Raw genomic sequence first — 72089 nt, forward strand, 5'->3', positions numbered from 1 at the left:
TAGCATTAGGTTCCTGTTTGAGAAAATGTGTGTTAGGATAGCTGTGTGTGTATGGGGGTGGGGGGAGTAAAAGATGAGACACAAGCAAGATAAGTAACCGGAAGACTGGAGTGGAGAAGAAATTTAAAAAGGCTGGACAGAGGGAAAATAGGTCTAGTTTCCACTGATTTTTTTTGCAACTGGAGCTCTAGGACCCTGTGTTGGCTTGTTATTCTGAGTATGGACAGTTTTGTGGGGACTCTCACACTGATTTCAGAGGAGATGAATTAGGGAAGACCCAGCTATTCACTAAGTAACTTTGTCCTTCTCTCCTTTTGTGTCTGAACATCCTCTGAGGCTTGTAATTTCTTTGCACAGGGCTGGAGAAAGGCTTTGCTTCAGAGCCCACAGAAATGGTTCATGAATTTCTAGTCCCATGAGATGCCTTGCCTAATGAATGAATAAATGAATGAATGAATGAATGAATGATGATTCACAAGTCAAACGAGGTCCAAAGATACTTGCATATTCCTTCTGCCTTTGGAGAGTTATGGAACAGATTAACATATTGTAGGCTCTAAGGATACTGCTTGAAAAGGGTATTTGTTGAACAGAACATTTTTTTCAAACTTGACTGAGGACATATAATCTTGCACAATTTAGATCATCTGAATGGTGACTCCCAGGCTAAATAATCTATATGACTGTATGGGTGGCCCTTGCCATGAGCCTTTCTTTTTTTCTTTCCCTTTAAACAATACTTATTCGCTTGAGAGCCTCCTGCATTCCATGGGAATACAAAAGATAACATCTTGCCCATCATGAGTATGCAAACGGCACTATTTTCACAGCATTAATAGGGCAAAAAGTCCGAGTTGGGTTGACTTATGCCAATGCACTCATCCATCAATCCTGCCTGGAACCCACAAAATCCTTTTGAAAGACGGTTTCCTGAGATAAGGCTGCAGCTTGTGGCTACAGACAGAATGAGATCATTAGTTTTGCATGTGAATCTCATCCACAGCCACAGTGTCCTCAGCTCTCTGCTTTGAGCCTTGGTTCTTCTCTTCCTTTGATCTAAGTCAGTTCCGGTTGGCAGGTGTTAGTGGTGGAAATGCTTGATGACCATTTTATTATTTTATTTTCAGGGTATCAGGTATTGAACCCTGAGGTGCGCTACCACTGAGCTACATCCTCACCCATTTTTATTGTATTCTTAATACTGAGAACAGGGGCTTATTAAATTGCTGAGATTGGCCTCAAACCTGATCCTCCTGCCTCTGCCCCCAAATCATTGGGTTTATAGGCATGTACCACCAGGCCCAGCTTCAATGGCCCTTTAAAATGTTCAAAATGTTTAAAGGCCACTGAGATGCAGTACTGAATACATACATACACACACACACACACATATACATACACACACACACAATGATTCTTGAATGAAAGTCTGTGTCTTAGAACTATAAAGGAATTATAAAGATCTTCTGGATCTGTTTCCTGTCTTTAAGTCATTAGTAATAATACCTTATAAATCTTCAATGTTTTCATTTTAGACTCTAGAACATCAATTCCCTAGTTTTGCTGCACATTGGAATCACCCAGGAAGCTTATATTTAAATTTTTGATTAACATAGATTAATCCTATATTTAAATGGGGTTCAGTGTGATATTTGAATACATGAATATAAGTGTGCATTGATCAAATCAAACATCTCTTTATCCATCCTCCTCCCCCTTGCCATTCTGGGAAGCTTTTAATTCCAATGCCTGAACTACATCCCATTCCAGTCAAATCACAACATCTGGAGTGGGAGTTTGCATTTGTATTTTTTAAAGATCCCCAGTAATCCCGATGTGCAGAAAGTCCAGGTTGCACTGGTTTAGAAGCACTTTAGTTTCCAGACATTTTATTACAACAACTATGTATCCCTGAGAAGAGCAAGACAGGAATTCATTCTCATCCTTATAGTAACAGAGGTCCTAACAGGTTAAAAAACATGATCAAGATCACAAGAGTAGATCAGGTTCCAGATAAGGGTTCCTTCTTTGACTGATCCTAAGTCAAGCACAGCATGTCAGATTAAATTCTGAAAATGATGGAATGAGAGACTCCGTGGGAACTTGGAGGAGTTGGTCCACTGGATTGAACATGGATCTTCGCGTCTGTAGGAGAAACAAGAAGGTCACTTCGGTGTGATCTCTTGCCCCTCCCATCAATGCTCTTTCTGTCTGGAGACTGGTTTGTAGTTCATTTATAGGAAGACAAAATAGAACCTTTGTGCTGGTGTTGAAGGAAATTAGAAAAAGCCACAGCTTGTCTTCTGACTTAATGTCAAATATTTATCTCCTGCTGGTTTTAAACAAACAAGTCCTCCCCATGCATGTTGACAGTCTCAAACACTCTACCCATTCGTTGTCTCTAGTTTCTCAGCCTCAGCAACAGCAAGTATGAGAGAAATCTACTATTCTATAGAATTGTGCTAGCAGCCACATCAGCCTGCTTCTGCAGGGGCCCAATGAGATGCAGTGAGACGCACTGGGTCGAACATACGCACATTAGTATTGGGTAGGATTCACTAATGACTGGGGGGTCCTGATGCTTCAATCTCATTAACCAGAGACTTAGAAGGAAGGATGGAAAGTATTATCCAAAAATCTTCCAAATACCACCACACGTTTCCATCATCAGACATGATTCAAAAGTCCTATGGGTAGAAGAAGTACAAATTCTAACAGCTCTAACATGGGAGATAACTTATAAGTCCTCTTTCATTGGAGATGAAAAGTAACAGGCTGGGTGACCACTTGGATGACATGCTTTATGTTAGAAGGGGACCTGATGACCTTAGTTCCAAACCTAAGATAGGTCTTAAAAGGAGAAATATGCTGTTTTAAATTTCATTTAAAAAAATATTCCACAAAAAACTTTCCAGGTTAAGAGGATTATGTGGACATTATTTCTTCCTTAGCCTCAGAAAAATGATATCATGAATTCATTTGAAAATGGACTGTTGTAGAAAATTGCTACCGAGACTCATAGCAGGGAGTCTGCTGCATCTAAATAAGTTTAACACAAGTAGGCTTGTATTTTTCTTTTTAGTATGAACAGATCTCCAGAATGCTAGCCTATGGTTGGGTATGTTTAAAAGTTGTTGAAATTTGTGAATAATCAAACTTATAAAAATAGTGGGATTTGGGACACTCCGCCGAGCCAGTCAGCGGCCACCATCCGGGAAAGCTGAAGGATACACCGCCACTCTCCTTCAGAGTGCGACATCAAAACAGGTTGGTGTCATTCAGCTCACCCCCCAGACAGCGGGAATTCGCATAAAATCTCTCCTAGGCTTGCCGGGAGAGGGAGTATCAAGCTGAGCCTCCATACAGGCTAGGGGGAAACCAGAGACACCTGACCTCCAACCCCTCCTCCCAGTAGCAGCCAAAAGGAAACCTGGCTAGCCAGCGCTGGGGGAGGGGCAAGCAGAAAGAATCAAAGTGATAGAGTGCCAGGGATCCCAGCAGCCTGTAACAGGGCCCGGAGAGCCAGGCCAACTGATTCGCGTGGCCTGCCCTGCGGCTACAGAAGGCGTGGCGCCTCAGTGAAGCCATTAATTGGCAAGCAGGGAGGTTAGGGAAGGCCATTAGGTGGAATCCCACCAGCCAAGCCCACACGGACCCTTGGGCCGAGCTCGGGTTCTCAGAAGGGGAAGAAAGCGGCACAGTCCCATCCCCCACAGCGGACACTCCACCGAGGCAGTCAGCGGCCACCATCCGGGAAAGCTGAAGGATACACCGCCACTCTCCTTCAGAGTGCAACATCAAAACAGCGGACACTCCATCCAGGCAGTCAGTGGCCACCATCCGGGAAAGCTGAAGAATACACCACCACTCTCCAACAGCTTGTAGCATCAAAACAGCCAGCAGCAGGACCCCGGAGATCCAGGCCAACTGATTCGCGCGGCCTGCCCCGCAGCTACAGAAGGCGTGGCGCCTCAGAGAAGCCATTAATTAGCAAGCAGGGAGGTTAGGGACTGCCATTAGGTGGAATCCCACCAGCCAAGCCCACCGCCCACGCCCGGAAGAGGCCCAGTGATCTGCCAGCATTGTAGTCACGACACCCCAATTGGAATACGGACAGAGCAGAGCCGCCTTCCACTCCCGGGACAGGCCCAGAGAGCCGCCAGCGTGATAGACACGTCACCCCAATTGGAGTAGGGGCACAGCCGCCGCCCGCACCTGCAAGGGAGACTTTTCAAGTATACAAGAGCAACATAAATAAATAGGGGGTAAATTTCAAAACACAACAGTTGCACCAAGCAGAAAGAAACGCGGGCAGTATGAAAAGACAAGGAAAGAAAGGACCACAAGCAATGCAGGTCAACTCAACTTTAGAAGAGGTAATAGCTGCAACAGATGGAATATCAGATAAAGAGTTCAGGATATATATGCTTCAGATGATCTGGAGTCTCAAGGAAGACATGAGACAGCAAAATCAGACAATGAAAGATCACATTGACAAACAAATCCAGGAAGTCAAAGATCAATTTCACAGGGAGATAGAGGTAATAAAAAACAAACAAATTGAAATTCTAGAAATGCAGGAAACAATAAACCAACTTAAAAACTCAATTGAGAATACTACCAGCAGAGTAGATCACTTAGAAGAGAGAACATCAGACAATGAAGACAAAGTATTTCAACTGGAAAAGAACATAGACAGCTCAGCAAGTCTGCTAAGAAACCATGAGCAGAACATCCAAGAATTATGGGACAATATCAAAAGACCAAATTTAAGAGTCATTGGGATACAGGAAGGCACAGAGCTCCATTCCAAAGGAATAAACAGTCTATTCAGTGAAATAATACGAGAAAACTTCCCAGAATTGAAGATTGAGACAGAATCCCAAATCCTAGAAGCCTACAGGACGCCGAATGTGCAAAATCATAAGAGATCCACACCTAGACACATTATAATGAAGATGTCCAACATACAGAATAAGGAGAGAATTTTAAAAGCTGCAAGAGAAAGAAAGCAGATTACATTTAGGGGTAAACCAATCAGGATAACAGCTGATCTCTCAACACAGACTCTGAAAGCTAGAAGATCCTGGAATAACATATTTCAAACACTGAAAGACAATGGGCTCCAACCAAGAATCGTGTATCCGGCGAAATTAAGCTTCAGGTTAGAAGATGAAATTAAAACCTTCCACAATAAACAAAAGTTAAAAGAATTCGCAGCTAGAAAACCATCTCTTCAAAAAATCCTTGGCAAAACATTACAGGAAGAGGAAATGGAAAACAACATTGAAAACCAACAATGGGAGGTAGGACAGTAAAGGGGGGAAAGTAGTCATAGAGGACAACAAATCAGGTTTAGTAACATCAATAAACAAATATGGATAGAAGAACAAACCATATCTCAATAATAACCCTAAATGTTAATGGCTTAAACTCACCAATTAAGAGACACAGGCTAGTAGAATGGATCAAAAAACAAGACCCAACAATATGCTGTCTACAGGAGACGCATTTGATAGGAAAAGATATACATAGACTGAAGGTGAAAGGTTGGGAAAAATCATATCACTCATATGGACCGCGGAAACAAGCAGGAGTGTCCATACTCATATCTAATAAAATAGATTTCAAGCCAAAGCTAATCAAAAGGGATATAGAAGGACACTTCATACTGCTCAAGGGAACCATACACCAACAAGACATAACAATCATAAATATATATGCCCCAAATAATGGTGCAGCTGTATTCATCAAGCAAACTCTTCTCAAGTTCAAGAGTCTAATAGACCAACATACAATAATCATGGGAGACTTCAACACACCTCTCTCACCACTGGACAGATCTTCCAAACAAAAGTTAAATAAGGAAACTATAGAACTCAATAACACAATTAACAACCTAGACTTAATTGACATATATAGACTATACCACCCAACATCAAGTAGCTACACTTTTTTCTCAGCAGCACATGGAACCTTCTCAAAAATAGACCATATACTATGTCACAGGGCAACTCTTAGACAATACAAAGGGGTAGAGATAATACCATGCATCTTATCTGATCATAATGGAATGAAACTGAAAATCAATGATAAAAGAAGAAAGGAAAAAGCAAGCATCACCTGGAGAATGAACAATAGGTTGCTGAGTGATCAATGGGTTTTAGAAGACATCAAGGAGGAAATTAAAAAATTCCTAGAGTTAAATGAAAACACAGACACAACATATCGGAATCTATGGGACACATTGAAAGCAGTTCTAAGAGGAAAATTCATTGCTTGGAGTTCATTCCTCAAAAAAAGAAAAAACCAACAAATAAATGATCTCATACTTCATCTCAAAATCCTAGAAAAAGAAGAGCAAAACAACAGCAAAAGAAGTAGAAGGCAAGAAATAATTAAAATCAGAGCTGAAATTAATGAAATTGAAACAAAAGAAACAATTGAAAAAATTGACAAAACTAAAAGCTGGTTCTTTGAAAAAATAAATAAAATTGACAGACCCTTAGCCATGCTAACGAAGAGAAGAAGAGAGAGAACCCAAATTACTAGCATACGGGATGAAAAAGGCAATATCACAACAGACACTTCAGAAATACAGAAGATAATCAGAAATTACTTTGAATCCTTATACTCCAATAAAATAGAAGATAGTGAAGGCATAGATAAATTCCTTGAGTCCTATGATCTGCCCAGATTGAGCCAGGAGGATATAGACAACCTAAACAGACCAATAACAATAGAGGAAATAGAAGAAACCATCAAAAGACTACCAACTAAGAAAAGCCCAGGACCGGATGGGTATACAGCAGAGTTTTACAAAACCTTTAAAGAGGAACTAACACCAATACTTTTCAAGCTATTTCAGGAAATAGAAAAAGAGGGAGAACTTCCAAATTCATTCTACGACGCCAACATCACCCTGATTCCGAAACCAGACAAAGACACATCAAAGAAGGAAAACTACAGACCAATATCTCTAATGAACCTTGACGCAAAAATCCTCAATAAAATTCTGGCGAATCGGATTCAAATACATATCAAAAAAATTATACATCATGATCAAGTAGGATTCATCCCTGGGATGCAAGGCTGGTTTAATATACGGAAATCAATAAATGTTATTCACCACATCAATAGACTTAAAAATAAGAACCATATGATCATCTCAATAGATGCAGAAAAAGCATTCGACAAAGTACAGCATCCCTTTATGTTCAAAACGCTAGAAAAATTAGGGATAACAGGATCATACCTCAACATTGTAAAAGCAATCTATGATAAGCCACAGGCCAGCATCATTCTGAATGGAGAAAAATTGAAGGCATTCCCTCTAAGATCTGGTACAAGACAGGGATGCCCTCTCTCACCACTTCTGTTCAACATAGTCCTCGAAACACTGGCCAGAGCAATTAGACAGTCAAAAGAAATTAAAGGCATAAAAATAGGAAAAGAAGAACTTAAATTATCACTATTTGCAGATGATATGATTCTATACCTAGCAGACCCAAAAGAGTCTACAAAGAAGCTATTAGAGCTAATAAATGAATTCAGCAAAGTGGCAGGATATAAGATCAACACGCATAAATCAAAGGCGTTCCTGTATATGAGCGACAAATCCTCTGAAACGGAAATGAGGACAACTACTCCATTCACAATATCCCCCCAAAAAATAAAATACTTGGGAATCAACCTAACAAAAGAGGTGAAAGATTTATACAATGAAAATTACAGAACCCTAAAGAAAGACATAGAAGAAGACCTTAGAAGATGGAAAAACATACCCTGCTCATGGATAGGCAGAACTAACATCATCAAAATGGCGATATTACCAAAAGTTCTCTATAAGTTCAATGCAATGCCAATCAAAATCCCAACAGCATATCTTGTAGAAATAGATAAAAGAATCATGAAATTCATATGGAATAATAAAAGACCCAGAATAGCAAAAACAATACTAAGCAGGAAGTGTGAATCAGGCGGTATAGCGATACCAGACTTCAAGCTATACTACAGAGCAATAGTAACAAAAACAGCATGGTACTGGTACCAAAACAGGCGGGTGGACCAATGGTACAGAATAGAGGACACAGTAACTAATCCACAAAACTACAACTATCTTATTTTTGATAAAGGGGCTAAAAGCATGCAATGGAGGAAGGATAGCATCTTCAACAAATGGTGCTGGGAAAACTGGAAATCCATTTGCACCAAAATGAATCTGAATCCCTATCTCTCGCCGTGCACAAAAGTTAACTCAAAATGGATCAAGGAGCTTGATATTAAATCAGAGACACAGCATCTGATAGAAGAAAAAGTTGGTTATGATCTACACGCTGTGGGATCGGGCTCCAAATTCCTCAATAGGACACCCATAGCGCTAGAGTTAACAAATAGAATCAACAAATGGGACTTACTCAAACTAAAAAGTTTTTTCTCAGCAAAAGAAACAATAAGAGAGATAAATAGGGAGCCTACATCCTGGGAACAAATCTTTACTCCACACACTTCAGATAGAGCCCTAATAACCAGAATATACAAAGAACTCAAAAAATTAGACAATAAGATAACAAATAACCCAATCAATAAATGGGCCAAGGACCTGAACAGACACTTCTCAGAGGAGGACATACAATCAATCAACAAGTACATGAAAAAATGCTCACCATCGCTAGCAGTCAGAGAAATGCAAATCAAAACTACCCTAAGATACCATCTCACTCCAGTAAGACTGGCAGCCATTCGGAAGTCAAACAACAATAAGTGCTGGAGAGGATGCGGGGAAAAGGGCACTCTTGTTCATTGCTGGTGGGACTGCAAATTGGTGCAGCCAATTTGGAAAGCAGTATGGAGATTTCTCGGAAAGCTGGGAATGGAACCACCATTTGACCCAGCTATTCCCCTTCTCGGTCTATTCCCTAAAGCCCTAACAAGAGCATGCTACAGGGACACTGCTACATCGATGTTCATAGCAGCTCAATTCACGATAGCAAGACTGTGGAACCAGCCTAGATGCCCTTCAATAGATGAATGGATAAAAAAAATGTGGCATTTATACACTATGGAGTATTACTCTGCATTAAAAAATGACAAAATTATAGAATTTGGAGGGAAATGGATGGCATTAGAGCAGATTATGCTAAGTGAAGCTAGTCAATCTTTAAAAAACAAATACCAAATGACTCCTTTGATATAAGGGGTGTAAACAAGGACAGGGTAGGGACGAAGAGCTTGAGAAGAATATGTACAGTAAACAGGGATGAGAGATGGGAGGGAAAGGGAGTGAGAAGGGAAATTGCATGGAAATGGAAGGCGATCCTCAGGGTTATACAAAATGTCATATAAGAGGTAAGGAGGGGTAAGTCAAGAGAATACAAATGGAAGACATGATTTACAGTAGAAGGGGTAGAGAGAGAAAAGGGGAGGGGAGGGGAGGGGAGGGGAGGGGGGATAGTAGACAATAGGACAGACAGCAGAATACATCAGACACTAGAAAGGCAATATGTCAATCAATGGAAGGGTAACTGATGTGATACAGCAATTTGTATACGGGGTAAAAGCGGGAGTTCATAATCCACTTGAATCAAACCGTGTAATATGATGTATTAAGAACTATGTAATGTTATGAACGACCAATAAAAAAAAAAAAAAAAAAAAAAATAGTGGGATTTAAGGTTACCCCTGTGACATGCTCACTCTCATTCCACAAATGTTCCTTGAAAAGGAGAAAAAAAGACATGGGAAACTTGAGAATTGCTTACACATGAACACATCACCCTCCTGGATGCTGCAGCTGAAAGAAATGTTTAGAACTATTGCTTGGTCTAGGTGAGGGCTACTCAGTATGGTCCATGGACCACAGCATCACCATCATTTGGGAAGTTAGTTGAAGAAGCAAATTCTCAGGTCCTCAAAACAGACCTATTGAATCAGAATCTCTAAGGGTGGGACCCAGGTATCTTTTTAGAAGCTCTCCAGTTTGCTTGCTAAAATTTGAGAAATACTGCGCTAGACCAATGCTTCTCAAAAGTGTGGTTTACAGTAGCACCAACATCTCCTGGGAACTTAGTAGAAACCACTGCAACCCTTTTTCACAGAGTTTTGGCAGGTGATAGTGGAAATACTCCACAGCCCTTTTAAATGTGTAAAGGCCACAGAGATGGAAAAACTGAATATATCGAATAATGAATTCTTGGGTAACAGCACGTGTCTCAAAACTGGAAAAGAACTAAAAACATGTCCCGTTTCCTGTCTAGGCAGTTAATAATACAACCCTACAAGGCCTCCAGTGTTTGTTTTTGTTTCTGTTTTTCCCCCTCCCCCCTTTTGGTTTAGTGGTGGTTGTCCTGCAATCAGCCACCCTGAGGGTGGGCCTTGCATTCTGTGCTTGAACAAGTCCTCCAGTTAGACATGCTGACCATAGTTCTCATCACCATCTGCATGACCACAGAGACCCTTAAGGCTTCCCTATTTCAGCCTGTGCTTGGGGCCCTTGTAGCTGACTCTCCTGGTTGCTGCCATCTTTGCCACACCCTAATCCCAATCCTAGGCTGGGAGATGTAGGTAGAGAGTGGAACTTTGCACACTTGCAGGGACATGGCCACATGCAGAGTCTGGTAGAATAGATGGTATGGCTTTGAAATGGGGATTCCCCCCCTCCCTCTCTGAACCAACCTCCACACAAACCCCAGCACTCACACCATAGCACTAGGAGTCCATAAGGCAGAGTACCTGCAGAAGAGGGTCAGGGCAACCTAAGGAGTTTGAGCAAGGCCATGCCTTGAAGCCTTTTGGGCCTCACCTCCCTCTAGCTGGAAGGAAAGCATATCCTCTTCTATGAAGGTGGACTCAGCTTAGCCTCTTGCAGAGACCATAGGGCTTGGGATTCTAAGGGTGGCTACTAATTGTGTTCTTAGGTTAGTTTGAGGAAGCCCTGGCTGAAAGTGTGTTTCCCCAAAGCTACATGGACCTACATTATGAGGAATGCTAACAGACCAGGAAGAGAGGGAAAATGTGACAAAGTTAAAAACAGAAGAAGGAAAGGTGGAGATAAGAGAAGGCAGGGCTCTGTGAAATGGCCTCTCTTGTTATTGCTGGTAGGGGTCAGACCCTGTGCATGGGATGTGAAGGGGCTGCTCCTCAGTTTGCTCCAGGGGTTTGGTTTTTGCCTCTGCCAGAGCCATACAACTATGCTAACCTGAAAGATCTTTGCTTCAAGGACACAAGAATGAACAGTCAAGTCTGTGCTTGGAAATTTTGTTGGGACTTTTCTAGTGAAAGGCGATGTCATTACATCTTGCCTTCCTCCACAGAGGAACAGAGGACTCTCAGAGGAAGATGGAACCCTTCGGTGGCACATTCTTTACTGACAGATCTGTCCCTGGAGAAGCTCCAGCTCCCGAATGTCATAAAGGCAGGCTGGAAAGAACTGTGTATAGTAATTCCCACAAGGGCTACATCCCAAGATACCCATGAGTGCCTGAAACAGTGGCTAGTAGCAAACCCTATACATAGTGTGTTTTTTTCTATAGTACATACCTATGACAATGTCTACTTCATAAATTAGATACATTAAGAGACTAATGACAATAACAATAAAATAGACCTAAAACAACATATCATTAAAAAGCTAGTTAAAACTTATGAATTATTTGTTTCTGGAATTATCTATGAAATATTTTTGGGTAATTGAAAATCCTAGAAGGTGAAACTGAGGATAAGGGGGTCTACTATAATCTGTGTCTTCTCTTGATTATCCTCATTTATAGCATTTTTAACCGAATTTGGGTTGGAGATGGCAAGATGACGGTTTCTCGCCAGTCCTTCTCAAACTCCTATTGAAATGACAGAAGAGGAAGGAAATTACACACCATTGGGGTGAACAGGGAAAGGCGGCAGCTACAGAAAATAAATTGGAGGCATTCCTGGTAGATAGAGTCAGGTTGCAAATAAAGGAAGGAAAGACTGACCTGTCCATAATTTGGTACCTGCAAAGGAATTGCAAAACTGATAGGCAGCCTTTCCCACCCCACCCCAAACATCCAGAACTTCTGTGCAGCAGCTCTGGTGAAGAGCTTATGGTTTTTTAGGATATGTCACTTGATCCAAGTCCTTAAAATATACTATAGTTGGCTCTTTGTAGCATTGAGTTTCACATCTTTAGATTCACACAATTGTGAATACAAAATATAGACAGCATGATCCAAAGTGCATGTATGAAGACACAAATTGGTGTCAACATACTTAATAGACAACCAGAGATATGAAAAATTTTCCTGCATATGTGTAATAAGAATTGTAATGCATTCTGCTGTCATTTATTTTAAAAAAAAGTGTGTGTGTACTGACATAAATAGATTATTTTCCTGTCATTACTCTCAAACTATCTATAGCAGAAACGTATTTACATTGTATTTGGTATTAAAAGTAATCTAAAGACAATTTAAAGCATATGGGAGGATGTGTATAGAGCGTATGCAAATTCTATGCTATCTTATATGTGGAATTTCAGCAATTGCAGATTCACTGTGGGAAGTCCTGAAATCAATAAATACCCCACAAAGACCAAGGGCTGGCTTACTTTATTTAGTCCTTACCCTAACCTTATATTAACCATTTTTATTGGTGAAAAAAAAATAAATGTTGAAGGGCTTAAATAATTTGAGGTTAGATAAATATTTGAAAGCAAGCCTGCCTACCTGACTTCAAGTCTCTTGTTCTTTAGTATTTCCACTATTCTTTAACTGAAATACTGTATAGAATATCCTTCTGTCCCCCACTTTGGATTGGATTTTATTCCTGTGGAATATAAGGGCGGGGCACGATGGGGAAGAGGTCAAGGTTTGGCTCCTCTATGCTCAATACTTTGAATAATTGTATATGACTGCCTCTAAATAGCCTGCATTTCTCTTTGCTGGTAGGACCCACAGAAAACATCGGACTTCCTAAGAAACTGCTTGATAAAAATGACCCTTGGCCAGCTTATGTCACCTATATCTCCCCAGTGGTAAAAAGACTCATTGAGAAAAGCAAAACTAGAGAATTGGAATACAGGCAGACTTTCCGGGAAAGTCAACGGGCATCACGGCTGAACAAGCCTTCCAGCAGCCTCCAGATGGGAGGGAGAATAAAGTCCTTCAAGTCCTCTGAAGAAGCTGTGTTCAAGGATATGCTATCAGAGACTGTGTTATCAATGTTGGCAACTTACTCTTTTTTGGATGCTACTGTTGCCCCAGAACCCACGTATTTACAAAAGGATTCCAGAGAATGTCCCACCGCAAACTATAACAAGATCATTTTCCCCCGCAAACCTATGATGAGGATGCTTCCATACAGCTCACTACCGGCCAGCAAGGAGAAATAGGCAAATGGCTAGCTAGGAGTCCTTGCAGCCATCCCCTAAGAATGTACAGCAATTAAGCTCCATTGGCCACAAAGTACACTCTGTCCTTTAACTTTGAACTTGCTCGGGTTCATGCAGAGGTTGGCGGAGAGAAACCACATCAGAATATGTGGGCTGTTGAGTTGGGTGGGTAGCCCTGCTGCAGCTCTGCAGCCTGTGGATTTGGACAGTTCCACCACAGATGCTGAGGACCTACCTGTAGGTACATCAGTCAGGACTAGGCAGGTGACAGAGATCACGCCAGTTATTTTTTACCAGAGATGATATTATGAAGAATTATCAACTAGGAAAATGCAAAGGGCGTAAAGATAATCTGAAGAGATCCAAGGAGGGTAACCCCTGCAGGAAGCTGGGTCAGCAAAGGGAATACACTGGTCTCTCTGAGAGGTCTGAGACTGGTTCTGTGTGTTGGAAAAGCCCCAAACTGGATCCATATGTTCCTAGAAGGAGTTTGCCACTGTCTGGATGGATAAATAGGATTAATAGGGAAAGTGGACAGGGACAGGAAGCAAACCACCAGGGAGATCCATCTTCCTCCTCTAGCCATGCAGGCTCTTGCTAGCGCGTCCTACAGGCTGAGTTGATCAGAGCCTAAAGCAAGAATATGATTTGCAGAATCCCAAACCCAGCATCTCCAAGCATGGTATGAAAGGAAGGATTTTTGAAATCAAGACAATACTAGCTTAATAACGAGCACATGGTTCTGATGCTCCATTTTGGCCTCTGAACCTGATATTGAGGTTACTTTTTCTTGGAGGGCTTACAAAATAGTGGTGGGAAGCCAGAGTGTTCCCTGCTGAGAAATGGAAGATCCACACCTGCCAGCCCCACTCGGTTGTAGTTCTTTTAAGGTTTACTTTATGGAGCAGAGATAGTGGAGGAAGAAGTATTTGTAAAATGGCCACTAGAATTTGTCTACCCATGCTCTTAATTGGTCCCAAAGCAAGCAATGCTGAAGTCTGCTCAGTCTCCAAGTAGACAAGCTCTTTTTTGAGACTCAAGGAAGATTTGGTTAAGACAGGCAGCTCTAGCCAGTCTTGTCTTTGGGATTTATCGGCTAAGCATGGCTGACCTCACCTGAGTTTCTGTGTTTGTCTTTGCAAAGGCAGTTAATACCCATCTGGCTTCCCCCACAGAGTTATTATACAGGATGTGATGTACTAATAGATATAATTGTCATTTGAAACACTTAAATTTGCCCTGCAATGCATTTTTACCCATCCAAGAGTCTTGTGTGTTCACCCTCATTTATGGGTACAGCTTTGGAGATCTCATCTTTGACTCCTATGCATTCGTGTTGGGACAGAAGTATAAATTAGGAGCCCTGGACCAGTTCCTGGGTTCACAACCCTTGATCAGAAAGAATTCTTGCAAAAATAGATGTTTTCTAGTGAATCTCCATGATTGTATTTTCTATCCATACAATGTTTACAAACCTGGAGGCAGGTGCTAAATTCGTCCAACAAGAAATTTTATATCTTCTATCTTTTTATGGGTTTTTATGCCCAGGGTATATTTGGGAAAGTGTAGATTGAAGAGCCTCTTGGAGTGTTAGAGTTTGTAGGAATTTAGGATTATTGGATTATTTCTTCCAATCTCTTTAAGGGATGAGTAGTGTGGTAATTTACCAAAGGTTGCATAGATTTTTTTTTTTTTTTTTGGAGGATGGGAGGGTAACTGAGATTGAACTCAAGGGCACATGACCACTGGGCTACATCCCTAGTCCTATTTTGTATTTTATTTAGGGACAGGTTCTCACAGAATTGCTTAGTACCTCGCTTTTGCTGAGGCTGGCTTTGAACTTTTGATCCTCCTGCCTCAGCCTCTCGAGCTCACTGGGATTACAGGTGTTCCCGCCTTATAGGTTTGTTTATTTATTTATTTATTTATATATTTTTAGTTTCTAGATATTTAATAGTTCTTACAAAAGTATGTACTCTAAACTAAAACTATTGTGTCAGAGACAACATTATTTAGATAAATTTAATTCTAACAACATAAGCATGAGCCAACGACATCATTTTACATCTTATGCACTAATGAAAATTACCTGCATTGTGTGACTGCATTGGTCCCCGAAGCCATTTTTAGGTCTGGCCAACCTGGGGGTCTTGAGTAGCCCACTACTAGGAAAGAATTTTCCCATGGAAGAAACAGCAGGGCGAGACCAGCTGTTCCCAGTAATGATGTTATTGGTCACTGGGGGAGGAGGAGGATTCTGTGTACCCTGTGGTGTCTGATAATCAGATTTGTCTTTTGGTCCAGACATTCCTGGGTGCCCTGGAGTAGGTGTACCAGTCAGTCTCTCAAAGGGCTTTCACTAAAATCCTGTGGAGTACCAAGTGGAGGGAGATCTTACTGACTGCACAGTCCACCAGCATATAGGCCCCACTGCCTGATGGGGATGTGAAACTTCCAGGTCTGGCGGATGCTGAGTGACATCTTTGGCACTCCCAGAAATAGGCCTGGAATCCTTCGTGGGGGCCTGATGTCTGTCATGAGCAGCAGAGTACGCATGGAGTGGAATGTGGATTATTCCCAACGTAACCTCATCTGCCTACCCAAGTTAGAGAGGCCTAAGATATCTCAGGTTACTCTGAACACACTGAACTTCCATCTTGGAGAGGTAACTGGCCTTCTATGATGGTTCATAGCCCACAGCCTCTTCTTATTTATCTCCTCTGTGAATGGAATTTTCAGCTTGGCAGGAGAGCTGTTCTAGTGGATCCCCCTGCTGTTGTAAGTTTAGGAAACACTAGAATATGTATTTTGTTAGCCCATCTGTGTTGTTCTGTAACTAAGGCCCTGTTCTGACACATACTGAGCAGCTGTTTTGGACAGATTCTTGGGCTCTCTGTGCACAATATGGTATTTACCCGTTTGCAGATTCCATGGTCGGTGTTTGAACAGTGGATGTTTAACCTCGGCAATATGACTGAGCCTGCTGGTCATTTTCATTTTGTTAGGAGACTGTTGGGACATCAAGTTCCACATTCTGCAGCATGCCTAGCTGTGGTCCTGGAGCATGTCTTGGTGGAGATTAGGCTGCTTGACAGATAAGAGGTCTGCAAGAGTCTTCAAGGAGGTAACTGTGTCCAGGAAGGTGCTGGTGCAGGTGTGGGAATGCCAGATGTTTGGGGGAGGGCCTGAGAGTCTTCTAACTGGTATGGACTGAATTGTGGCCTAAATGGAAGATGTGGGTTTGGAGCTTATGGGAATAAGAGTGTGGTCAGCAGATCCAACTCTTCCTTTTGTTATCCCACATCCTTTACATCGGAGACTTAAATGCCATATAGCAACATGGTATCCCTCCCCTTTTCTTAGCATGGAGGGAACAAAATGGGTACTGTGAGGTATAAGTTATGATCTTTGGACTTTGCGTGAACTCCTCATGAGAAATCACATGAAGCAGGGGACACAGCACAGGACAGAGTTCAGCTCCCCATGTTCGAATCCCAGCTAGGCACTGAAGATGCATCCAAGGGCACAAAAAAAAAAAAAAAAAAAAAAAAAACCAGGAGCAGGAGTCCCAGTCCTGTCATTCTGCTCTACACATCAGGAGCATTTGTAAAAAGATTGTGAACGTGACTTTGGGAGCTGTGTCCCAGCAAACATGCCCCTCTGCACCATGTGATTCTTTTCGGCCTTGAGTCATTCCTTCTTAGAAGCTTTTTTGGGATCCCCACACTTCCCAGACCAAAGGGCACATTTTTGGAGTCGGCATATGATCAGTGCCAGAGAAGACAGACCCAGAAACCCCCGGAACAGGGAGTCAGGGAAGGGGAAGTAAACAGGGAGTTTGACTGTGATCTGAGGTTGTCACAGCCTGGACCAAAGCTCAGAGTTGGGTTTCTTTTTGCCAAGTAATTTGGAAAACCTCCCTCTTCCTCCTTCCCTCCCCCTTTCATACCCACATCTCTTATGAGAGATCTGAGGCAAGCTACTTAAGTACTTAGAAATCACCTCAATAGAATGGCTGGGCTTGGCCTGCACACGTTCAGGGGATTCTTTGGGGCATGCAGGCAGGGCCAGCAGGGGATGCAAGAAAAGCCCTCCTCTGCCCCATATTCCAACCTGACCATGACGCAATTTTTCTTTGGACAAGGCAGAATACAGTGGAGGAGCTTTCTTGCAGGGTGATATATGGCATGGAAAAGACTTTAGACTTGGTGTCCATATATCCCTGTCTCCTCTTCTAGCCTCTATATTCCAGGGCTAATAAAAATCTCTACGTCGTCTATGGCCTTTCTAGGAAGCTCCTATTGCTGGGATCTCAGCAGGGCTTATGGTATCCATTCATTTCCTCTCCAGATTCAATTGTTCTGCCTCCCAGAACATTCCATTGATTTGGGTAGACAGAGGGATGTGAGAAACCACAGAATTTCAAGCAAGTTAGAAACTCAGCTCCTGGGATCGTTTCTGCACATGTGCTAACTGGGAGGAATTTTGGGGAGAGGAGAGTTGGGACCATAGCAAGTTACAGCTGGAAGGAAATTGGCTCAAGTGTGTCCATTTCCCTGCTTACACATTTGTATGTTGAAAGTTGTCTGAGTCCATTTTACTGCCCAGAGTGTTAGGGCCATACTTATCAGGTTGGCTGTATAATTACTGAAGTAGGAGAGCTCCTTTGGGATTGGAGCCCAGATTCTCAACTCTAAATGCAGGCTGCTTCCCCTATACTGAGACCATCTCTTCCTAGATTGAATCAATGATAGTCCTGCTGGCGTCTAAGTAAGGGAGATTGGTCCATGGCCGCTGACCACATGGGGTCTATTGTGGAGTGGCTTTACTCTTTATATGGCCAGTTTGCCGTGTGCTCTGGAACACAGGTATAGTATGGTGAGGTTGAAAGTGCCATACGCCTGGACAAGGCTGGCCAGATTTCTTGTCACATCCCCAGATCCTGGTCCATGGCGTGGCACAGGATTGGTGTGCAAGTACTTACTGAACTTCAGGTATTCTGTTCTTTTAAGTGACCAAGCCATATACCCATCTGATGAATTTCCAAATTGACTTTTTTTTTCTCTAGCCATTATCAGAGGGACATCATTTCACACTCTAACATGTTCTTTGGTGCTCATGTTTGCAGCATGCTGACAGGCATCCAACAAATACTTACCAAGTGCTTATTCGTGCCCAAGGCCCTGTTGTGGGCATGGGAGACAAAGCCAGGTTTACATTTCAGCCGTGGGGACACTGGACCAGCACACTGTAGGAGTGCAGTTGTTTGTGATGCACGTTATGCAGAAGCACAGGGCTTTGTGAGAGTGTATTTGCCTTAGGCTCCTGACCTGTTCTCTCAGCCTCATGAAAAGGGGATTATGGAAGGAGGCAGGATTAGTATCAGGACAGCTGCTCATAAAAGAGAGTGAGGTCATGGTGAATTTTTGGCCAAGTTGAGTTTTAGCAGCCTGATGAGTTTTAAAAACTTTGCAAAGCTGTCTTCAGTTTATACTCAGGCCCAAGTTAATTGTTTGTTTCTCCAGCACCATGGAGCTGATCCCTAGTTCAGGCTGGCTTTAGTTGAGGGCATCTTGCTGTATACCTAAGCAACAACACAGAGGAAGTACTAAATGTTTACACTTGGTTTGTTCCAGGGCTCTTCTTTCGGCCTCTCTGTCCTGGAGGACTGGGCTGGAACACTACAGAGGAGACCTGGAGGTCCTTGAGTGTCCTCTCCAGACCCGGGGCAGATGCCACACCCAAGCCTTCAGCATCCAGTGAGCCCCACTTCAAATTCCCTAGTTTTCCAGAGCAAATGAACCAGTCTGTCTTTCATTTCTTCTCTACTCCAGATAGCTCTGTTTTTCTACTTGCTTTTCCAACTATTTCAAGACTCTTCTGTAGACTGGGCTATAGAGCATGTTTCAACTTGGACATTGCCTTTTCTCTATCTCCTTCCTCCCTCTTTGGTTACATTCAAATAATTATCTCTCTTTTTCTTCCTTCCCTTTCCTCTTCTCCTTCTTCCTTCCACCCTTCCTCCTCGGATTCCCTCCCTCCTTCCCTACCATTTACTCTCCATTGTTGATTTTTTAAAATAATTACAAAATTGAGTGATGCTGGTTTGCAGTTAACTCAAGTTCTCTTAAATTATATACGACCGAGATGACCCTGACTTTGGAAACTTCAGGTGGAGTGTGCTTCTTTGAAATGCAGGGAAGAAAGGAGTAGGAATAGGAAAAGGAAAGACAGTGGAATGGATCTGATGTAATTTTTCTATGTATATATATATATATATATATATATATATATATATATATATATATAAATACACCACAGTGAATCCCACCAATGTGTACATCCACAAGAATAGGTTCTAATTAAAATAAGATATATTCCATGCTTGTATAAGTATGTCAAGATGGATTCTACTGTCATGTATAACTGAAAAGAAATAATAATTAAAAAAAAGATATGTAGACACCAGAAATAATAATTAAAAAAAAGATATGTAGGTACTAAGAGCTGGAGTTTCCAGACTGAGGACAATGGGAACTTCAAGTACTTCCTGGGAAGCTCTGAGGAATGTGTGCATATTCTACAAACCATCCTAGTGGCTGCCTGTCACCTTGGCCACTAAGATCATCCCAGAAGCATTTGCTTCAGGGTCCCACATCACTACTGTCCTGCTTCACCTCAACATAGTCATTGGGTCCCATATGGCATTCTAAGGCACAGTTCTGTCCCTGTTATGCCCAACAAGCCTGCCTTAAGGACTTGAAGAGAAACAAGTGTATATTATAATTGCTACCAGAAATGCTGCCTTTGGGGGACCAGAGCCTGAATTTGATTTCTGTTCCCTGATAAGGGGCAGTGCCACCTTCAATAAGAATCTCAATGCATCAGAAGCCACACAGTTCCCCTTTAATCCTGGAGATACTGGGGCCACCTCCTCCTTACTTCCCCCACTGCTGATAGCTTTCCTTATTTTCCTGATCACATACTAAATACCACTGGGGAAATCAACATAGCCGTGGGGATGTGTTTGGATTTCTTGGTCTGAAAAAGGCAATAACAATATTCAATAGGACACTTGCTGCAGCCTGCCTTGTTCAGTCTGCAATAACCACATTTGGAGACTCAGAATGATTTAGCAGAGTGGAGAAGTTTTGTCTGGTCCATTTTCCCACAATGTGTGGAAGTTGCACTTTCTGATCTATGGGCTCTCAGACACAGAACAGCACCTCTGCCACCACCATTACCACCACCACCTCCATCTGCAACTCCACTGCTACCATGGTAGAAATCTCCATTCTGTATGACTGTCACCACAACTGCTATCACTAGTACTATCATGGCCTCTACCTCCATCACCCTAACCACTACCTCCACTTTCACCATCACCACCATCACTTCCTCTATTACCACCTCCTCTTTCCTCCTCACCACTTCAACACCTTCATCACCATCTCCACCTCCACCACCTCCATCATCACTTCCTCCATCACCACCATCACCTCCTCCATCACCAACTGTATCTTCTCCATCACTACTTCCTCCATCACCCCCTTTACCACTTCCTTCATCACTCCCCCTCCCTCATCATCACCTCCACTTCCTCCATCACCCCTTCCACCACTTCCCCTCCTTCATCACCACCTCCACCACCTCTATCACCACCTCTATCTCCTCTATCACCCACTGTACCTCCTCCATCACCACTACCATCTCCTCTATCACTCCTCCATCATCACCTCAACTACTACTACTGTTAGCTGCTAGGCAGGTAGTTTTAGGGGCAACCATCTATGTTTGTGGGGGGAAATTTGCTGATCCTTAATGACAAAGCTCTTGAAAAGTTGTCTTTTTTTCCCCTTCTTCCTTCTTTTCAGATAAGGTGCTCCAGAGAAAACCAACCCAAATTACAATGATTTACTTATTGAAAATGTATTTCCTAAACAAGTAAATGCACAATCTCAATGAAGACCTATATCGCCTAACAGAATATTAAACATCTCCATTGGAGACATCTACATTTAGGTTACTTCATTGACTCTGCAAGCCTTAAGACAATTCCTTTTATCTGCACAAATAAATTCTCCAAAGTAGTCCCTCTTGGAAGAAAAGGAAGATTTGATTAAGAGACTAGTATGGAAATGCTAGAGTGTGGAAATCATCTGGGCTCTTAAACCAAGGTGCTATTTGTGGATTCCTCAAAAGACCCATAAATAAAAATCAAGAGTCCACAAACTTGGAAAGGGGAAAAAAACTACAATTTTTCACTAACCTCTCGTTGAATTTTTGCATTTCCTTCAATGGAATGTGTCACATACCTTGACTTTATCCTCAGTAAAAATTAGAAATATTTTTGTATCAGAGTACAGTTGGGGGTTTCTTGAAATATTATTTGTTTATTGCTTCTTTGAAATTATGGTAATTATTAGAATTGCTGTGATATCTTTTTATTTCATGCATTAATAAAAAACCCATAGAACACCTAATAATCATCTGTTTTAAAAATCTTATTTAGTTTCAGTATAATTGGTTTCCATTTTTAGTCTTACATATTTTATTTTATAAAATGTTAAGAAATGCTGGCAAAGGCTCAGTTTCCCTGGCTTCAATACCTTTCAGATCTTGATTCTTTCAAGTATTGAAAGTCAACATTTAAAGTCACATCTACTCCAAGAAATAACCATTATTGGCGGCTTGGTCTACATCCTCTCAGATTCTTCACCATTTGATGTGAATACATATTCATTTAATGCTTATATATACATAACATACAATAACACACAGTTGTTTTAATGGAATCGCTCTACTTACACTATACCTTGCTATTTTGTGTTTAACTCTCTTCCCTGTTAAGGAAAAGTTGCCTACATTCTTTTGGATTGCTGTGAGATGCCAGCATTCATTTATCCATTTCTCCCCTTGAGGGATACTCAGGTGATTCCCAATTTTTCCCTGATATAATTGGTGCAGTGGATCTTGCTAACCTTCTTCTCTTCTCATGCCATTCCTTGAGTACCTAAGCAGCTTTGTAAGGTCCATTCCTGAGGAAATTGAGGTGAGTAGGTATGACGTATAGGCATCCCATATTTGAGCTTCTATCCCTTGGCTCTTGTGACATCTATGTGGATGGTGATGGGCGAGTTCTGGCTGCTGGAAGCCCACACAAGTTGCTCTCCAGTGAGTTCAAAACATGAATCACATTTTAAACCTTATACAGTCTTACATGCTGATGCCGATACAATTTCAGAATTACTGCAATGGGGGATACAATTTCACACAGACTATAGCAAGAATGAAGTTCCTTGGAGGAATGCAACATGACAACTTGGGCCTTGTAGGTAGAAATGGCTAAATAAATGTTTCCTTTAATAAAGAATATTTGTTTTGACAGAGACAGGATCTTACAGAATATTTCATTTGCTTCTCTCACCTAATAATCCATCAAGAATATCCTCGAAGTCAACAGATAGAGATCTAACCAACTGGTTTAAATAGCTGGGTCATGTCCCACATTAATCAGTGCTTCCTCATTGGGTTTGATGATTTGATTTTGGCCCAGTTCAAGTTTTAGTACACCAGTTACTCTCTGCCTCATCTGCTCTTCCACTTGGCTTGACAATTCCTGTCTTAGTCCCGTCTGACTGCTGTAATACCATAAACTGTGTGGCTTATAAACAACAGACATTTATTTCTCACAGTGCTAGAGACGAGGAAGTCCAAGATCAAGGTACCAGCAGACTTGGTATCTTGTGAGGGCCATATCTGGTTGCATACATGGTACCTTCTGGCCATCGACCTCTTTTATAAGAGCTCTGCCCTACAACTTAATCACCTTCTAAAAGCCCCACCTCCCAATAGCAATGTTTTTTGGGTGAGCATTTTATCTCATGAATTTAGGGGGTCTCAAACATGCAGACCACAGCAATGCCTTACACAGTTGTCCCTCAGTATGTGTGGAGGATTGGTTCCGGGGCACACCTCCTCCCACACACACCAAAATCCAAGGATACTCAAGTGTCTTATATACAATGATATAGTATTTGCATGTAAACTACCCACACAATCTTTCCATATACTTCAAACCATCTCTAGATTACTTATAGCACCTTATACCTTAAATTCTATGTATATAGTTGTTATTTTGTACTGTTTAGGGAATGATGACAAGAAAAAAGTCTGTCCATATTCAGTACAAATACAATTCTTTTTTCCTCTCCAAATGTTTCCTATCTATGGGTCATTGAATCTGGGAATACAGAACTCATTGATATGGAGGGCTGGCTGTGTTTATATGGAACATAGACATTTACCTCACTTGATGCCCCAACCACTCCCAGATGAGGAGGAAATAGGTTAAGAGACTGTTCTGAACTCACAGAAGTAGAGAAGCTGCATCTTTCAGCCTTGCTCACGAGACAGAGGGGCCTCTTTGTGCAGGACTTGTTTCCCCTGTCTGTTCCATACTAGCTCAGGATCATTCTCATATTGGCAGCTCACAGCTCTTCCAACAAGGGCATGGTGCAGCCACCTCCTCCAGGACAAATATACCCAGCAAATAGCATGACATTCTGCTCCAATTAGAACCAGAACTTGCCTTTGCCAGTGCTGCCTGCTGCCTGGAATGACTGCACAGCTTGAATCCCAGCCAGAATGCTGGGTTTGGGCTGGGGTTCCCCATATGGGGATGAATGTGCCAGGAACTCTGGTGTAGGTCTCAGGATTGGCAGTAGTGGGGTTGTGGGGTTTCTGTGACAGTGCTTCTCCTGTCTGCAATCAGGTGATGAATTCCTGGCCAGTTGGGACAGATCTGATCTGACCAGCATTACAGTTATTATAGCTCTGAATTGGTATACTTGGTTAAGGCCTCTTAGATTTTTGTTTACCTGCTGAAAATTGTCTCCATAAACATACAACTTTACAGTGACCAGTAGCAAATGGCACCCCCCTGGAGTTGTACAATCCTATGGGGAGGATTGCTTCTGGGGCACACCTCCTGCCACAACATCAAAATCCAAGGATGCCCAAGTGTCCCAGGAATCTGCACTTTTGGCACATGCCTAAGGCAGTTCTTAAGAACTCTGAAGTTCGAAAATCACTGCTTCTGCTGAGCCAACCTAACTTCATTTTAATCCAAGAATGAACTGACCTCCACTTTACACCTAAATTTGTTATCTATGGCTACATGTACAATCATACGGCCTCTGCAACTTTGTAGGGCTTCTCTGGAAGGAAGTGCTGGTTTCTTCCTACACCTGAAGGATAAGCTGGCACGTGTGTGTGTGTGTGTGTGTGTGTGTGTACACATGTGCTTTGGAGGTAGCAGGGCATGGCACTTAAAAAAAACAGCATGGATGAAGACATGGAGGTGGCGTGGTGTTGTTTTAAAAAAATATGGTCTATGAATTCTTTGATATTCCTCCCTTCAAGAGGTAAGGATTAATTTCCATTCCCTTGAGTGTGCAGCTTTGTAATACTTCAGATGAAGAGGACCTCCAAGATTAGGTTATAAAAAGCCTGCGGCTTTTAACATGGGTGACCACTGTCAGCCTTGGATCACTTGCTCTGGGGGAAATAGATGTGTCACATGGGCAACCTTGGGAAAAGGCTCCTGTGGGAGGGGCTTCAGAAGCGTTCTACTAATATCCATGTGATCAAGCTTGAAAGCAGATTCTCAGCCCCTTCAGATGATGATGGCAGTTTTGCCTGATGATTCTGCAACCCAATGCAACCCCGAGCCAGAACAACACAATTAAACAGCTTCCAAGTTCCTTACTACTAGAAACTCTGAGATAATAACTATTTGTTGTTTAACCTGCTAGTTTTCAATGTAATTTGTTAGGTAGCAATAGATAACAAATTTAGGTGGAAAATGGAGTTCAGTTCATTCTTGAATTAAAATGAGTTTAGGGTGGTTTAGCAGAAGCAGAGATTTTCAAACTTCAGAGTTCATAAGAACTGCCTTATGCATGTGTCAAGAATGCAGATTCCGGGGACCCATTCTCTGAGAGTTGATTTGCATTTAAATAAGCATTTCAGATGGTTTTGATGTAGCTGATATAGAAAGCATATCTCTGAAGGGAAGCAAATACCAGAGGGTTGGTGGGCTGGGTAATCCAAGATGAAGCTGGGAGGTAAACAGAGGTCCGGAAAATCAAAACCAAAAGACAAATCTTTTTCTAAGAACAGTGAACAACCACTGGGGTGTTTTAAGCAGGACCATAGCTAAATCAATAAGCAGAATCTTAAATCTTTTTTAGTTTTCCTCTCTCACTGACCTAACAAGGTGGACACTGACTTGTCAAAAATCACTGCAGAAACATATGTGGGAGATGAAGAAAAAGAAGATTTTAGGCCTTCCTTAGGAAAACTCAAGACTTTTTCTTTTGATACTGGGGATTGAACTCAGGTGTGCTTTACAGTGGAGCCACATTCCAGACCCTATTTACTTTTTGAGACAGGGTCTAAGTTGCTAGGGACTTACTAAGTTGCTGAGGCTGACCTTGAACCTACAATCCTCCTAACTTAGCCTCCTGAGCTGCTGGGATTACAGATGTGTACCACCATGATTGGCACAGTCATTTAAAAAAATATATACAGGAATTCACATATTCATGTGAGAACTGTCTCTTTCAAAGTTAGTGTGAAGGATTGTTCTCTTGTTTTAACAGAACTGAGGCTGCTCAGAATCTTTTTGAGCCTTGATTTGGATAATAATTTTCTGAGTCAATTCATGGTCTATGCCAAAACCAGTTGCTTTGAAGCTATAGAATGATCAAGTGAGGATGGGAATTGTTTGAGATCATTTTACAGAGATCCTTTAATCTCATCCATTTTGAAGAGGAAGAGACAGAGGGTCAGAGAGAGAGAGAGACCCAGTGATTTGATTGAATGCTTGAATTTATTATATCCAAATTGTTCAGGTCCACTGCAGAGATCTGATATGGACCAGGAAAAGGGGCTGATGGCCCGTCTGCCAGGCATCTCCTGATAGACTGGAATAGTTGAATTTATTTGGAATAGTTTCCTTAAAGCGACAAGCATTTTAGAACTGGGCTTAAAGAAACAGTGGCATAAATGGGTGCAGAGGAAAGGGTAGGGTATCCGAGGCATAGCCATAAGTGCGCTGCTATCTATAAATTTTTTCTTAAAAACAAAATCCTTTCCCAAGGATGTTTTTACACTTTTCCCCCATCAAGGCACACCAGACAGTGTTTGCACCCAACCCTTGTTCTAAAAATATTCTTGTTTTCTCCTGCTACAGAGAGGTAGAAGAGAATGCAGGCTTTGTGCAACTTCCTGAGCTCAGCTCTGAGTGCACCTCATTTTCTTCCATTTACCCCATCTTTTTTTGTGAAATGAATTAAAGAGTACGTTGTATTTTAGACAGGAAGATAAATAAAACTTAGGAAACATTGTGAATTTTTTCTTAATATTTTATATTTTTGATTAATGTCTCTTAAGTGTGCACATTAACAAGGTTCAGTGATATAAAAAGGTGAAGCATAGCGGGGCGCAGTGGCGCACACCTGTAATCCTAGCCACTTGGGAGGCTGAGGCAGGAGGACCACGAGTTCAAAGCCAGCCTCAGCAATTTAGTGAGGCGCTAAGCAACTCAGTGAGACCCTGTCTCTAAATAAACTCAAAATAGGGCTGAGGATGTGGCTCAGTGGTCGAGAGCCCCTGAGTTCAATGCCTGGTACCAAAAAAAAAAAAAAAAAAAAAGAATGTGAAGTATGCTTGGGAGCAGATCACCTGTGTGTCTTCTGGTTTCAAAATGTGCCAATGGCATTCTGCTCCAGGCTGACTTTCCACCTGGGAGCTTTGCCTTGATCCTCTGGATGGAACGGGGAGTTAAATTCCCACAGTAGGGGCAAATAGGAGATGGTGGATAAGTAAATAGCCTGCCTTCCTTGCTCCATAATTGGGGGATAACTCAAGTTCCACACTGTTTTCCTGAGTTCCCAACAGGACCTAGCCTCAGTTACCCAAATAGAGATCTGCTCAGGAATGCACTTGGTGTCATCCTTCTTTCTTTCTCTCGGTCACTTCTCCATTCTACCAGATTTTCAGGGTTCCTCTCCTAACAGACTCCTTATTCTCCAGTCCACATCTCTGATTTTGGGACACTCCACCTAAGACATCATTCCAATTATCAAGGGATCTGCAAATAAAGTGATCCCTTTCAGGTGGGAAGTTATTTTGCATTTCACACAGATGTGCTTTTGAACATTGAAGAGGCAAATACCATCCATCCTTTGTAATCTGTGGGTTTTTGCGTCTGTAGAGTCAACCAATTATAGATACAAAATATTTGAAAAGACATTTTGTTGGTACTGAGCATGTACAGACTTTTTTCTTGTCATTATTTCCTCAACAATACAGTATAACAACTATGTATGCAGCATTTACGTTGTATTATTAGAAATCATCTTGAGATGATTTATCATTTACAGGAGGATGTGCCTGGGTTATATGCAAAGACCATCCACTTTTTATAAGGGACTTGAATGTCTATGGACTTTCTCATCCTTGGGGATTCTGGGACCAATGTCCCACGGATACTGAAGGATGAAAGCCTAGATATAGTAAAACAAAGAAACAAGACAGTCCAATCAATATAATACAAAGTAATTTCTTCCCCACATCTCCTGCTTGCCTCCCCCCACCCATTTATCTTCCTGAAGGCAACCATCATGAATGGATTGCTGGGCATCTTTTTTTTGGGAAGTTTTTAGAATTTAAGTCAGATCATATTGTATGCTATCCAAGGCCAAGGTTAAAGGCTGTTAAACAGATTGTGGGTCCTCTATGCTCCTTTCTTTCTGGGTCTCTTATCCCTACTCTGCTGCTCACTCCCTCTGCTATAGCTTCTTGGAGTTCCTGGCCACTCGTCAATCACACCATCAAGTTCTTGTCTCAGGGCTTTTGCACATGACCTACCTTCTGGCTTGGATCTCTCTTGCTCATCTATCCCACGGTTTTTTCTACTTTCTAGTATCAGCTCAGATCCCCACTTCTTGGGGAAGCTTTTATCTGAGCACTTCATTTAAAATTAAGCCCTTTCTCATACTCCTCTCATTTTGTTTGTATATTTATTCATTTCTCTGGTACCAGGGATTGAACCCAGGAACCATTGAACCATATCTCCAGCTCTTTTTTATATTTTAATGAGAGACGGGTTCTTACTAAGTTGCTTACCAGCCTGGCTAAGTTGCTGAGCCTGGCTTTGAACTTGGAATCCTCCTGCCTCAGCCTCCCAGCCTCCCAAGCCACTGGGATTGCAGGTGGGCACCATAACACCCAGATCTTGTTTATTTTTCTTCATGTCATTCTGCACCATGTGGCACATCACAGCTTCTACTTACTGCTTGCTGTTGCTTGACCCCATTAGAGTAAAAGCTCCAAGGGAGAAGAGGGTTTTTCTGATTTGTTCACTGCTGGGTCTTTTTGTGCTTAGAACCATGCCTGGGATGCTGCAGTCACTCAGACTTAGTTGAACAAATGCACAGTGTGATCCCCTCCCCATCTCAGCACACATGCACACACACAAGCTACGTAATGCACCTATTGTATTGTTCTGCCCCTTGCTTTCTTCCGTAGCAATCTTGGAGATCATTTTTCTTCAAATACAGAGAATCATTTTATTCTTCTAAATGCCTGAAGAATTATACAATGGTGTGAATGTATTTAACTCATCTCTTCCTGATGAACAATTCGATTAGTTTTAGTCATTAGCCATGGCAAACAGTGTTGCAGGGCATCTTATATTTTTGCTCATATGAATGAATATATTAGCAGGATGAGTCCCTTCAGTAGATATGTGCATTCTCATTGGGACAAATACTACCAAGCTGCTTTCTTGAAAATGCCATGCCTATTTACACTGTCCCCAAGAATTTACGAGAGTGCATCTTAATCAATACCATGCATTTTCAAACTTTGATCTTTGTTAACTTACTTGGTAAAAATTTTTACAAATAGTAACTTGCTTTTTTCTTCTCTCTCTACATTTTATTTATTTTTTTTGATGCTGAGGAAGAACCCTCACGCTCTACCCCTGAGCTATACCCCTTTTTTTCTTCTTTTTAAAAATATGCCATTTCTCTCTCTCTCTCTCTCTCTCTCTCTCTCTCTCTCTCTCTCTCTCTGAATTACTTGTTTTTGTGTTTTGCTCATTAAAACAAAAATGGACTGTTGACCTTTGCCTTGTGGTTCACAAGTCCTATTTTTATATTTAGCCTATATATATATATATATGTCTTTGTTCATTGCCTGTCTTTCATATTTCCTCCATTCATTTATATTTTGACATCATTTGGTATTGTTGGTATTGATAAAATTTTAAATGTTTGTATTGTCAACCTACTCAATATTTTTATTTATAACTTTTGAATTTTGTTTCTTGATTAAAAAACTTTCTCTTCTCTCAAGACGATATGAAATTCATCATGTTTCTTTGTAGTTTATCTTTAAAATAATATATGGTTTTTAACCTATAATTTACTTTAGTATAAAGGCATGAAGAATTTTTCCCCTTAAGCCAGTTTTCCCAACAATATTTATTGATTCATCCATCTATCTTGCAATTATTCCATATTTAGAAATTATTCTATATTTTCTGGTGTCTTTTTGGACTCTGTTTTTGGCTCATTGATCTATTTATGTACCAGACTCAATTTGTTTTCATTTACCTATCTTTAAACTCTCTTTTCATGTCTGATAAAAGTTAAATCCAGAAGTTCTTAAAAAAAATTTTTATTTTTTTTCTGGTAGCCCCAGAGCTTTTTGGCAAGAATGAAATCAGGTTTTAGGTAAAATGGTCCTTTCTCTTTATGTGACAGAAATGGGGAGTGGAACGTGGGCCCCCTGGGTCCCGTTAACTGGCAAGCCCTGCTTCTGCTGAAAAGTCAAACTTTCCAAGCAAAGGAGAGTAAATCAGGAGCTGTCTGTATTTCTTCAATTCCCCTGAAGTTACACCTCTGCCTTCCACTGAACAGGCTGATGTGGTGCTGGGCTTGGGTTACCTGTAGCAGGTGTGATAAGAAGGGTCAGAACTTGAATTTACCAATTCATGAAGCAGTCTGAATATAGACCTTTTCCACTTAAAAAATGTGGCAAAATAAAAACGAAATGCAAATCAGAAAATAAAATCCCACCCTCGCCATATGACTGCTCTCCAAAATACCATGAACTATTTAAGGAAAACCCAAAGCACAGGAAGCATGGGGTAAATATGAGCCTGACCCGCATCTTGAGCTGGTGTACACAGTGTAGACACTGCTTTCCTTTGCTCCCTTCTGTTTTGCTCTGGGGCCTCCTAGAGTCCCCAGACACAGATTCAGTGGGAGATTGGTATGAAGTTAATGTTTTGAGTGGGTGAAGTGTAGGAAGCGAAAACAGATATTTAGACATTTTTTTCCTTCTCTGCTTCTTTCTCATAGAATATTCCTGGCTTGCACAGAACAGGCCCCCATTGTGTACCCCAGCCCCGGGCAGCTTGGCAAGGGTGCTGTCTGCATCCCCATGAGAGACCATCTTTGAGGAGTAGAGCTCGGTTTCTCAGAGAAGCCCCAGGCTCACCCTGACCCTGACCTGTGAGCCCAGCCTGAGTCCTCTGTTGGATGCCCCTGTTCCCCTTCTCTGAGTGTCTGTTGTCACAGAATTCCTCACGCCTCAGGAAATAGAGGTGCTCAGAACTTGGGGCTTATCAGCCAGGATGAATGTACCTCAGCCTTGCACTCAAAACAGTGTTCAGACTTCAGAGCTGGGTACACTCTCTTCTTTTTCTCAGAAAACATATTGAGGTGGAGAAGGGCAGACCAGGGCCCTGGGAACACCCTGGTTTGAGTGAGTGAGCGAGTTCTGTTCAGATGAGAAGGAAATTACATGCCTTTAGCCCAGCACCACCTTAGTGACCTGTACAGAGACAACAGTGCTCACAGGTGTTTTGAAGGACCTGCCCTGCCAATCAAGAGGCAAGATGGGCCCGTAGCCCTGTAAGCAGCCTTCTAACTGGGTTGTCTTCATGGGCACTGGTGCTGAACCCACACCTGCTCCCAAGCCTGAGCCCCCCAGTGCCATCTAAAGTAACCCTTGCCTTAGCCCCTCACTCAGTTTCCCTCTTTTTGGTTAAATCTTGCTGTTGCAAAAGATTCCCTCCATGCATGTGATGCATCTGTCTTCCCAAGATTGTCCACTCTGTCATGCTCAGGGAGGCCTGGTAAATTGGGGATTTAGGGTCAAAAGATGAACATGTCAAAAGACAGTCCAAAGCTCTTAGCTCCAGTCACAAGCATGTACACCATGGCAGGACCCTGTCAGCTGTGAGGTGGACATTGGCTTTACAGGGATGAGAAGACACAATGACAACAGTTATGGCTGTGTTGGTTTGTCGAGTGCTCACTGTGTGCCAGACACTTATCTAGCACATGTATTATCTCCCCCACAAACCTGTGAGGCATCCTGCTTTTATTGTCGCCATTTTTGTAGATAAATCATAGTGACATGATCAGATTTGGTGCTTTCTTCATAGTGCAATCTCAGTAAATGTTATTATGGTGGTGGTGGCCACTTGTCCTGTCCCCTAAGAGCCAACTATGCACATCTGTTCCCACCTCTGGGCACAGGGACATCACATGGGAAGCTTAAAATTGGCCACAATGGCAAGTCAGGCTTCTCTCTCTCTCTCTCTCTCTCTCTCTCTCTCTCTCTCTCTCTCTCTCTTTTTTCCCTGAAAGGTGCACTTTTCCATTATGACTATTAATATATACTCCCACTGGCATGGAAATAACATTAGAATTGGCCCCTACTAAAATCAATGTGTGCTGAAATTCACTAAATGGAAGAAATACCTTTCTTTGTACCTTGATGCCATCATACTGATAACAAAATCCAATCAGGCAGAGTTTTACTGCAGTGGACTTCACCTGTAGCCAGAACCTTAGAGGGAGACTATGATCAGGGGCAAATGGCCAGTAGGACCCCAACGTCCAACTTGGAAAGCCATTTGTCATCCCTAGGTGAGCAGGGTCTCATTGTGTTATCATATGCTACTTTTCTGAGTAGGTCTTTGAATGCAAAGATGCTGCCCAATAATCAGACCATTTGAAGTGAACTATGAGAAGTTTATTCCAATTCCAGGAGAGGCTGGGGAAGGACAATCTGCTGAGAAGAGTGGATCCAGCACAGGATACCATGTAACTTCATGAATCCTGGTTCCATTTCCCTGTTGATCTTTCTGCAGGAATAAAGAAAAGTCACTTGGACCCTCTTTTTTCCCTCCATAAATCAAGGTGATTTGATCTACAAAGAACTCCATCTAGACCATCACCGGCAAACACAAGTGCTTTGTTCATAGAATGCTCCAAAGACTGTACTGCTTTGCACAAATACAACTACTATGATTTTCATGATAACATTTCCCCTTATTTTAGCATAAAACCAAGCTCTGTGTCCTAAGGAAAGAAATCTGACTTGGTGTTTACGTGGAATGGATAACAAGTAGAGAAAGAAGAAATGGATCTTGTGTGTGTCTTATTTATCAAACAATCAAATGTTTAATGGAAAACCTGTATTTATTTATTCAGATGCTGGGAATTGAACCCAGGGCCACATGCATGCTACACAAGTGTTCTACCACCGAGATACCCCCTTAGCCTGGAACTGAATTTATTGATTCTGACTTATGTGCCATCTCTATATCTTGAACATCTCATGGTTATTTACAATCATAAATTGACATCCTTAATCTGGAAACCCCAAATCCAAAATACTCCAAAATTGGAAACTTTTTGAGTGAAAACAGGATTCCACAAGTGGAAAATTCCACACCTGACCTCATGGGACAGGTCATAGTCAAAATGCTAGTGCACTTAAAAATATTGTCTAAAATTACCTTCAGGCTATGTGTATAAGGTGTATATAAACCGACATGAATACTGTGTACAACTTTGTTTCTTATCCCTCAAGATATTTCATTATATATATGCAAATATTCTAAAATCTGAAATAAAAAATTCCCCAAACCAAAGCATTTCTGGTCCCCAGCATTTCAGATAAGGGAGATTCAACCTGTATTGGTTATTATTTCCCAGTCCTGTGTAGGTGATGGGATTTTTGAGGGCGGGGCTCAAATTATATTCATTTATCAATTCAACAAACCGTCATTAAAACCTACAATGTGCTTCAAATGAGATCAAAAGATGAATTTTTTTTTTTTTTTTTTGTAGGGGCTTGCTGGGAGAAAGAGTGTAGGGAGGAATCCAGTGGACAAGGAAGGATAGGGTGGAGTGCTTGCTACTACTGTCTAGTAAGGTATAGACTAAAGTGCTGTAGAAGTTGAAAAAAGGACCAGAAGGGGGGTTGAAAGATATAGCTGGGGCTTAATGTGGCAGTAGCTTTATAAGGAGAAGCTTATTAGATACAATGCCTATGTTGTGTGAACTGTAACCTTGGAGACCCCTGGGCCATGAGTGAGATTCGAATTCTCCGAGGGGAGTGGTACCATGCACCACCAGGCTGAGCTGAGCTGATGGTGGAGGCAGCCTGGAGTCCCTGTTTAGGTTTAGGTTACTTTAAGCTCTTTGGCAGAAGAGGAAGGAAGACTATCGAGGGCAGGTGTGCCCTAACTCTTTAGAATGGGCTGACTACCTTGGGAGACCTATGTTGTGCTGGGTTGCTGCATGCAATCAGAGAAAACTGCTGACAGTTGGCAGCTTGGCTGCCCCACTTGAAATGCAGCCTGAGGCCCTGAAATCCCATGCTCGGGGCCCCTGACTATGCTGAACAAGCCAGAAACACAGAACATCATTCCTCAGCCTTCACACTCCACAGATCTGGCAGCAGGCTCTGAAAACCAGACACCCTCTCAATGGGCATCCAGTAGTCCAAACACCTCCCCATTCCGTAGTGAGTATTCTGTTAGTGTTTCCTACAGGGGATGAACCATATCGGATCAGCACTGTGTTTAATGGCTAGGACAGTTTATTTTAATGCTGGAATCCTATCCTCCTGCAAGAATGCACTGGTGATGGCTTAGAGGTGTTTATGGACCAGGGATCCATATAGACTCACATAATGAAGTGGTTGTGAATTTCCCTCTGAAATCTCCCTCCCTGGCACTAGAGCAGTACAGCTTTAGGAGAGAGAGCACTTTCCACAAGACTTCCGTCATCTGATCACAGGTCTCCCTTCCCTCAAGTGCACTTGAAGCCCTGCAAGGACAAGGACCATGTCTTTCTCATCTTTGTACCCCCAGCTCTTTGCACAGTGCTTTGAAGATACTCCACTAACATTTAGGAAACAGAATCAAACCAAGCCACAGAGGAGGCAGCCACTGGCTCTCTTTCCTTTCAGCCACTCTACTTTCTACCCCTTGTGATTAACTGCAAGGACTTAAAGTCCCCAAGGAGAGGCAGGTCCGCAAATTGGATGCACCATTACCTAAGCTTCAACTGGGGCTCCAGGCTGCCTCCTCCATCAGCTCCACTTGGAGGTGCACGGTGCTCTTGTTAGATGTGCCACTCCCCTTGGAGAATTCTAATTTCACTTATGACCAGGGGTCTCCTTTCACTTTGGGTCCAAAGTTAGAGTTCACACATCATAGGCATCTTGTCTGTACTGAGCTTCTCCTTGTGGCCCTGACTGTGTCTTTCAAACTCCTCTCCTCCCTACTGATCCTTTCATTGATCAACCTCTATGGCACTTTGAATACACCTTCCTAGCAGGTATTAGCAATGGCTTGAATCTTCCTTCCCCAGAAGGTGGCTTCTCTCAGGGACAGGCAGATCTATGGAACATTTCTGTCCTTGTGGCCTCTTTGTGGGGGGGGGGGGAAGCCATTTCTCTTAGTTGGCTTCATTTTGAAATGCTAATTTGGTACAGGCTGATCTGCCCCAGATTATTTCTTAATTTTGATGCCTGGAGCATCTTCTTTGGAGATACTCAAGGTTAAAGTGACATTTGAAGACACATTGAAGATACTCTTTCTCATTAGGAATGTATTGTAGATGGACATGTGCCATGTCATGCAGCAGGTATGATCCTGAAAAGAAGTCACACCGTACAGTCATCCCTCCACATATGTGGGTTCTGCATCTGTGATTCAATCAACAACAGGTGGAAAATATTTTAAAGATTGCTTCTGTACTGAACATACACAGACTTTTCTCCTGTCATTATTTCCTAAACAGTACAGGATAACGATTATTTACATACTATTTATATTATACTGTTATTATGAGAAATCTACACATGATGTAAAGTACCCAGCAAGATGTGTGTAGGTTATACACAAATACCATGCCATCTTATATAAAGAACTTGAGCATTAACAAATTTTAATATCCTTGGGAGGTCCTAAAGTAAATCTCCAATGGTATACTGTGTAGTAAAAGGTTTTATATGCACAGAGAGCTCACTAGCTAAGCCAGCATCATGTGTGTTTGTATTTGCTTTTTATAATCATGGAGATTTTTTTTTCCACATGGAATCAAATGTGGGAGACTACTGCAGCCAACAGATCAAAGACAGGCAGCTCTGTTGGAATTGGGAGTATTGGGTAGAAGAGAGGCTTGGGGATGGTGTGTGTATGCAAAAGGGATTCTAGCCTCTGTTTCATATCTCTCCTTTCTGTGTGTGTGTGGAGGAGCACAAGGATCTGTGCACGAAACCTGAGCATACCTGGAGCCTTGGTATGCAAACCACTAGTGTTAAGAAGCCCTAAAATTGTGAATCTTTAAAGACATGGTTTAACATGTTTATCAAATGTAGGTTGCTATTCTCTTGAACCCATTCCTCAAGATATCTGCATGTGCACCCCCATACCTCATTATCATTTGGGTTTTAATGAAAATCTTTTTTTGCAGCACGTAGGACCAGAGGTGGAAGCTCCTTTATCCTGAGCCAAACATCAGAGGGCACTAGCTTTGAGGAACTGAGAGATCCCAGTCCGTGCACTAAGAAAAGAGGCTGCAGCACATATCTGTCCAAAGGCAGTTAAGTCAAGAGCAGGAAGCTGCCCTCTTCCTCTCTGGGTAAGTACCTTCAATGGAGGGGGATCCATTTGCAGGAGAAGCTTCAGTCACAAGGAGGAGCTTTGAGCCCACTGGTGAGACTCTGCTCCCTTTTTTGATCCCCACACAATGCCAGAGAAACAGAGGCCTAGGGGACCACTCTGCAGTGGGGAAAAAATGGAAAGATAATGGCACTGAGCCTGAGTTTTGAGGAATTTCTATAAATCTAGGAGGACAGGAGGGACTAGACAGCTCTGGACTGGGCATGGGTGAAGGGGAAGGATTCTCTAGGACAGGAATCCAAGGTGGGTGCTGTAGGAACCATGGTGAGCTTGGGCCACGGGGCTGTGTTTTAGTCAGCTTTTTCATTGCTGCTACCAAATGATCTAACAAGAACAATTTTGGAGAAAGAAAGTTTATTTGGTGCTCACAGTTTCAGAGGCATTCTTCCATAGATGGCCAAGTCCCCACCTCTGTGCCTGAGGTGAGGCACAACATCATGGCAGAAGGGTATGGTGGAGGAGAGCAGCTCAGACTTGGCAGCAGGAAGCAGAGATGGACCTCTGGTCATAGGGATAAAATGTAACCCCCCAAACACAGCCCTAGTGACCTAATCTCTCTAGCCACACTCAATGTGCCTATAGTTACCACCCATCTCAGGATTAATCCCTTGATCAGGTCACAACTCTTATAATCTAATCGTTTCACTTCTGAACCTTCTTGCGTTGTCTCACACAGGAGTTTTTGGGGGACACCACATATCCAACCCATAACAGGCTGTGTTCCCCTCATTCTCCAAATTCCTATGCTGAAGCCCTAACTCCTGGTACCTTAGAATGTGACCTGATTTGCAGAGATTTACAGAGATACTCAAATTCAAGAGTGGTCATTAGTATGGGTCCTCATACAATATGACTGACGCCATAAAAAGGGGACACTTGGACACAGAGATAAACATACAGGGAGACTGCAATGTGCACACTAGGGCCAGCCATCTACAAACCAAGGAAAGGGCTGTGGAACAGATCCTTCCCTCACAGTCCATAGACAGCATTGACTCTGCCAACATCTTCATCTTAGACTTCCAAGGCTTCAGAGCCAGGAGCCAGCACACTCGATACCCTACGTTCATGATATTTTGTTACAGCATCCTTAGGGAGCTCATACACAGGGAAACCCTGGGCCTGCACCAGGGCACCAGAAAAGTGGAAATAGTAGTGCTGCAGCTCACATTTTGATTGGTGAAGCCCCTGGGGCCCTGGAAGCAAGGACTGACGTCATCTGCTCTATACTGCTCAGCAAAGAGGAGCTCTGCTTCTTCCTGATGCTTCCCAGAGGCACCACCTTATTCTGGCAGCTGACTGTATTTCTAATCATATAAAATAAGATGATTCCTGATTTGGCTAAATTTGAGCCTTCTTCCTTTACCTATAAATCTCATCTCTCAGCCAGTGCAACCCAAAGAGACAACTGTGAGCCCCAAACCTTGAAGAGGGATATAACTCTGTATTGAATGTGTTCTCAAGGAGGGGAGCAAAGCCTGTGTGACCTTGCACAGTTTTTGATTAATGTTTCTGCCTTTTCCTCCACTTCCCCTTTCCTCCAAGCCCAAAAGTCCTTCACCATCTAGCAACTGCTCAAGTAGTTTCCCTCTCAATCCTCTTTACTTTTGTTAAAACAGAAATCAAAAAGCCTTGGAAAACTTGGAATGGAACCAACATTTGACCCAGCTATCCCACTCCTCGGTTTATACCCAAAGGACTTAAAAACAGCATACTACAGGGTCACAGCCACATCAATGTTTAAAACAGCACAATTCACAATAGCTAAATTGTGGAACCAACCCAGATGTCCTTGAGTAGATGAATGGATAGGGAAACTTTGGTATAAACACAGGATGGAACATTACTCAGCATTAAAAGAGAATGAAATCATAGCATTTGCAGGTAAATGGATGGAGTTGGAGAATATAATACTAAATGAAGCAAGCCAATCCCCAAAAAAACAAAGGCCAAATATTTTCTTTGATATGAAGATGCTGACTCATAATGGCGATGGGGGGTGGGGAGCATGGGAGGAATGGAGGAACTTTAGATAGGGCAAAGGGGAGGGAGAAAAAGGGAGGGGGCCAGGGAGTAGGAAAGATGGTGGAATGAGTTAGACATCATTACCCTAAGTTCATGTATGAAGACACAAATGGTGTGAAAATACTTTCCGTACAACCAGTGACTTGAAAAATTGTGCTCTATATGTGTAATAGGAAATGAATTGCATTCTGCCATCATGTATAACAAATCAGAATAAATAAATAAATAAGTTAATTTAAAAAAACCAGCCCAGCTGCTCTGCTTCTCCCTTGGTTCTCCCTTACTTTCCCTCCTATGGTCAAGTTCTTTCTACTTCCTTCCCCATTTTCTATATCTACCCACTTTTAGTAACATTATGTTCTTTTGTGCATAGATGAATTTAGCTTTTCTTAGCTTTTTCTATTCTCTTTTCCAGGCTTTATCCTGGACAACAAAGGCAGATAGAGAATATTTCTTCCTCATTTTCAAGGAGGAGGTTGCAAAGATATCTGTTTTTATCATATCTCATATGAATCTATGCATGTATGCATCTATTATCTATGTATTTATGTATGTATGTATTACCTATAATTCATCTGTCTACAGATATAAAATCTCTATATTTATCTATCCAGTTATCATCTATTATCTCTATATTATCTGTCTATATATTCATCTACCTATCATTTATCCATCATCTATCATCTACTATCTATCCATTTATCTGTTATCTATTATCTATCTATCTATCCATCCAAAGTTCTAGTGTTCTATAGCCAAGTGGGATGACTATATTTCAGAGTAACCTATTATATATTTTATTAAAAACTAGAACAGAGCTCAAAGCCTCCAATTATAAAGAAATAATGAGATGGAAATACTATTTGCCCTGATTTTATCAATATACATTGTACAGGTTTTTGAAATATCACACTGTACCTCATAAATATGTATAATTATTGCATGTTAGTTGAAAGTTGAAAAGAAAAATAAAATCTAAAAATTTTAAAGTAGAAATACACATAAATTCATACTTGTGTGTATATATTTTTTAATTCTAGTCTCACATGAAAAATGTAAATTTTACCTTTTTTCCTTGTCTAGGCCTAAAATATTCATGCAGAGAAGCCCGTAATTTTGGACAGAACTCTGAGCTATAAACACACATAAAACTCTTTATTTCTTATTATTTTTAAAAATTTTTTTTGTAGTTGCAGATGAACAGAATGCCTTTGTTTTAATTGTTTATTTTTATATGGTGCTGAGGATCAAACCCAGTGCCTCACGCTTGCTAAGCAAGTGCTCTGCCACTGAGCTACAGCCCCAGCCCAAACTCTGAGCTATAAACACACATAAAACTCTTTAAATGGCCACCAAATCTACTACCCTTTCATGTCAATGCCAGTGTTTCCTTAAAACATTTTCACTTTTCAATTTCACACACAGCACATTTTTACTCAAGAGCAAATATGCAGAGAAACTAAAAGAAAATAAAAAGCAATTCTACTCAGAGATCACCACTATTAACATGTTGGTATGTATTCGTTCAGATTTTGTTTTATATCAATATATTCACAAATATCGAATTGTAAATATATATTTTAAAAGTGGGATTAAATACATACCATTTGTGTACTTACAAGAATGGAATTGAATTCATACTCCTGTAAGCCCTTCCACCTTTCCATATCAATACACTTATTTACAGCATCATTTCCAAGGGCTGCTGAGTTGATAGTGAAGGATCAGAAGTCAAAAGTTCTCTTGCTGAGAAAGACGAGTAATAATAGGGGAAGGAATTAGAGTTAATGGCATCGCCACATTCTGATACACGGGTGCTCATGAAGTAATTTCTCAGTGAATTGAGTGAAACATTCAAGAAAGAGTTCTGAAAGAGGAAAACTAACTTCTTTGGACTAAGTATAATGATTTTATTAGAAGGATTTGAGATCGTGGGAGAATTATCTTGAGTTGAAGCTTAGTACCCTCCAGGAACTCTGCCTACTCAGGCTTGTAGGCCCATGCTAATTTTTTTTTCTTTTATGATAATTTTTATTGGTGCATTATAATTACACATGGTATTGGGATTCACTATGCCATGTTGATTTTGAGTTTAAAAGTCCTACATTGACTCCTAAGCTTCCCAAACTCACTAATGAGAGTATCCATGAATTGCAACGGCCTCTTTGGGGAGTTGGTGTCTGCATGCAACTTTCAGCTCGGTTTACAGACCCAGATATTTAATAAATCTGGACAAACTTGAGGAACCACCCACACTTTAGGGAAACTTTTTTTCACCAAACTTTCTGGGATTTATGCATCACCACACAAAAATTTCCCATGACTTTCATGACCAAGAAGGAAAACAATACTGTTTTTCAGAAATAGTTGAAGCTCTTGGCTCAGGAAACAGTGGTGGTGGAGACATCATACACTGAGCAGGGTCCAGGATCCTATAGATGTCCACACATTCTTCATCAGGGTCAGAGGCAGAGCTATGAAACTACTGTCTGGCACAGGTCCTGTGAGATGGCCGGAGTGGTGCTTAAGAGCAGGGTGGTAGAGTCATTGTGTGGCTTAATAAATGCCTTGGTAGCTAGAAATTATGGTTGAGATAACTGGCATTTTTAATACACATTCTAGGCAGTCCGGGTGCTTCTGGCTAGACTATGTGATTTAAGGGGAAAGAAAATAATTATCTTTTAGTGTGTCCCCCTTGCCCAAAACAGACACTTTTGGTCATGTGCTCTCTGATAATTGGATAAGGAAGAACTCCTAGCCAAGAAGTTCCCACCTCTTCCCTAACCTGTGTGTGAGTAACTCAGTGGAAACATCTTGAAACCATCTTTGGGTGGACAATTCCTTGGGGTGCAGATGGGATGCTCTTTCTTATTCAAGGGGTTCTTTTAGGCTCTTTCCTATCAATTAGAAAAGTCAGGGCTATTTCAATGGTGTCATTGGGGACAGTCTCTGAAGTCAAGCTTCTGTAGTTTGTACAGGGAAAACTTTATAACCTTGGTGACAGGTTGTTGAGAAATATGTCCCCAAATGAGAATTCCTCTTCACACATTAAAGTGGATCTGGTTTTTCTGGTATGGAGATGGGTCAGCTCTAGTATGGTCACCTGTATCTAGAGTATGGGCTCCTTGACTTTCACACTTATTAGCTTACTGTCTCAAGAGTAACTCTGAATTAACAGGTTTAGCTTCTGCTTTGGGATTACAAGAAATCCATCAGAGTATGTGACATGTTTGAGGTGAGTCATGGGCATTGGAGGCCAGTATGGCCCATGCCTTCCTCAATACTCAGCACATGATGGACCTGGATAGTGCCCGGCTTCTGCCTCCTTTACAGGTTATTGATTCTGTAGCTAGAGGTCTGGTTCCTACTAACATGCTCAATAGCTTGTGGGTTCTTCCTCCTTGAACAGGGTGAACTGTGAAAGGGAGTCACTGATTTTTTGGCCCTCATTTTATAAATTAAAAAAATCATAAATTGTGATAAAATATCCATATCATACAATTTACCATCTTAACCACTTTTAAGCAAGCAGTTCAGTAGCATCAATTACATCCACATTGTTAGACGACCATCACCGTCATCCTGCCAAAGGACCTCTCACTGATGCACCATTTGTCCCTCCCTCAGACCCTGGCAGCTACCATCCATGCTCTAGATGGAGGTGACCATACTAGAGCTGACCAATCTCCATACCAGAAAACCATCCTATTTTCTGTCTCTATGAATTCTTTTATAAATTTTAATTTGTTCTAATTAGTTATACATGACAGTAGAATGCTTTTTGACATATCATACAATAATGGAGTATAACTTCTAATTTGTCTGGTTGTACGTGATGTAGAGTTACATCAGTCAGGTAATCATATATGCATATAGGGTAATAATGTCCGATTCATTCTACTAGCATTTCTACCCCCATACCCCCTCCTCTCCCTTCACTTCCCTTTGTCTAATCCAAAGTACCACTATTCTTTCCTAGCTCCCACCCCTTATTGTGAATTAGCATATGCATATCAGAGAAAACATTTGGATTTTGGTTCTTTGAGACTGGCTTATTTTGCTTAGGTAAATATTCTCCAGCTTCATCCATTTACTGGCAAATGCCATAATTTCATTCTTCTTTAAGGCTGAGAAATATTCCATAGTGTATATATATACCACATTTTCTTTACCTATTCATCTGTTGAAGGGCACCTAAGTTTGTTCCATAGTTTAGCTATTGTGAATTGTGCTGCTATAAACATTGATGTGGCTGCATCACTGTAGTATGCTAATTTTAAGTCCCATGGGTACAAACTGAGGAGTGGGATAGCTGGATCAGATGATGATTCCATTGCAAGTTTTTTGAGAAATCTCCATACTGCTTTCCATACTGGTTGCATCAATTTGCCATCCCACCAGCAGTGTATGAGTGTGCCTTTTCCCCCACATCCCTGCCAACGTTTATTGTTGCTTGCATTCTTGATAATTGCCATTGTGACTAGAGTGAGATGAAATCTCAGCATAGTTTTGATTTGAATTTCTCTTATTGCCAGAAATGTTGAACATTTTTTCAGATATTTGTTGATCAATCATTTTTTCTTCTGTAAAGTATCTGTTGAGATCCTTATTTATTTATTATCTCATTTATTATCTCTATGAATTTGATTCCTCCAGATACATCATATATGTGGAAGCATGCAATTGTTGTATTTTTATGACTGGCTTATTTCATGTAGCTTAATGCCCTCAGGGTTCAGGTATGTTATGGTATGTATCAGAATTTCCTTCCTTTTTAAGGCTGAGTGATATTTTCAATTGTATGTCTTCACACAAAAACAGATATATATATACACACACACACAATTTTTATGGTGCTGGGGATCAAACCTAGGACCTCACACAAGATGAGAAAACACAATCCACACCCCTAACCCCAACCATATTTTGTTCAGCATTCATTGGTAGAAATGGATTCTTCATTCATTGGTGGAAATGGATTCTTCCACCTTTGGGTTAATGTGAAGAAACATGGCATTGAACTTTGAGATAATTATAGACTCACATACAGTTGTGAAGTATACTACAGGTCAAGAAATGTGCATGTGTGTGTGTGTGTGCATGTGTGTGTGTGCGCGTGTGTGTGTTTAGTTCTATGCAATTTCATCCCTTGTGTATGTTCCTATATCCACCACCAAAATCAAGATACTGAATAAGGTTCCCTTGTATTGCTGAGGCCCTCTGTTTAGCTCTAGATTTTATGTTCCTTTTCTAAAGATTAAGAAGCAATAAATAACTCATCCCTCATCTGAAGACATCCTGTCCTGGTTCTCTAGCTGTCTACAGTGGAAGGAACTAAGAGACGTGGGCCTATCGAACTAATGCTCATCAGCCCATATTTAGCTGTGTCTTCCAGGGTGGTGAATGGGGCAAGGAATGGGGTTGTGGCCTCTTCTGCCCAACCAGTCCCTCCAGCCAGTGCTTGTGTTTCCCAACACCAGGCTTATGCTAGTCGGATCCTAGTCAATACCACTGGAGTTTAATCCCAGATGGTGACCTTGCAAATGAAGCGCTTCCACCACAATACTGATGTCTGAGCAAAAAGATGTGAGTTCGCTTATGTAATTTTAAATTGTAAAGTAAAAAGAAACTGGTGAAATTGACTTTAATCATACATGCTGTCTAATCCAATATAGGACACATATTAGGTTAAACTGTTAACATGTAATCAATATATACATTTCCAAATAGGTATTGCACAATCAGTTTTTCATACTCAGTGTTTGCTATTCAGCATAGATTCAGCACTTATACACATTTCAATTTGAAATTAACCCCATTTCAAGGGCTCAACAGCCCACATGTGTTAGAGCAGTTCTAGACGCAATAGGAACAGCAAAATTCTGTGCCCACCCATATTCCAAGGAGCTTTATAATTCCATCAATCTGAGCATCTGGCTTGATGGGCACTCAGGTCAGCCATATTATGGGCCAGCTACTGGTGGGGACCATACCCACCTTGCTTTGGAAGGGGTGTTACCTTGGGAACCAGTTTATCAGCAGCCCTAGTCAATCCACCTGCTTAGTGGCCCCAACATGGAACTTGTCTAGAAGGTCACAGAAGAAACTCTTGGCTCCGAGATGCACGTTAACACTTTTGAAGAAGGTGGAGGCAAGATCAGCTGACAACAGCTTTTAAGGGAATTAAAATGGAATCCTAGATTGTTGGAAAGGAGTAGAATCCTGGAACTTAGCAAAGCTCTGGAAGTTGATAAAACTTCTTGGACCCAAGGGGCTTGGGAATTCCACATGGGTCATCGGGACTGACCTCACAGTATGAGAGGGGCAGTCCTTCGATGCCCCAGGCACTTCTCGTCTAGCATTCTACTCAGGAGTTGGCACTGCCACCCACATTCAGCCACCTCAAGAGATAGATGAAATACCAGCAGCCCACAGTCGTCCTGTGTCAGCTAAAAGCACCCTGAAAATGGGTGGCTGGATAAAAAGTCCTCTGTCTGTTGTAGGCCGGGACAATGTCTACCACAGCCTACACGTTTATCATGGATATTTCTCTATACACTAATGCTCCTGAGAGAAGTGCAGATTTGCTGCAAAATGTGTAGCTTTGTGGGCTTGCAATTGATGGCTTTCCTTGGAAAGGCCCTTCATGCTGCTATTCAGAGTCTGGCTCCTACCCACCCCCTCATCCCAGCCCAACCCATGCAGGCACATAATGCATTTTGACTTAGTGGACTGAAAGGTGTGTACAGAGAGAGTCTGTGTATTTTGCACATACTGGGTTAAGTATAATGCATTATTATTGAAGCTAATTTCGCCTGTTTCTTTTTACCTTGTTCGTGTGGCTACTTGAAGATTTAAAATTACAAATGTAGTTTGCCTTGTATTTCTTTTGGGCAGTGCTTCTCCAGTGGATGCGGTATGTTATAACACACTGGCCTGAGAGTCACAGCATCCAAGTTTCTGTGTCATCTAAAGCCCTAACAAACCCAAAAGATTTCTCTGGTCCTGTTTCCTCATATATAAAATAGGAGAGTTGAACTAGATAATATCCAAGCTCTGGACAAACTTTAGCTTTTTTTGCTACCCAGATAACATGGCTAAGCTGGGAAGAAATGGTGCTTTGGGACAATATGAGAGGAACATTCTCTGTTCCTACAGGAAGACAGGGTCACACTCATGCCATTCTGATAAAAGGTTAAATACGGAGCATTGGTGAATGGGGAGGGGGCATGATGAGATCCCAGTTTTATTTATTCATTAGCTACCTCCCAACTGAATTCCCCCAAGGACTTCTCGGTCCTTGGCAACCTGAGATCCTAAGTCTCAGCATAGACTCCTACTCGGGAGGTGTGATGGGCTAAGGAGGGTCCAGGCCTGAGAAATCCGCCTGGCAGGCAGCTTGCAAATGCAGGGCCTGCTTCTCAGAAATCAATTTCAGGACAAGGGAGCAAAGACATTAACTGCCGCTTCCAGGAACACTTTCACAGAAAATCTTTTAAGAGCTAAAGAGAGGAGTGGCTGTATCTGGGCTCTTGCATTGTTTATGCATGCAAACATTGAAATAAATATTTCAGATGAACAAATAGAAGAGCCAAAATTACCCACTGGTCTCTGGTGTGCATCACAGAAGTTTGTAAATGGTTTCTCTGTGTTTCTCCTTCCCCATCCCAATCCTGTTTCCACCAGTGTGTCAGGGTTCCATTCCCTGTTGGTCACTTCTTGATTTACAGATATTTAATGGCTTTTTCTCCTTGTTTTTAACTGATGTAATATTTGTTCATATTTATGAGATATGATATTTTTTAAATTTTATTTTTTTATTTATATATGACAGCAGAATGCATTATAATTCTTATTACACATATAGAGCATAATTTTTCATATCTCTGGTTGTATACATAGTATATTCACAACAATTCATATCTTCATATATGTACTTTGGATGATAATGATCATCACATTCCACCATCATTAATAATCTCAAGCCCCCTTCCCTCCCTCCAACCCTTCTACCCTATCTAGAGTTTGTTTATTCCTCCCATGCCCCCTCTCCCTATCCCACTATGAATCAGCCTCCTTATATCAAAGAAAACATTTGGCATTTGGTTTTGGGGGGATTGGTTAACTTCACTTAGCATTATCTTCTCTAACTCCATCCATTTACCTGCAAATGCCATGATTTTATTCTCTTTTATTGCTGAGTAATATTCCATTGTGTATATATGCCACATTTTTTTTATCCATTCATCCACTGAAGGGCATCTAGGTTGGTTCCACAGTTTAGCTATTGTGAATTGTGCTGCTATAAACTTTGATGTGGCTGTGTCCCTGTAGTATGCTGTTTTTAAGTCCTTTGGGTATAGACCGAGGAGAGGGATAGCTAGGTCAAATTGTGGTTCCATTCCCAGTTTTCCAAGAAATCTCCATACTGCTATCCGTATTGGCTGCCCCAATTTGCAGTCCCACCAGCAGTGTATGAGTGTATCTTTTTCCCCACATCCTCACCAACACTTATTGTTGTTTGTATGCATAATAGCTGCCATTCTGATTGGAGTGAGACAAAATCTTAGAGTGGTTTTGATTTCCATTTCTCTAATCGCTAGTGATGATGAACATTTTTTTCATGTATTTATTGATTGATCGTTCATCATCTTCTGAGAAGTGTCTGTTCAGATCTAGGCCCGTTTATTGGTTGGGTTATTTATTTTTTTAGTGTTTAGCTTTTTGAGTTCTTTATATACCCTAGAGATTAGTGCTCTACCTGATGTGTGAGGGGAAAAGATTTGCTCCCAAGATGTAGGCTCTCTATTCACCTCACTGATTGTTTCTTTTGCTGAGAAAAAACTTTTTAGTTTGAGTCCATGGGGGATGTGATATTATAATTTGATACACATATGCAATGATCACATTAGGCCTTCTCTTTTTTGGGGGGGAACAAAGCATAGTCTTTACCCTATTTTCCCCTTGTTCCACCCCATTCTCCTGCCCAGGCTTTCCTCCCCGCTCATTGCTCCCCCTACCCCCAGGTGACTTGCCTTTTCCCTGCCTTGTTCAGTCCAGCTACAGGCTCAAGCTCTTGGGGTCCCCTCTGCTGGAAGACCCTTTCCCCCACAGGCAGTCCCTGTAGTCCCCTCCATCTTTGTGCTCTCTGACATAACACAGGATTCCTCCTCATTGGCTGACTAAGCAATAGCTGCTTCACTGTGGCCTCACTCTCTGATCCGTAATGTACCTGCTCAGTTTTTTTTTCTATTTTTTAAATTTATTTTAATGAGTTATCTATGACGGCAGAATGCATTTTGATTCATTGTATACAACTGCAACACAACTTTTCATTTCTCTGGTTGTACACAATGTAGCATCGCACCATATGGGCAGGCATACATGAACTTAGGGTAATGATGTCCATCTCATTCCACCATCTTTCCTGCCTCCCTGCACCCTCCCCACCCTCCCTCCCCTTTGCCCAATCAAAGTTCCTCCATTTCCCCCATCCCTTCCCACTCCTGTTTGGGATCGGCATCCACTTATCAGAGAGAACATTTGGCCTTTGGTTTTTTGGGGGATTGGCTTACTTCAATTAGCACGATATTCCCCAACTCCATCCATTTACCTGCAGATGCCATGATTTGCATGGCCTCTCCCCACTACCTGGGAGCCCAGGCCTAGCCCACTTCCATCTTGAGACACTGAAGCCATCGCCATAGCCCTCCTCACGCAGTAGCCTCCACCTTGCAACAATAGACAGGGCCTACAAGCAGCTGCATCTCGGAACAGGAATCCCGAAGTCAGTGTAAGGCCCACCCTTTCAGCCCCATCTCTGAAAACGGTCACCTGTTTAGTCTTATGTCATTCTTTCAACCATTATGTCAGACAGTGACGCTCACCCAGGTAGGAACAGATTGGAGGAATTTGGATCCTCTGGAGCCCACACAGCAACCCCTAGGCCATCTTGCTTCCTCCTGGGATGAAGCTCTTTCCTCTGCATTCCTGTAGTGCATTTCATGGTTCTCTTATAGACTTGTATTGGTCTACTTGGGCTTCCATACAAGGAACCACAGTCTGGGTGACTTAAACAACAGCAATTTATTTTCTCACAGTTCTGGAGGCCAGAAATCAGGTCAATATGTTGGCAGGATTGGTTTCTTCAGAGGCTTCTTTCCTTTGTTAGCAGATGGCATTTCTTCCCGGTGTCTTCCCATGGTCTTACCTCTGGGTATGTCTGTGTCTCAATATCTTCTTCTTAGAGAGTCTCCCCAACCATTTTTATTTTGATACAGTCTCTCACAAGTTGCCCAAGCTGGACTCAAACTTGCAGTCTTTGTGCCTCAGCCTCCCAAGTCATTGGGATTACAGGTGTGTGCCCCCATACCTGGCTAGGGGACTCCCTCTGAGGTCCTCATTTTAACTTAATTATACCACAATAAAAGTTCTGTTTCTAACTTTGATCATGTACTGAAGTGCTGGGAGCTAAAACTTTTACATATAAATTTTGGGTGAAGAATACAATTTGGCTCTTAACTGATCCCAGTCAACTTTAAATTGCTATTTATTAGATGTGTACTCATATCTCCTGGCTGATAAAGGCTGAATCTGAGTCAGCCCTGTGTCCCTTCAAGGTTAAGTTCAACTCAGCAATTTTAAGGAGACTCCCATTTCTGAGAGTCTGGACCCATGAACTGAGATAACCAGGTAGTTATCTGCATAACATGGGAGCATGGGTGATGTACTTTTGCTTACCTGTCTGTGACTGTACAGAGGAACACAGGAGGCTAGGTTCCAGCACACACCAACCACATGTTCTGCCTTTAGCTGGAAGAATCTCAGAAGACCTGGACATCTTGCTGAGTTTTTTTTTTTTTTTTAATTCCACCAGCCATTGAACCCAAAGTTGCTTAATCACTGAGCCACATCCCCAAACTTTTTTTTTTTTATTTTGAGACAGATCTTTCCGAATTGCCTAGGGCCTCACTAAGTTGCTGGGACTGGCCTCAAACTTTTGATCTTTGTGCCTCAGCCTCCCAAGTTGCTGGGATTACAGGCTCGTGACGCCCTGATTGGCAGATCTGGCAAACTTTGAGTGAGGTCGCCTGAAGATAAGGAGAGGGTGGGCTGGGAACTGAGGTATAGGCCAAGGAGGCAGAATGCACCTACCTGTATCTCAGAAGTGAGGGGGTCACCATGGGTTTGCAGGCTACTATGGTGCTGGTGACTGAGACGTGCTTGTGTGTAAATTGAGAGCATTGAGGTGGAGCTAGAGAGTAATGTCTGAAGTCATCCAGTACAGCTGCATTAGAGTGCAGTAGGTATTGGCTGGAATTTCTTGCCTTCTCATTGGACACAGAGTCCACTTATAGAGATAAGATGAGGATCTGGGACAGTGAAGCATTAGTGGGAAGTGCTGCGAAAGGGCTGATGAGTTTGGGGTATAGCTGGTTTCTGCCTCAGCTTTTTAGAGTGGAGTTTCCAGAAAAAAAGTTTGTGTGGCCCTTCTTGTTGCTTTTTTTTTTTTTTAAGTAAAGGAGATGAAGAAAACCTTGCCAGATTGCTCCCAGGGTTTCTAGTCTTGGTAATGTCACCACACAGATACTCAACAGAATGGTGGCCACCACCCAGACTCTCTGCTGAGGCTTGCACCTCCATCCCCGCCTCAGTGAATTCATCATCAAACTCCAGTGACTCTACCTCCTGAAGAGCTCAGGAGTCCAGACCCATTGCCCTTTGTTCTGTAGTTGCTTATCCGAGATGTTTTTCCAAATGGTTTTTGAATTAACCCCCTGCTTGCAATTATCCATCATTATTCAGGCTGAGTCCAAACCCTTGATGTGGACTTTGAGCCTGTGCAGGCCCCAGCTCCTCCTATCTCCTGCCATTCTGACATAACCCTGTGGTCAGCCACCTGGAGCCATCAGCTGGGACTTCTTCCCACCTCCTTGGTTGGCCTCAGTTCTCCCTGTTCCTTCACATCAGACGCCACCTTTCATGTGAGTCATCGTTGACTAATAGCCCAAGATCACGTGTTATATTCTCTCTGATCCTGGCATGTACCCATTTACCTGGTGGCCTCCTCCATAGTTCTGGCTCCTATAGGACAGGGCCTCCAGGAACACATGCTGTGATAGAGGGTACAGCTCAACTCACCCCATAACTTGCCATGTGGGAAACAGTGGAGGAACAGCCCTGCCTTCCCCTGGGCTTTCGCCTCTGTGGCCATTTGTAATAAGACCCTGGAGGAAGTTCATTGACTTGTCCAGCACAGAACAGCCTGCATGTGACTGATTTTCTACCCCACAGTCAACAAGACTACTCAGGTAATCAGTAAAAGCCAGTTCTATGTCTGTGTAGGGAACTGTATTCCACAGTGGCAGACACAGTGGCCAGAGCTCCCTAGCATAGCTGGGGCACATATATTCAGGGGAAAAGAACTTAAAGGCAAAGGACAAATGATCAATTTGGACTCCATGTTAAATAAGGCAGAGTACATTTTCATGAAGCTTCATCAACTCAGTACCTAACAGGGGATTGAAGAAGAAAAAAAAGGCAGAACACTGTAGGATAAAGAAATCGAGGGAGGAATCTGTTGAAGCCACGTTTTGGAAGGTATAAAGTGTAGGGATGTTTACTCAGCTTTTGCATCACTGTGACCATGATACCCACCAAGAACAATTTAGAGGAAGAAGAGTGGATTTTTTTTTACAGTTTCAGAGGTCTCCATCTATCAACTCTGTGGCTCTGGGCACAGAGTGAGGCAGCACATCAGGGTGGAAGAGGAAAACTGTTCAGCTCTGGTGGGGAAGTTAGGAAGGAGAGAGAGAGAGAGAGAGAGAGAGAGAGAGAGAGAGAGAGAGAGAGAGGAAGAGAGGGAGAGGGGAAGAGAGGGGGAAGAGAGGAAGAGAGAGAGAGGGGGAGAGAGACGGGAAGAGAGTAAGAGAGATAAAGGGAGAGAGAGAGGCAGAGAGGGGGAGAGAGAGAGAGAGAGAGAGAGAGAGAGAGAGAGAGAGAGAGAGAGAGAAGGAGAGCAAGGGGTTGTAAGGAAGATGCATAACTTTCCAGAGCATGTCCCCATTAATCTAGCTCCTTCAGCCATGGCGTACCTGCCTACAGTCACCACCCAGCCAGTTCATTCAAACTAGGATGGACTGATCAAGTTACAAGTCTCAAAAATATAATCATTTTAGCTCTGAGTATTCTTGCATTGACAGGAGCTTTTGGAGGACACCTCATAACCAAACCGTAACAACGGACAAATAGTACAAATAGTAGCATGTTCAACCAATGTGGGAGGTCTGTTGTTAATCCTGAGTGGGGAAAGATGTAAAAGCAGTTCCATTTAAACCAGAGGCTCATGATTGACAAAAGCTCTTGATTGACAAAGGCTCATGATCGACAGCACCATGTGTCTCTGGAAGTAGAAGTGAAAAAAAAAAAAAAAAGGAAAGAAAGAGTAGCCTATTTAAGAAATTTGAGACTCTGCCTTCTCGTGCATTACCCTCTTTGGTCTGCCCATTCAGGTGACAACAGGGACCCCACGCTGACAGGAAACCAGAATTTCTCCTTCTGGAAATGGTTAAACCAAAGGTGTCTGGACTGGGGGACACTGGGCATGATAAACCAATACTGAAATGGCCATTTTGGAGCATTTCCTAAAGGAGATGAGCTGAGGTCCTGCAGAGGTGGTGGCCCTGCATTGATGAACAGGGAGGAGGTTCTATAATGGGGAAAATGACTCATGACCAAGAACAGATGCCAGAAAGGACCAATTGTTAATTGGTCCTCCTTAATGAGATGGCTTGGCCAGAGCTGAGGGGAAATGTAAGAGACCATGGACAGGAATTAGAAATGAAGGTACAGTGAGCTTGGCAGGCGACAGAGAAGCCAAACAGAGGGCTCAGACTCAGGAAGAAAGACCCATGCTGAGTTCTTAAATAGAACCTAAAATGATGGAAATGTAGCAGTTGAGGCAGATTTTTCTGCAACTGAGGGTCTGGGTTGGGGTCTGGAGAAGCTGGCTGCAGGGAGCCCAGGAAGGAAACACATATCAAAGAGCCCTGCTCCAGACCAAAGCAAACGCTCACTCACTCCCCTGCCCCTCTAACTCCTCTCATTCCCTCTGCAAGGCCACTGTCGCGCCTCATCGGGAACACTTATTTTTTGGCAGGTAAGAACACCAGACTTACGAAAGCCAAGTCCCAGTTCTTTGAATTACTTGAAAGAACCCTAGCCAAAAAGGTGAACTTGATTTTAAAAAGAAAATACATATTCTCTGCAGAGGCTTCTCAAGCTGTGATCTCTCTTGGATCAACCACAGAGCTCTGGATGTTCCCTGCAGAGAGCTTGTCCAGGAAGAGAGCCAGTCATCCACTAATTACCAGGCCTGCAGCCTCCCCCTGGCCCCCCCTGGCCCACCCTGTGCCATTCTCCCTTCAACGGGCTCCTCCCTGACACTGGCCCCAAACACCTCAGCCCCAGTAAGATAAGCATAAGGCTTACTACAATGGCGCCTTGCAGATAGTAAGTGCTCCGTAAATGCCAGCTGTTATTTTTCGTAATTATGACAAAACTTCCAAAGGATCAACCTTTCAACTTGTCAAGTGGCCTGACATCCCATAGCCCGTCCTGTGGGCTCAATGGGTGGGGCAGAGAATGCTATGGACTAATTTTTTTCCCCATCCTTCTTTATTCACATTCCAAGACATGTTCAGTCTTGTAACGAAGATGATTCTTTTGCTCAGAGTCTAAAGGGGAACACCAAAGTTCTTCCCCATGATAACATGAGAAGTCTCTTGTATCTGAGTCTGTGATTTGGTTTAGACGATGGATTCGCCTCTTTTCCTCTACTGACTTCTTTTGTTTTATTGTGGCATAAGATGCAACACCTTACCCATTTTGAAGGGTCTAGTTCAGTGGGATGAATTGCTTTCACTTTGCTGTGCTACCTTCTACTTAAAGTCTCATCTCCCATTTGATTCCTTCATGAGTAGCCATCTCCTTGGCTGAAGAACCCTGGCTTTAGTTACAGTCCTGAAGTGAGGAGGGACTTAGAAACCAGCCTCCAATTGGATGCAATCGGCTTCTAACTTCTGGTCTCAAGGTTTCTGCTCATACCTGCTCCTGATGTTCATCTCTCAGGAAGGGAGATCATTTCCCTCCTGGGTCACTTATGCTGCTGAATCCTGGTGGACTCTCTATTCTGTTGTCTTCTAGTCCCTGCTCAACTTATTTAAACACATGCCATAAGAGGTTTCCCTGTTCCATAGGAAAGTTCATCAAATATCTTAAAGGTAATGCAGTAGCAGAAACTCCACTGACTCTGTAATCAGACAGATCTGAGTTCAAATCTAAAATTTAGATTTGCAAGGCCTGAGGAAAATGAGTTATGTTCTCTGACCCTCAGTTTTCTCTTTGATAAAATGGGGATTATATCCTCAAGTTGTATCAAGACTAAGGAATAATGTATAAGAAGAACCCAATATCATTCTTGGAACCCAAGAGGCTTTGGAAATCATTCCTGTGAAGCAATAGAAAAGACCTGTACATGTACAACATGAATGTCCCACAATTCCCCTTATGTGACAGGGTTTCTATTTATATACCTACAACTGGTCCCCTCCTTGGTCATTAGATGTGCATTCACTGAGATTCCATGGTTATCCTTTTATGTTTCAGAAACACTTCTCCACTTAAACCTGACCCAATGATCCAGGGAGTTGGTAAGTTGGAGGTAATCATTGTCCCTCAATCAAATGTTTATCACACTGTGTATTTGCACAACACTACAGGCTTTTAGTTTCGTTTGTATCTCAGTCCGTGATTATTTATATAACAGCTTCTGATTATGTAACTGCTTTTAAGCACAAGATGGAATCCAGTCTTGTCTGAGCATGAGGATGGGGTGGACTCTGGCAAACAGATTCATGAGAGGCTGAAGGACATCCTGGAGGAGGGGTATATTCCTAAGACATTCCTAAGACAGAGCCAGGCATGACGAGGCTCTTTCCAAATGCTGGAAGAGATTCATTATTCAGATTCATTCTCCAGTGCAAGGTATGGAGATGTATCTGAGGAGAAAATGATGATCTGAAATTATAAAGTGGAATGATGCTGTTAAGAATGCACCTAGACTGTGGGTCAGAATGAGGAGGTTGGCCAAGATCCAGGGCTGTGAACCACTGTAGTCAATATTGCCCCATCTCTATCCACTAGTGGTGAATTAGGCACGCGTCATGTCCTAGGGGAGAACCACACCTCAGCAGGAAGCATCGTAGGAAAAGGAGGTGGGAACAAGGGATACATAAAATAAGAAACCCTGAGAGGTAGTAGAGCCAACACGGAAAATTGTCCCCCAAAACCAATAACAAGAGAACTTCCAATTATGAACTGGGAATATAATCACAGATTAAAAGACACTTTATAGCCTCTCTTGCAGCTAGATGTAAGAACATGACTAAGTCCAAAGAGATGTAAGCCAAACTGCTATACTTGGCCAATTCCAGGAGCTACCCCTAAAAGACAGCTGGGATTCTTCACTTCTTTTTCTTTGTTTCTTCCTGCCCCCTGATTCGTGGGACACAGATATGATGAACAGAGTATTGGGCTTCATCTTGGACCCTTCTGAGGATGTTGGAGCAATGACCTGGAAGGAACCAAGACTGGGTTAGGGCCTGCTGGGTTTGGTTTCTATTGTTCCTACCTAATCCTAATGGATACTGATGGACATGATTTGGATAAACGGGAATTGGAGAAGGAATATTTTAAGCAGAGTGAGTGTATGAAGCCCAGAAACTGAGGGGTGGGTAAGGAAGAATTGGGAGAACTCTGAGGGATGTGCTGCCCAGTGCTAAGGTCAGTGGAGAGGAAAGGAGGAGAAGATGAGATTGGAAAGAACCACTGAGTTCAGGCCATCTGTGACTGAACGTGGATGAAGGAGTCTAGACTCCATTCTATGTTCAGTGAGGAAACACTGAACATTTTGGGGTAAGAAAGTGTCTTGATGAGAACAGAGCATTGGGAATACCTTGGTTAGCAGGGAAGATAGTGAGGACAGTTGTAGGGATTTCTTCATATCCAGGCAAGAGAAGGGGTGAACCTCAGGATGGGGCAGAGGAGACACAGAGGGGAAATTAGATCCTCAGGTATGGCCCCCAAAGCATTCTCCAAGAAGTTATTTCTAAGGATCTTATTAGGAAAGGAAGAGTCAGTAAACCTATTGGACCTTGTGCATAGGAAGAAAGAGAAGAAGAAAATCCTTAGAAGAAGGAAAGGCACAGAATGGAGTGCTGGGGGTATCTGAAGACAAACTACCTATTGGATAAACAATAGGATTCTATGATTTGACTCTTCACATATAACTAGTCTTCCTGGTTGGTGGGGTTCATGAGGCATAAACACACTACTTTAAAAACTTTGAGACAACAGGAACCCAAATTGCCTAATATTCATTCATCAGACCAGAGAAGACATCTGTTGCTGGTCATCAAAATATAATAGAGCTATAAGATCCAATGGGTTGAGTCTGTGTGGTCATCTTGCAGAAAGATGGAAGCACTTTCTACCAACGAGAAAGTGATTCACGTTTACTGAACTCACAGGTGCCTGATGTATCAATCAATATGAGATTATAACAGGAGGCCTACCTCTAGGGATCCATATGATTTTGCAAGAAACCTTTGTCCACTAATAATACACCTTGGGATCTAGTGGTCAAGAACATTTTTTTGTAAGTGAACTCAGAGCATCAAGAATTAGTCTTCGAGGTTGCCTTGCATTGACTGGGAAGTACATTGCTTCCCCATAGGCGATGGTGTAAAATTTGGGATGTTTGCCTTTCTCCTTGCATCCCTCCCTGCTTCCTTCCACAGTTCAAGGCTAGATAAATCCAGACACACTTTCTAGACAGTGTTTTGACCACCCATCTTTGGCTGTAGCAGTGTTACTTGGCCACAGCTGGGTTCTTAGCTCATAGCATGAGTCATATCACTTGAAGGGGCTGTAGCTTCCTCCTTTATAAAATAAAGGATTCAGCCAGGATGAAGTGCCCACCAGACCTGACGCTCTGGGATTCTGTGAGTACCTCTTACTACTTTGGGTCCCTGCGGGTAAAAAGCATCATGCCCAGTCCTGCATCCAGGGGAGTGATGAAGGCCATTACAGGACCAAGTCAGGAAGTAGAGTTAAAGAGTTAACTCGCTCTTCTGGCTGGAGCTTGTGGACACAGCAGCTGGGAGATGTCCTTGGCAGCAGCTGCTCTGACAGTTTTCTGGGAGCTTCCTGGGAGCGATGACAGTGTTTTAGCTGGAGCTGCGGGGACACTCCTTGATTCTGGGTCATTCAGCCCCAGTCTTGTGAATTCCAAATGTCCCTCAGGTTCCTGATTGTACTTTGACTGGAATTTTCCATAAGTGGCTGGCAGAAGAAACTGAAAGAAGCCTAAGGTATTCCACACCCAGACCCCTTGCCATATCTTCATCAAGTGGGATAAGAATGTCCAATTCATCTTAGTAGGAAAAGGCAGACTTGCCTTTCCTTGATGGCCACATGGTCTCAAGGGACCCCAAATTCTTTCTCCCTGGTAGTTCAAATATTCCCTTTTACTGCAACATCAGAGACTGGGCTGGTGGAGCATGGGTGTAACCCAGGTAACTCTCTGCTTTGTCCACCCCCTGAGGCCTCTGGCTATCCACATGGCACATCTCTGAGACCCCCACTCAGCACTTTCTGGGCTTATCTGGGCTCCTCTAGCTCGTGAGAGTGGTGCATTTCCAATCCTGTCTTCTCAGGGTCCAGCTGGGGTCTCCTCTCATATTCAGAGTGTTGACCACTGTGTTTTAGGCCATCTGCTGGCACAGAGGCAAGTGCCCAGCCCTCTGCTTCAGAGATGATCAATATGATGGCCATAGTACATCATCTGCCATGGGTCGTCATCTGACAATAAAAGCTACTGACAATGAGAGATGAGGATGGCCCGGGTGTCAAAGCCAAGCATTGAGGAGAGTGGGAGTCAATACAGGGCCACATAAAGTTGGGAAGGACAGGAGGAGGACTGAGCAATGTCAAATGAGGGGCCAGCATCTCTGCTGTCTTAGCTTCTGCTGAGAGTTTCCCAGGTAGCCTTTCTCCCAAGAGAGATAAAAAAAAAGATAAGGAAAAAAAAATAGAGTGTTTTCATCTTACCAGCCATACACCTTGCCTAAATTCCAAAGTATCCCCCTACACTCAGTGGGTGCTAAGTTCTGTTGTTCTCTGGGCCTTACTCTCTCTCAAATAGAGACCTCCCCAACCCCACCCATACATGGTTCTCTTGCAATGGCTGCCTGCTTTCACCTCACCCCTGTGCATCTTCTGTGCTCCTGCCAGGGTGATCTCTCTAGAGCAGGGTGTTGCTGTATTGCACTGTGCAAATCCCCTCCGTGTCTCTCCTCTGCTTATAGATGAAAGTACAAACTGGGACACAATGATTTCTGGGTCCTTCTTGGCCTGCTCCTTGCCGATTGATCTAACCTCAACTCTGATCATCCTCCCAAGGCACAATTTGTCTTATTTGCCACAAATCCCAGATCCTCCTTATATTTGCACAAAATACTTGCCCTCTCTCCTCATCCTCTGTGAAGTCTTGCTTGTCCTTCAAAGGTCAGCTCAACCTCTAGGATCTCTAGGAAGCCTCTCCCAACTTTGGCAGAATTGGGGTGTCTTTCTTCAAGGTGATGACCTTATCTGGATGACCACTGCGTTGTGACTGTTCAAATTGTATTTTGTCTCTTTACACCTCATGGAGAAGCCCAACTTGCAATCACGTTCTGATTTTCATACTCCTAGAACTTGCACAGTGTTCACCATTTATTGGATGATCCTAAAATATTGACGTTAAATTAATCCATTTATAGAAAAAAAGGAAGGGAGTAAAGAGAGAAAATGTTAGATGTGCTGCTGCTAGGGTAAATGGAGGACTACTAAAGAGGTAGAAATCTGAGAGAAAAATAAAACAGTGTTTGGATATTTTAAATAAATATTGACTTGTAAGAAATAAAGGGAAAATTAGGACTGGTTTTCTTTTTCTTTTTTACCCCCTCTCTTTCTAGACTTTTGGTTGGGGTTTGAAAGGTCAGAAATGTAACACTGCACTTTGCCTCAACGAAGTCTTGATTTTGTCATCGGTGAATGAAGGGGAGGATCATGTGTGGGTGGGAGGGCAGTCAACAATGGCTGTCTTACACCATGTTGCTGGTTGCAGCTCGTAGAGTTGCCAGCAAAGAAAACCCTGGGGCCAGTCACCATGAATCATCTGTAGAGGAGCAAGAGTTCCCCCCGGAGCAGAGCGTGTAGGGCATCCCAACTCCAGCCAGCTTGTAAATGTGATCGTGGAAATTGTTTCTTTCACATATTCAAAAACATTCAACAGGTACCTGCTTTGTGCTAGGCAGAAGTTACAAGAGGACAGATGTAAATACAGGGAGGTAATCCCAACAGAATGACCCTGAAGTGTTATGGGAACAGACAGAAGAATAACTACTCTCAGGTTAGAATCAGCTGCACCAATGGAAACCCTCCAAAGAACCGTGACCTACAGAACATTGAGGTTTATTTCTCTGGCACAGAAAAGGATCCAGAAGTGTGGTTCATGGGCATCAGGATGCCAGGCTATAATCTTCGGCTTCCTCACTTTCAGCAGGTGGTGCCCTCATGATCTAGGCCTAGATAGCTAAAGGAGTTTCAACCAGGACGTTCACTTTCGAGGCCACAGAAAGGAGGGTTGAACAGGCCCCTCTCGGCCATATTTTTTCTATAGCCTTCTTTTGAGGGAGCCCCACACAGCACTCCTTTTCATGTCTCAGTGGTCAGAAACCAGTGTCCTGGCTGTGCCTAATTGCAAGTACAGAGTCTCTCTCTATATATAATAGGCAGCTATGTGCCCTGCTAAAAATTGGGATTGTATTTCCAAAAGGGAAGGGTTAATGTAGTCAATTAGCAGTTTTCTCCTCACTAACCCCATGCAAACAGCTGTGAGTCGTCCATCTGGATCATTAAATCAACACTACTTGAGGTTCCACACAACTCCATAAGGAAGGCAGTGCGTGACCTATAGAGGTCAAGGCTTTTGAAGCAGGTGGGCTGCAGCAGAGCTATGAAAATGTATCCTTAGGAATTTGCAAACTGTTTTTGGAACTTGATTCAGAGGCCTGCTCCTTCGCTCCTCTTCTTTCTCCAAGGCATAACATGTCAGATCTTTCCCACTCTCAAGGCAGAATTCGCTGGTAAAACTGAGAGGGTGAATGTGGCTGTGGTTAGGAGCCCTCCTGCTTCATTTACTCCTGCTCGCTGGATATGGGATGCTCAGTCCAGAGCAGACGAGATGGATGTGCTCACTGAGCCTTCAAGCTTAGGATTGAAAACAGATAAAGTCCACACACAAACATCCTCCACAGTTCATGCAATGAACTACCCCCACCCCCAACCCTCATCAAATTTGACCTAACAGCTTTCTCAGGCTCTCATCAATCAGGTTATCAACTTTCTTTCATCTTGTTTCATTTTATGTTGGGGGTTTAAATAATTCCCTGATCTCTGGGCCATTGCTACAGGGTGGGGCTAGGGAAACGAATTCTTTCCCCTGTTGCATGAAGTGTGGTAGAAAAAATGTGGACCAGGATGCTTCTGGCACTGGGCTAGGCTCTTATGCAGATTCTCAATGAGCTCAGAACTTGAGTTTCCTTCTGCCCTCAGGGATAACATTTTGCAAAACTATAGTACAATATTACCACTGGGATATTGTTTAATATAATCCACTGATCATGTGCAAATTTCCCCAGCTGTATTTGAACTCCCTTGACTATGTTTGTGTGTATTTTGGTCTATGCAATTTTATCACATGGGTTTGTTCCTGTATAGACTATTTCAGTCAAGACCCAAAATACTGCCATCAACACAGGCCCTTTGTGTTGCCTGTTTACATCCGTATTCACCTCCTTTTCTCTACATCTGCCCCTGTCCTTGACCCCTGGAAACCACTACTCTCTTTTGCTACTTTAAGAATATCATATAATTTGGTTCTGTATTCCCTTTTATTGCTGAGTGGCATCCCATGGTATGAAATAATGCAATTCATTTGGCCATTGATGTGTTGAGGGACATTTTGCTTGCTTCCAGTTTTGTCTACTATGAAGTAAGCTATTATGAACATTTGCATGTAGATTTTTATGTAAATATAATTTTCCACTTCTTTGGGATAGACGTCCAAGAATGAGGTTTCTGGGTTGTATGGCAGTTACATATTTAGTTATTTATAAGAAACTATCTATCAGACTGTGCCCTATAATGGCTCTATCATTTTATGTTCCCACCAGCGAGGTGTGAGTAATCTAATTTCTTCACATTCTTGCAGCTTTTGTTATTGTTACTTTTTTTCTTAATCTTAGCTATTCCAATACTGATATCTTACTATGGTTTTGACTTGTATTTCCCTAGTGGCTAATGGTTTTGAACATCTTTTTATATGCTTATGTGCCATCTGTTTATCTTCTTCAGTGAAATATCTATTCCCATTTTTTGGGGGGGGGTTTATTTTCTAATTGATTTGGTTGTTTCTCTTAAATGTGAATTTTGAGAATTTTATGTATTCTGGTTGCTTGTCCTTGGTCAGATAAAAAGTTCGCAAATATTTTCTCCCAGTCTCTTACTTATTTTTCCAGAATCTTAACATATATTTAAATTAAGAAACTGCCAGTAAGTTTTCCAAAGTAGTCATACCATTGAACATTACTAGCAGTGTTTAAGAGTTCCAGTTGCTCCACATCTTTGCCAACACTTAGTATGTCAGTCTCTTTAACTGTAGATATCCTCATTGACATGTAGTGATAGCTCATTATAGTTTTAATTTGCTTTTCCTTAATGGCTAATAATGTTACATATCATTATCAACCATGCTTATTAGTTGTCTGTATACATTTTTTGGTCAAATATTTGTCCAAATATTTTCCTGGTTTTTTTAAATCAGGTTGTTTGCAACAGTCCTGTGTATATCTAGATACGAATCATATGTGTTGCAAATATTTTGTTCTAGTATACAGAGAGGCAAGCTATGCTTTAAGAAAACATCTCTTTCTTATGGGAACTGGATTTCATTTTGTTTCTCAGGAGAAAAATAAACTGTTCTATTCATTTGACTGGAATTAAGACAAGGGTGATTAAATTGTTTAATTAGTATAGCAAATAATGGGAAACATTTCCTTCCATGTTACTGGAATGACGGGAAAGAAAACAAAGGAGGGGAAAAAAAAGCCAAAGATTGATAAATGCTGTCTAAACACTTGCTAATTTTATTTAAAATGGGATTTTTGATTTTTAATTCCTTTTTGCTATTCAATTATTTAATAATTGCTGTTTTATTAATTTGAATATAATTATGAATGAGATTTAATTTCTTATATATAGAGATTGGCCATCAGTGTTTTTTTCTTTCTCTCTGAAATGCCTATTTATTTCCATTTGTTTTATCATGGGATTGTTTATCTTTTTAGAACTTTATATTTGTATTGCTTACTAATTAATTTGTATTTGCATATATACAATTAATTTGCATATATACAATTAATTATACTAATTAATTTGTATTTGCATATATATATATATATATCTGCATGTGACTTACAAATATTTTTTGCCAGCTTTTTAGTGGATTTTCTTTTCAAAGAGGAGTTTTTAATTTTATGAGAACAAGAGATGATGATAACCCTAGATCCTTTCTTTCTATACAGGAGCCAGAGGGATGAGAAGAGGGTTCCAGACATCAGAAAAGAGAATGAAGAACAATATGGGCTTGCTCATAAAAAGTTTTTTGAGGTGAGAAGGTGTGTGGGTTAAGGGGAGTAGGTTCTAATTTCTGTGCTGCTATCACTCAGCACCTGACGCTGGCCAAGGCAACCATTCTCTTTGGGCTTCTCCTTCAGCATTTTAAAAATGAAGGATTTGGTGAGATATTTTAATTTTTTATATCATTTGCACCTCAGCTATTCAACCATCACTGTGGCTTGTATTTGCAGCTGTATTTCCTCAGGCAGACAAAATTAGGAGATCCCTGACGTGCAAGGTAGCCTTGATGCTCTGGAAGAATTACCCATTTCAACTTTCTCTTTAGTCAGGGGTTCCACTTGTTGCCCCTTACTAGCCTTTGCTGAAAATATCCAGCTTGTGGGGAAGAGAGAGGAAATGGCACACAAACCCTCCCATCATCTTTGGGGTCCACAGCTCACAGGGTGGTAGAAGGGCCAGAACACTGCTTTGGGAGCTTACTAGGGGTTGCTTTGACCTTAGCTCTAAATCTCAGCCATTGCACGACTCTTCATATGCTGCTAAAACTCCCTGGGCATCCATTTCCTTTCTTTTAGAATTTATTTATCTGTCTTTTTCTTGGATGATTGGAGTATCAACATTTAACAAATTTCCACCTACTATAACAATTAAAAAAATCAATGAACATAAATATACTATGCTTAATGTTTTGAATTCAATAGGTGTTTAGTAAGTATTTGTCAATTAATAAGTGATTAATAAACATGTCAATTAATAGATATGATTTGCCCAGATTGAATCAGGAAGATATACACAATTTAAACAGACCAATATCAAGTGTTGAAATAGAAGACGCCATCAGAAGCCTACCTACCAACCAAGAAAAGCCCAGGACCGGATGGATCTACAGCTGAGTTCTACAAGACCTTTAAAGAAAAACTAATACCAATACTCTTCAATTTATTGAAATAGAAAAAGAAGCAGCACTTCACCAAACTCATTCTATGAGGCCAATATCACCCTGATTCCAAAACCCGGCAAAGTTACATAAAAGAAAGAAAACTTTAGACCAATATCTCTAATGAACATAGATGCAAAATTTCTCAACAAAATTCTGGCAAATCTAATACAAAAACATATCAAAAAGATCATGCACCATGATCAAGTGGGATTCATCCCAGGGATGCAAGGTTGGTTCAACATATGGAAATCAATCAATGTAATTTATCACATCAATAGACTTAAAGATAAGAATATATGATCATCTCAATAGATGCAGAAAAATCATTTGACAAAATACAGCACCCTTCATGTTCAAAACACTAGAAAAACTAGGGATAACAGGAATGTATCTCAATATCATAAAGGCTATCTGTGCTAAGCCCCAGGCCAACATCATTCTAAATGGAGAAAAATTGAAGGCATTCCCTCTAAAAACTGAAACAAGACAGGGATTCCCTCCTTCACCACTTCTATGTTAAATAAGTATTAAATAAGTATAATTCTGGAAACACTGGCCAGAGCAATTCTACAAAAGAAATTAAAGGGATACATATAGGAAAAGAAAAAACGTAAATTAGCACTATTTGTGGACGATATGATTCTATACCTAGAAGACCCAGAAAGCTCCACCAGAACACTTCTAGAACCAGTAAATGAATTCAGCAAAGTAGCAGGATATAATATCAACACCCATAAATCAAAGTCATTTCTGTATATCAGTGACAAATCCTCAGAAAGGGAAACAAGGAAAACTACCCCTTTTACAATAACCTTAAACAACAACAACAACAGCAACAACAACAACAAACAAAAACCAAAAACCAAAACAAAACCTGGGAATCAACTATCAACTTAACGAAAGAGGTGAAAGATCTATACAATGAAAACTACAGAACCCTAAAGAAATAAATCAAAGAAGACCTTAGAAGATGGAAAGATCTACCTTTCTCTTGGGATAGATAAATATTTGATAGATAAATATTTGTCAAAGGACTATACAATGAAGGAGATGGAACTGAATACCTTTATTTTCATTACTGGGAGTTTAAAACAGTATAGCATCTTGGGAGGCCAATGTAGCACTATTGATTAATAGCTGGAAAAAGTACAGTCTTTTAATCCAGCAATTTCACTTCTAGAAACACTTTTCCTAAGAAAATAACTAAAGAATGTATAAAGAAGTTTGGTGCCACAGTGTTTATAATAGTGGAAAAACCGGCAACATTCTAAATGCACAATAATTGGGGACTGTACAAATAAAGTGTGGCTCAGTTACAGTGTATGCAAAGGATACACAACACAGCCACCACAAATGCTATGGTAGAATCGTAACATTTGGTGTTGAGAACAGCCTTAGGCATCTGGGATGAAGCCTGGTTTTGCTGCTTTTGGACTTTGGCAAGTTTACTTAAGCTCTCAAAACATTAATTTTCCCATTTGTAAAGTGATTATAGTGATGCCAATCTAATGGGGTCAGGAAAATCTGACAAACGCTTAAGACAGCTGCTGGCAGGCCACCAAGGAAAAATACAATCCATCAACTGAAATGACATAACTTACAAAGCCATATGATCACATTTTTTTTTTGGTGACAAATGAATGTATATTAGATGAATATGCATAGAAAACGCCTGGAAGTTTATACATGCAAACATGTTGACAGTGGTTATTGCAGAGAGAGACTATGCATGGGCTTTGTTTTTTAGAATTGTTTGTTTGCATTTTCTGTTTTTTTTTTTTTTTTTTTTGCTATGTGATTTGGCCATTTTTGCAATAAAGCACATTTGATTATATGTCCACTGAAATTTCTAGGTTATTTGGGAGAGGATTTTTGTACTGTGGGGTATAGCTTGATGATTTTGCATGAAGACAGATCGCTGGGACCAAATGGGCAGTTTCCTTTAGTCTGACTGAAGTTTATCTGGTATGAGTCAGCGCCATCCCTTCTAGATGAGCCTTCATCATTTTCCCATGAAGGGACTTTGGAGGCTGACTCCTTGGGTGGGGCCAGAAATGCAGCATCAGCATCACCACCCACAATGCACCCTGGAAGGACTGTAATGGCAACAATAAAATTGAACGCCTTATTAAGCACTTGCTACACTTGCTGTCTGCCATGTGCCAGGCTAAGCACTTTCCATGTATTGTCCAGGTCAGAGAAATCCTATTATATGGAACTATAGGAAATGGAGGCATAGAAAGGCTACCTAAGTGTCCAAGTTCCCCTGGCTACTCTAAGTGCTCTAACCAGGAACTACCGTATTCAAATGTGTGACCTCTCAGCCAGAGGGTTCTGACCAATGAGACACCTTGATGATACACAAAGACATTTCTTAGCACCCAGCTTTGTAGACCAACTTTATGCAAGTTTCTTTATCAATAAAATGGCAATACTAACAATTGTGTCCACCATGGGGAATGAATGAGTTGATGCTTAAAAGGTACTTAATGCAGTGCATGGATGGAAGAATCGTTCGCATAGCACTGTTTCTTACTGAACACCATCTCAGATCCTTGATAATGGCAATGGGAACCACCATTAATAGACGACATTCAGTAGGGCAGATTCAGGTATTTGCTCTCCCTTATTTACTATTTCCCTGAGGATCTGTGGCTGTTCTTGCAGCTCACATCCATGAGCTGAAACAAATTTCTGCCATAATCCTTGTGCCATGTGAAAGCTGTCTTTCCCTCTTCCTCCCTCAGGGACTAAGGCATGTATGAAGACAGCTCAGATATTCATAAAGGGCATGAGGATGATCATCTTTATTATCAGTATGCCTTCACACATCCTATTTTTCTTTATAAGTTGTTTTATTTATATGGATTGAAAAATCGTAATTACATATATTTATGGCATACATTGTGGTGTTTTGATATATGTGTACAACATGAGATGATTAAATCAAATAAGTTGGCCTATCCATCACTTTGCTTACTGTCATTTCTTATGGAAAGTACTTGAGATTTTTTTATTCTCTCAGGAGGGGGAAATGAACACTTTTGATTTCTCACTAGTGGGAGATTTAAATAGTACAGTATCTTTGGAGGCTAATGTAGCACTATTTATTAACAGTTGTAAAAAGTGCGATTAAAAATTTTTTTTTACTTGTATATGGACATGATGCCTTTACTTTATTTATTTTTATGTGGTGCAGAGGATTGAACCCAGTGCCTCACTTGGGCTAGGCAAGTGCTCTACGAGTGAGCTACAACTCCAGCCCCCAAAGTGCAATCTTTTAATCCAGCAATTTCATTTCTAAAAATACTTTTCCTAAGAAAATAATGAAAGAATGTTTGGTGCTTCAGTGTTTATAATAGTGGAAAAACTGGCAACTTTTATTTATTTATTTATTTATTTGGTGCTAGGGATAGAACCCAGGACCTCATGCTTGCTAAGTATATTCTCTATCACTGAGCCATACCCCCAGCTCATACTCTGTTAGTATTTTGAAATTTACATTATTCTTGACCATAGTCTGCCTGCTGTGTAATGGATCTCAAAATGTATTGCTACCTAAAACTTCCAAAACGTCATTCCCTTTAATTAACTCTTCCCTCCCTCTCTCCCCCTGGTAACCATTTTATTCTTCCCTCTGAATTCAACTTTATTAGATAAGAACCCTGTTTTCTAGGGGAAGGGACACTTAAAATCAACATCATTGCTAATTAATCCTTAAAATCACTGTTAATGAGGTTGCTTGTATTTTTTTCTTATCTCTCATTTCTCATCTCCTCTCTTGCCATACCTAGCTGTTTGCAAGTTTAACCTTCAAAAGAGAAGTTTATTTACTTTCTAAGAAAATGAAATTGTGCTGTGCATGAACTCTTATGGGCTGGTTGTTCAGCTACATGGTACAGACTGTAAGGCAGGTGAGTTTTTGAATATTTATCTAGAGATTAAACAGCCAAGTATGATACAGTGAGTCATACTTTGGGCTCTGAGCCAAAAGGGTATGGCTGCAAGTTGTATAAACATCACCTCATTCCCATTTTCTGCTCTCCTAGAGGGCAGAACATTAAGCTTCATAAAAAGTATAATGTGTCAAAGTCCAGTGGAAATAAATTATCACAGAAATGAAAGTAGTAGTCTCAGAAACTTCTAGAAACTTACAGGAACACATACTTATCATCTTACTGAATACTACAAAGTTTTATTTGATTTTTCTTTGTCAGATGGAAAATGGTGAAATTGTTCCTACTTTTTTCAAGTATACAACCCTAGAGGTCCTTTTAATTCTGAGTTATTCCCCTTACTCTATAGCCCTTAATAATGTCAGGCAGGAAAGGGAGGTAAGAAAGACTAGTTAACATTATTACAGGGCAAGCACTATTCTGAGAACTTTATGTGTTTTAACTCTTTCAAACTCCACACCAATCCATGTAGTATTTTTATCAGTACATGTTGCAGACATGAGTGACATGATAATGCTAATTTACAAAGGAGAATTTTTTTCCACTTAGCATGTGGAGGCAGGATTTGAGCACAGATAGTATAATTCTTGCTCTTAACCTGTATATCCTTCTGCCTTCTAATTTGCAACCAGAATTTTCTATCTACATTCAGGTCTTATTATTTATGAATTCTGTTTGTGAACTTTTCTACTCACTAAAATTTTTCATCGCCAAAGTTGATGCTTTAAGAGAAAGTATACGTGTTAGATAAATTTTGTTCAGGCACGAGTTATAGTGTGGTTTAAATTCGATATTAATGGATGATACAATATAGAGTTGTCCTTTGATATCCAAAAGGAGATGGATTCCAGGACCCTGTGCAGATTAAAAAAAAAAAAACCCATGGATGCTCAAGTCCTTTACATAAAGTGATGTAGTATTTGCATGTAATCTATGCATATTTCCCAGTATACTTTAAATCATTTCTAAATTACTTGTAATAAATACCTAACACAATATAAATGCTATTAAGATATTTATTATGCTGTATTGTTTGGATAATAATGACAATAAAAATGTCTGTACATGTTCAATAAAGGGATAATTTTTTTCCAAACATTTTTTGATTTATAATTGGTTGAATCAGTAAATCACACAATCAGAGAAGTGACTGTATATTAAATAAAGTGTCTTTAAAGAGAAACACACATGGACAAGGTTAGGCACTGATTGGTCAATGAAAATGTCAAGAAAATAACAAGACTCGACTTATTTATACTGACCATCCATATATCATAACTAACCTCAACAGTACTAAAATATTTCATTAGAGAAACTGGGACATAGACACGTAACCCCGAATGCTCGCCCAGCATGAAGGAGGCTCTGTGTTTTATCCCCAGTACTACAAAATGTTTCAGTTCCATGAAAATTCTAAAGTAGAATCAGATAGTGACTCCATAACTGGAACCAATTCCGAACCCTTGCAGCACTTGGGACCCCATTGAACTATGAGTGACATCTATGATGATGATAATGATGATGACGACGACGACAACAATATTCTGAATCATTCCAGGTGGACTGGGGCAGACCAGAGAGATGATTCCTAGGGTGAGCATTAAATCCACACCCTGCTCCCACCCTTCCACTAATAAAAAGTTCAAACTTCATAAAATTAAATGATATGCCAGAGTCCAGTGGACATGAATCATTATAAATGAAACTAAAAAAAAACAAAAAAAAATTCTATACCAGGCAAGAAAGTGAATTCACTACCTAGGAAGGACCCAAGTATATCTTCCTGTACTTTATTCTATTACTTTGCAGAGGTTTGCTCCTATTGTTGGTGGTCTGACATCTTAAAACTTTCTCAATTTAATCTGAGATTACCATTTGGCATGTAAAGACTTGGATTTGTTCCTTTTCAAAAAATGGTAGGTTGCAGGGAACAAAGCTGCAGAATTCTATAGTTCTCTTATGTTACCCTCTTTATTTGTACCACTAAGAAATCAAAGAATCCTGTTCGTGACCCAGGTGGCCCTTGGTGCTAGGACTTTTATTCCAAGGGCTCAGCACCACACCCTCTCAGAGTGCTTCATGACCCTTCAGAACACATCTCATCCACTTGGAAGAAAGAAAAAGACCAGCGAGCTCCTGGCTCATACCTCTACTCTGGTTTCCAAGTTCAATTAATGCCCAAGCAGTCAAAAGTAACGTCATTCATCTGACCAGCTACCTTCCCAATGTATACTGAACACTCAACGTGAGAGTCAAACACTTCCGTGCAAATTCTTCCAAGTTGGAAGAGTCTTTCAAAGCAGGTACAGTCGATCCTAAGTTCTACTGAGAGCAGGTACTGTTTGTTGGGAGCGTATCCCATCTTCCATCACTCAGTGCTCCAGGAGTGCTACGAGGCAGTTCATGGTCATCACGTCCACTATAAAGTCAAGGAAAGCAAAGCACAGAGATGTGCTCTTCTCCTAGATTGCAGGTAAACAAGGCCAAATTTGGACCCGGGGAGTCTCACCATTGTGCCAGTATTTCCTGTTAGCACAGGGCTCTTGTATAGTTGATAAGGTACCCGAATAATACAGGTAGACAGATCTGGGTTCGAATTTCACTGCTGCCGGTTGACTCTATCCAGTTAACTCTTGGGCCTTCACTTTGCCACTTCTAAAATGAGGATACATGTACCTGCCTAGACAGCAAGTTTTACATGTCTATCTATAACTCCAAAGCTGTAAAACCGTTTTCAGATGATTTAACCAGAGACTCAAATGGCCAAATACACATTTCTATGTGTGGATGAGGGAACTGGGGGTACAAGTGGGGATAAGATGAAGAGGAAAAAAATGTCTTATAGCAATCAGTGCTTAATAACAAAATTAACTCTTTGGAAAGAGGCACCTTTTCTTGGAGAAGGATTTGTTTTTCTCCTATAGACCCCGGTCCATGAATTCCTGGAATTATTTCACTGTAACAGCCAAGATCTGGGACATCTACAATCCACTCTCTGGACTCTGCGTGTGTTCACTCCCACTGGTTGGAATTTTTTTATGGGAGTCCGGACAAAGGCCATTTTGTGGCTACTCCCTCTGCCCCCTGCCCAGAACTGGCTCTACCGGAATGCACTAATTGCCACGGAACAAAAGGACGCCTTATGTCCTCCTCTACCCCATGGCTGTGCATTGATTCTTTATGGCATTGGTATCAAAACTGCCAGTGTTTCCTCTCTTGGTGGCAGAACACAGCGGCCTCCCCACACCCGCTTGGGAAGGGTTTGTGAGGCTGTGGTATGCAAAAATGGCAGGCTTCGTTTACCTAGCTGTTGGTGGAGAAAAGCACTTTCTACTGGTCCTATGGGTCCCTTTTGTCTATCTAGGCTTGTGTGACTGTGAGTGGCTCTCTGGGTCCCACTCAGATGTGGAGAAATATTCAGCACCATTCAAAAACATGCCATGCACCAGCTTGGTGTGGACCTAAGAAGAAAGGTGGCCCTGCCCAGAAAGGCTTTTAAAAAAGACATGATGGAGGGCAAATGTCAGTCTGGGCAAAGGTGGAAGGTACACCCAGATGAAAATTCCCTGTGATAGACTATGGTAGCATTGAAAAGACAAGATTGAGTGCCATTTGTCAACAAGGCTGGAGAAAACAGTTCTCAAAAATGAGGGAAAACAAGAAAGAAGAAAATCCAGACCAGAGGACCTCCCAGGGAAAGGGGGAAGTGCAGATAAGATGGTGTGAGGGAGCCCCTGCCAGAGTCTCTAGATAAAGCACAGGTCCTACTGGGACTCCTGGGGCTCTCTTGAGGGCAAGTCACTGGAAGGCTGGGTTTGAAAGACCAGCTGGTCAAGTCCAGTCCCTTTCCCCCATCCTCAACTTCTGCTAAACATCCAGAAGCAATGACCAAATCAGATAGTGAGAGAGGGAGCATTTGTGGCTAGGAGGGAAGGAAGCACCCGTGGAGGCCCCTGAATATAAAGAAGGAGACTTTTCCACACCCAGAACACCCCTCTCCACTCTCACCAAGAGCCAGATACAGAGAAGGCGCACCACATTCACAGACAGGCAAGGAAGGAATTCCCAGTACAAAGGGGAGCCCAAGATCCAGGAGATGTTACAGAAAAGGAAATAAGCAATAGAAATCTACTTTAAGATAAAGATAAAAATCAGTACCCTCTGATGGTGGATTATTTGAAGGAATCCCTGCAAAATAAGAAGACCTGGAATAAAAAAAAGAACCAAGTGGAAATTTTATGATTCTAAAATAAAATGATATTTTAAAAACTTCAATATAGGAAATGAAAATGAAGTGTGTAAAATAAGCAAAATCAGCACATCAAGAAATTTTCTTTGATCCTTTTCTTAAATTAAAAAATTAAAATTGAGGTAAAATATGTATAAGATCTACCTTCTTTACCAATTTTTTATTGTGCAGGTCAGTGACATGGAGTGCAATCATATTCCTGTTGCAACTGTCACTTCCATTCATCCATAGAACTTTCTTTATCAAAAATTCTGTGTCCTTTATACAACTCCCCTTTCTCTCCTTCTCAGCCTCTGACTACCACCATTCTAATTGCAGTCTTATGAACTTGAGAGGTCCTTATATAAGCAGAATTATGAAGGATTTGTAATTTGGTGACTGGCTTATTTATTTCACTCAGTGTAATGTCCTAAAGCTCATCCATACAGAGATATGTAACAGAATTCCCTTCCTTTTTAAGGGCTGAATAATATTCTGTTATGTGTATATATCACTTATTTGTCCATTCTTCTGTTTATGTAAATGTGGGTTGCTTCCACATTTTAGCTATTGTTAATAATGTTTCGATGTCCCTGATTCTTATGGTACAGAACAAACAGAAGAAAGAATCAGACAAAAGGTAAGAAGCTATAAATGTGTTTTGAGAAGGTGTGACAAAAAGTAAAAAAATAAAAAATAAAAAT

General features: G+C 41.5%; 1 protein-coding gene across 1 annotated transcript; it reads left to right on the forward strand.

Moving 5' to 3' along the window:
• Window positions 1-10410: 10410 nt before the first annotated feature.
• Cdrt4 (CMT1A duplicated region transcript 4) lies at window positions 10411-13363 on the forward strand. Its single transcript, XM_077801238.1, has 2 exons — window positions 10411-10510; window positions 12921-13363. The coding sequence occupies exons 1-2, from the start codon at window positions 10411-10413 to the stop codon at window positions 13361-13363; spliced, it is 543 nt and encodes a 180-aa protein (XP_077657364.1).
• The last annotated feature ends 58726 nt before the right edge of the window (window positions 13364-72089 follow it).

This window comes from Urocitellus parryii, chromosome 7, assembly GCF_045843805.1.
Source record: "Urocitellus parryii isolate mUroPar1 chromosome 7, mUroPar1.hap1, whole genome shotgun sequence".
NCBI lineage: Eukaryota > Metazoa > Chordata > Mammalia > Rodentia > Sciuridae > Urocitellus > Urocitellus parryii.

Coding starts and splice junctions, on each gene's coding strand:
- Cdrt4 (XM_077801238.1), top strand. CDS start 10,411: ATGCTGACCATAGTTCTCATCACCATCTGCATGACCACAGAGACCCTT. Junction 10,511..12,920: donor CCTTGTAGCTGACTCTCCTG/GTTGCTGCCATC, acceptor CTTTGCTGGTAG/GACCCACAGAAAACATCGGA.